At 34.8% G+C, this 72,089-nt stretch overlaps 1 protein-coding gene across 1 annotated transcript; it reads right to left on the bottom strand.

Annotated features, from left to right (window-relative positions):
* Positions 1–17,550: 17,550 nt before the first annotated feature.
* LOC124366240 lies at positions 17,551–45,869 on the bottom strand. The gene is made up of 6 exons (XM_046822635.1): positions 45,535–45,869; positions 42,203–42,467; positions 39,839–40,017; positions 35,480–35,585; positions 23,577–23,667; positions 17,551–23,447 (listed from the first exon to the last, which is right to left on the bottom strand). The coding sequence occupies exons 2-6, from the start codon at positions 42,463–42,465 to the stop codon at positions 23,094–23,096; spliced, it is 993 nt and encodes a 330-aa protein (XP_046678591.1). The 5' UTR covers positions 42,466–42,467; positions 45,535–45,869; the 3' UTR covers positions 17,551–23,093.
* Between the last annotated feature and the right edge of the window lie 26,220 nt (positions 45,870–72,089).

Here is a 72,089-nt window from a genome sequence, read left to right as displayed (position 1 = left end):
TAACGTTTGTTTGTTGTATGTCCAAGTTGTTTTATGTTGTGTATGTGTTTTTTTTTTTTTAGTTTTAAAACTCCACGTAGAGCACTTTTAACTCTTTTTTTAACACCTTGTGATGTTCAAAAACGAGGTACAGTCTGACAAGATATACGAGTAGTACCACATTTTAGTTCATTATAAAATTCCGAGGATACAGAATATGAATTTGAACAAAATAGTTTTTTATTTTCCCTTATTCCCCCTATTTACAGATAAGAGTCACTGAATACGTTTTTGTAAAAACACTGATATAACCAATGCGAGTAGGTTTCGGATTTTTTATGTCGTTATATAACTATGGAGTGAAATTCACTATTTCAATAAAAAATAGGAACATTATTTGTAGGTATTATCTAAATTACTAAAACTGTGTTTTGGCTATTCTATGATTGTGCTGTGACATTTTAAACACGCCTGTTTGATTCAGGATACATTCTGTATTAACCATTAGAAGACAAGAATAAAGGTAAAGTTGTATCAATAACATCAATAACAATTTTAAAGACGGACAAATTTTTCTGGGGTCGGCCTCTCTTCAGAACATTATATCCTGTTACTTGTTCTACAACTTATTAGTTTACTTCGCCATTCATTGTTTTGAATCATTTAAAAACAAATTCGCTTTCCTCTATTATTATTAAATTTATATGTTGTTTTCATAAACTATTTTAAAAATTATGAAAATGTTAATAAATAATGGTGTAAACTATCTTTGGACGAAAATAACTTCATAAATTTGGCCCTGCTCAGGTTAAAATGCAATATTGACTCCTATACACGCTTAGGAGTCAATGAGTTCTTAGTTTAGCATTGCTTCCCACTAATAATTTCAAAAAAAGGAAAGAAGTGAACAGCAACAATTTTTCATTTGTTTGCAGATTACATATAACATTTGAACTGCAGGAGTAGGAAATCATAGGCGTGTAATTTCGACCCAATTCCCACTGCGCAAATATTACTCAATGACGTATCTGGTGGCAGTGATTGAGTTTCCTTGTCGTGCATCATATTTAAAATTGCATAAACAAAGAAAACTAATTTTTATATAGTTGTTTTGATTACCATACTTCCTCAAATATTTAAACCTTAACGGAATGAATGTAGTAGCATTCTATTTAAATATTGTATACAATAATATTCCAAAATAATATACGTAAAACTCAAGTCTGTTCGCTTTTGTACGAGAAACATTTTGCAGAAAGTCTTGGAGGAAGAAAGTCTGCTTAGTTTTCTGTATCTGTAACATATAAAAAGGACGAGACGTTGTTGGCTGAGCGTTAGCGTAATGGGCCGACAAAATATTTCTTCTGCGTGTTTGTCCATGTGGAATATGGCTCGGCGTTAAAGAAGTCTAACTTCCGCAGGATTTTAAGATATTTAATTGAGCTATGGACTTCATATTGTTTATGTAATTTTATTTATACGTAAGCAATATTAAGTGTGTGTGGTGCTGGTCAATTTATGAAACTAAGTGTTAGAGTAGGCTAACTGGTCATGGACATCTCGAGAAAAACTTTATAAATAGATTTTTAATTTTTCATGACATTTCGAGTTTGGTTACAACGCATATACGTTCGTGTGGTTTGGTTGAGCTTTATCAAAGCGTGTAGATCAGGGAGGCACTTGAGAGCGATTGTGTTATAGACTTGATCCACGGATCTTCATTTCTGGAGAGGCAGCACTGATATTGATGAGTATACTTGTACCTCTAAGGGATTTGGCTGACTTTAACGTAGAGTAGTTGTTGTAATTGTCTTACTACAGTACCCGTAGATAAGAATATATGTATAGATGTATAGATAAGAATATCTTTTTTATATGTATGTGTTATTCTAGAGCATGCACGCTGAGTTTCATATTTAAATTACTGTATCTATACAAAAAACGTTTACGCAATTGCTTTAGCTCATTTCTAAAACTAAATATCCCGAAAGCAACACTGCTATAAATAGGCTACTCAATTTCATTATCCGATTCTCATACACGGGAATGATAGCAAATTTGAGACTTGTACTCGAACACGTATCTGATATCGTCTATGTGCCCTTTTACTGATTCCTAAATAGTATGTGCAGCTTTAAAATGCTTCAATGTGAGGAATTCGCTTATAAAACATTTTCCGTGTTAGGAGAGAAAGAAGAGGGCTGTGGGGTGTGGGGTGGGCTGTGTTAAAAAAGCATAGCGGTGTGAGTTCTGGAGTGTGGTGGGTTGGAGGGTGTGGGCAGAGATTAGCTGAGCGTAGGTTCTGGTGTGGAAGAGTAGGGATATAATATCTAGGTGTATTCTGGTGTAGAGAATTTAGGGAGAGAATAGCTGGGTGGGTTCTGGTATGAGGAGGGTGGGGAGACAATAGCTATGTAGATTTTGGTGTGTGTGAGTATAGGATAGCTGGGTGGATTCTTGGTCTGGAGAGTGTAGGGGGAGAATAACTGGGTGGGTTCTGATGCCAGTGAGCGTGAACGATGTTACTAACCACTCAAACCTGAAGTAGACACTTGATTATCTTCCGGACTCCAGCCATGCCTACAGTCTATACATACATTCATATATATATATATATATATATATATATATATATATATATATATATATATATATATATATTACAAACAATCTAAGGAAATAACTATCATTCAAATTTGAGCAAAGAATAACTTTTGGCCATCCTGAGTATAGTCTTGGTCTCTGGGTGTTGCAGCTCAGTAGCCATGGTCGATACAGTTTACATAGTGTCGTAGACGCAAGTGAAACTGAATTCCACAACTTGGGTCTGCTGTTATGCAGAAGATAATGATAATGGAAGATAATGGAACGTTACGTCTCGTATTTCATAGCAAAATTTATGGTTGTTTGAACCTCTTTAAAAATTCCCACTTGGAATTTAATTGATTTTTATATTGAATTTGTTAAGTTGCTTTAATAGGAAAGACTAGCAGGCCTAAGCTATTTTTATTGCAAATAATAAATAATAACTTTGAATTTAGCATTACTTAGGCGTATTTATTGATTTTTATTTTTTTTATGTAATTTAAGGACTGATGAACACATTTTGAGCATACAGTAAGTACCCGTACCGTAGCCCTCTTAAGTGATCAATGTGGTTGATTGAAAGTAAGATGTAAATATGAGTAAGTCATATTTACTCATATAGTAAAGTAAGCCACGTGATATTGTTGTTTAGAAATCCCTGCATATTCTTTTGATCCTACAATAGATGTGAGTTTGAAGTATACACTCAGCACGTGGTATTGTTTATTTACACAGCACAGCAATTTTATTTCTGTCTCTTGCTTCTACTATAGATGGCTTATACGTTTATGTATTTATTTTCGTAAATATATCGCTACAGTAACCATTTCGTTAATTTAAAATGTATTACTTACAACACAAACTAAACACTTCTTCAACGACATATTGTTTAAATAAATAAAAAACTATGTTTAAATTGGTTTTAATTGTGGTCTCTCAGCACTTCGGTGCAGTGGGAGTCTAATTTTAAAATAAAACGCCAATATTTATGTAAAAACATAAGGCCGATGTTTATATTAATTACTTTTCCTCCCGGTATTCAGTTATAAGACTTAACCAGAGCAAATTTTATTGTAGCAATTATCTAAAAAGTTCACAGAAGGATAAGAACTTAGGGGAATGAAAGCTGCTTATACAAATTAAGGCTGGAAAGACTTTCCTCCACTTGACAAGCTGCCTAACAGCTGCCGAGACCGGATTTGGTTCTCACATTTAGTTTTTCCTTGTAACATACACAAGCACTGTAACTTATTTTTACTGTCTCTGGTGACAAAAAATACAGGATTAAATACCTTTAATTTATGTATTAACGATTATTCTTTTCCTTCTTCCTATGAGTCGTAAGTCATGTAATGTTATGATGATATTTTTTATTGGAGAAAAATATAGTAGTACGCAAGTACACAATGTTTCATTATTTTTTTAAAACTTACTGGAAAATGTATGTTATATTTCTACCATAGGATAAGCGAGCGTGTAACGTTACCCAATACGTTAGAATACGTTAGTTGTTTGAGTTTACAATGTGAACGCTTTTAGCCACGGATTTCGTTACATTTTCTCCCACCTGCCTCTTTTTGTAACCTCATTTATTACATTATAGATATGCATTATTGACTAATCAGAGATCGTGGACTCTAAATGAATATATATCACTCATACCTTCCCGCCATAAAATTGTCACAAGTAACACGAGCATACTAGTCCAAACTCTTCTCAAACACCTTTCCAAGTATTCCTTTGATAAGTAATTGCCTTTGGAATAAAAACCGCATCTATTAACGATAATCATTAGTTGTCGAAGAGAAAGGGAGACTTAAGCACCATTGAGGTAACATACATGCGGGATTACATGCCATATGGTTGGGAAGTTCATAAGATCTAGAAGCATTTTATGGTCAGTATGCTTTGTAATAGCCTTATACTGGTTAACATAGTTGCATGGATATCTGAAAAATTTTCAAGTTTTTATTTCCAGATATCAGTGGGTTTTAATTGAAATCACCATAAAAGTTAAAACCTATGAATCGGTAAACAGCTATTTTTCAGGGTTGTTTTTAAATTGGTAAAATACTGTCCAGTTATCAATGGATCCACTGTGAGACAACACGTGCTGTTACAAAATGTCGTAGTAACTGATAAGAAAAATCGAATTAACATGAGACGTTTTGAGTTTGTCGCTTACGAAATCAGTTATGTGAACAAACAAACACCCATGTAAACATGAAGCATCCTACCTTTAAAATGGGATTTTTACGTCATTGTAATATTTTTTGTTGATTTTTTATTTAAAGTTATTTTAATATACTGAAAAAACTCCGTCATACTTTTATTGACTACATGTTTGTATATTTTTAATGTTATATTACTAATGGTATATTTTTTTTGTTTCTATTTTCTTTATTTTTAGGGAGATTAATATTTTGTCAATAACGAGGTCACATTGTAATATTTTATTTAATTGTTACTTTCACATTAAATTAGCGGCCACCCATTCAGAGCACACTGTGGTGTCTATGCTTAGGCAAATGTACTGTAAATATTGTAGAATTAATTTTTTTCTTCACATTAACATAGTTTATCTAGTTCGGGGAAAGATCTGTTATCCCGAACACAGTGGATTATAAACTCACTGGAAAGTGGCTAAAACACTTATATACTGATTTATGGTAACTTTACGTGCTATTTACTTTGAATTAATATATAGAAAATAAAATATTCATAAACAAGTATTTCGTGTAAATCATTTTCATCCCTATAGCCAAAAAGGGCTACACTGTAATTCAGCGAGACGAGAATAAATTGGCTTTTATCTGTAACAATGTAGTTCTTCGTAGAACTGATAGTGAACATTCTCCTAAGCAAATATAAAAATTACTTAAAAACCCATATATAAAAAACAATTGACTTACGTTTGATATGCGAAGTATTATCTTGAAGATGCTGCCCGCGCTAATGACCGGAAGCATTAAAGTTTATGCACTATTTCCTTTTACGATGTATTCAAATTTTTCTTGCAAGTTACTGGAAACTAAGCAGCCGCAGCGTGCTCTAAGTGGGTGGCCTCTGTTTCATTAGAAAGCACCATTTTACTTTTGTGGCATATTTTTGATTGATTAAACGTCATTATTCTTCTCGTGTTGACCTTCATGTAACCTGAGTCATTTACTATTGCACAGTTTAGAAATAAGTGTCCAGTGAAATGTAAGTTAAGCCTTTTATGTGTAGCTTGTCGAATAGCTGAGTCTGACTGGAATGTATCTAATGTTATCATAATTACATGAATTATTCTGTAGTGTGCTTAAACCATCTATGGATTTCAGGTATAAACTTGAAACGAAAACTAGGTTATAATGTGTAAATAGCGAATTTGAGAAACGCCCCCCTTAATGGGTTACGTAGTTTCCCTGGGGGGGGGGTGGGGGGGGGGGGGGGTGGGGGGGGGGGGGGGTGGGGGGGGGGGGGGGTGGGGGGGGGGGGGGGTGGGGGGGGGGGGGGGTGGGGGGGGGTTTTTAATATAAACAAGACATTAAAGAGGCAGGTCTCGTTTAAATCTTAGATTTCAACAACAACTTTAATTAAATTTAATTCCTGATGTGTCAATGCTAAAAGTCTAGGTGTAAATTTAACAAAATTATCTATAATATATTATATTGTTGTTATTTATACTGAAGATTATGTTACCGTTTTGTCTTAGGAGTTGCCGAGATGACAACACTGTAACGTTTTGTAAAAAGCCGTAATGGTTGACTGAGCTTAAATATTGATAGGTATTTTTTTAATCAAGAAGAAACTAAAAAAATATCACAAACCGTTCAATTAGACAAATGCTTATGGGCTTGAATGAGGTTATGGCATTATGTAAAATACAGAAGGGTAAACCCAGTTGCAAATATAATATTTACCCTAATAGGAGTAGGAACATGTTACATCCGTCGTAACACCACAAAACTGTGGGAGTTCCTTCATGGATCTGATACTACGAAGAGGTGATCCAAATGCTGTTTGTCACTACAAAATATTTGTCATACGCATACATTTTGTGCTGGGGTATGCACAACGCTAACAAGATAGAGCACACTTCTTTTTGAAAAAAAATACAGACTTGAAAAAACTATAGTGTATATTATTACATTTCCTGGTTGCCCTAACGCTTACAATGGTCAAACAGGGCAGAGTTTGTAAACATGTTACAGTGAACATAAACCTGACTGAATGAATGCATCACAAAGGTCTACGTCGTGCAACATCTAGTGGACTACGACCACATAAAGAATAATAATAATTGACGGGACTCTAGGAGTTAATATGTGTGTTTGAAGGGTACAAAATTTTGAGAAATTTGAGATATACCAGCTCTTTAAAAATGAATAAACAAAAATTACATGCTGAATGAGAACCTAAACTTGAAACTCCATCTTTAGTAGTATAATACAAAGGGAGAAAGACCGATCTCCGTCGTCTGACCTGGTCCAGCTGGTAACGACAGTGGTAATTAATAGTGACCATGACAAAGTAATCTACCCTGCTGTTTTAAGTCTCTAACTTTACTGTCAACGGCTGAGGGGTACTGGCAGACCTACCAAACGTTTTGGAAATGTTTAAATTCCATGTCCGTGTTTGTATTTAAATTATGACAACATCCAGTGCTGAAACATTTAAACAATTTTTTAATTACTTTGACAATGATGTTTTAACATTGAAAAGCATAAGCAAAATATTATTTTTTGGATTGCAGACTAAAGGTATGTAAAAACCTATTTAAATACTCAATAAGCGTTTGATAGTTTACTATCACCCAAAAATGTAATGAGCAGTACTAATGCATGGTTTAGAAGCTATTTTACTGATAGGCAACAGACTGTATCTTGATGTGGAACCAATAGAGAAGAGAAGAGCTTTAGGTGGATATATGAGGTAAGTTCAAGGAAGCACTATAGACATGTTTTATTTCTCATTTACGTAAATAATATCTCAAAACTACCAATCTTTGGAAAGTAAAGTCTTTGCAGATTACACACTAACTGTTATTTAAAAATAATTTGTGGGAAGGTGTTAGAATCAAGCCTTAATATGATCTTGCCAAAAATGGCTTGACCGGAATGTAAAAGTAAAAAGTAAAGTAAAGAATGTCTTATTTTACCAGGCGAAGTTAGGGCTAATGTATTGTCATCTCAATGTCTCAAAAACCTAAAAAGATGTTATTCTTGTTTTCCTTGCCTATTTCAGATTACAATTTAAATTATTTAGTTATACATAGTTGCAATAATCATGTAAATAATACCTCTGTTTGTGAAACAATGGAAAAATATTATCATACAAATATTTGGGCACTTTTCCATACACATGAAATGAATTAATTTTCTAAAACAAATATCTGGGAAATATGTATGATTTTATACAGTTGATATCCATAATGTTTAAGAAATTAAATCAGAATAATAAAATATTCAATCTACGAGTATTTTATCATGGTATCAAAGGCTTAATAGTTTATTCATTGTTGAAAATTTCATTATGAAAACTGGGTTAAAAAAATGTAGAAGGTTTTCCACCGATTTACTATTTAAAAAACTGAAATTTTTCACATAAAAACATTTTGTATCATTTATTTATTTAAATTTTTTAACATTTAGTCCAATTTTACCCCTATTTCACATTTTTACGATACGAGAAATGTAACTAAAGTTGGCATTAATGCTATTCAATAATTTTCAGCCTTAATTGCTTTTATAATGTCCATATTTTGTACAAAGTTTTCTGCACCAGGTTTGTAAACAACATATTTGATTTTACTCGCACAGTGTTAGTAAGGAAATGCTTAGAGTGGCTTTCCCTTATCGGTAATTAAGAGCCAGAATCATGTCCTCTAATAATTCAGAACTTGAGGACATCCTTCTTCCCACCCCCCTTAATTTGACTCAATTCTATTTTCATTCAACTCTATAATATGATACATCTAGTTTAAAAACTATATAGATAACTTTTTTGATTTTAAGGTTTCGTGTTTTTTTCTTAATTTTCTGTTTTTTTTTTTTTTAATTAAGATCATCATGATAAAACTGGTATTTTCCCTTCATTTATATAGTGGGAAAAGTAGGGGGTTGATTGAAAACCCAGATAGGTAATATTTAGTTTCAAAAGCAGATAGATCGTAATATTTGGTGTTTCTACTTTCTGCTGCAAGTTTGTTGATTGAGCAGTAACTAACTTAGTAAATGTCGTAGTTCATAATTCCATAATTAGGGAAAAACTACAATTGGAAAGAAGTCTTTAAAAGCACTGTTTGTTATCCAAAAGAAAATTATTTTAATTTAAGAAACTTACATTGTGTAACTGAAGTAAAAACAAGCAATCTTTGTAATAGAAAAATTATTACAACTTGTATTAAATTTTATTAAACTAAAAGAACAACAGTTATACAAAAGCAGAATGAAACTGAGTAAACAAGAATATTTTGATGAGTCAATAAAAATTCTTTGGTAACTAGCTATATGACTGGATCAGCCGATGTCATCACAGTAAACTATGTCATGCAAGTAAACTTTGTTTGCATTTGAATTACTATAAAATACTATATTTTAATGTAAAATATTTTGTTTACTTTTATGGTTATGTTACCAAGGCTTTGTTATAAAACCAGAATGATCACAAGCCTTTGTTTCAAAACAGTTAGATTGGAAATAAAAAACGCATTTTCTTTAAATGTGTTACATATAGAGTTGAAACGGCCTAATCCTGTGTTTCTTATATAGGTGCTTGTATAAAAAACTTATTTTTTGCGCTACAATGAGTTTTTTGTGTTTGGTGACAAATTTATTTATATGATTTTGAAACTAGATGACATATGAATTGAACTGTGACATCAATACAATTGTTTAACTAGAGTATTATTACAATATTTTTAATAAGTTTATAAATTTTGATATTTTTTGTGCATATAGATTTCATTCTGATTAAGCAAAATTATTATTTCAGCATATGTAACCAGAACCACTGATACAACTCTGTCTACAAACAGACCACAGGTCTAAGTATGCAAATATTCAATATGATCTATTGCCATCATATGAAAAGTGGAAATACACTTGTATAAATTCTTATTTTAATACTAAATTACATATATATTATGTTACATTTCATAAAATAGTGTCAAATATGAACATAAACTTTGTCAACTTATAAACTCTAAAATAACAAGTTTTTTTATTTTTTAAAGTAGAAAATTAAATACATGTATATGCATGTGTTTTTAAATCATTTAAAAATGAATTGTTATTAATATGATCATTTTAAAAGGTTTTGTTAAAAAAAGTTATTTATGTAATTACAGACTTACTATTTATTATTAGTTTTCCTAAAGATATAATAATATTTTTATTTGATTGTTTTTGTACTAGAACAAGAATTTTTTGTTTTAGTTTTGTAACTTATACCTGCTTCAAAATTTTTATTTTAAATTCATTGCATAATCTTGTTTTCTTCTTGTTATTTCTATTGGGTGGTGCATTTTATGTTAGTTTGCCCAGACGAGAAATTTAAAGGAGGCGTTATAGATGAATTCAATAAAACACTTTAGGCAAGAAAACAAATTCATTATATGAAATTAATTACATATTACCATACAATGTTATAGCAGTTGTTCGAAATATCCACCTTGATTGTGTATACACTTCATACAACGACTGAGAACAGAATCACAAATTTTTAGCAATAAAGGTTTATTGTTATTAACAAGTTCAAATGCATTTCTAATTAGGTTTCTGAGTTCGTCAAGATTTTGCGGTTTTGAAGCATACACAGTCTCCTTTATTATACCCTACAGTGAAAAATCACATGGGGTTAGGTCTGACGAGTGCGCAAGGCAATCAATTGTACCACGGCGACCAATCCATTCATTAAATGTGTTATTTAAAAAATCTCGAACTTGGATACTGAAATGTGCAACCTTTATGCCAGTTGATCGAGTGAATATTGAGAACAGGATTGTTTCTGAGCTCGGGAACTACTACTACTTCTTGTACCAACTATAAGAAACGTTCTAAGTTAACATTTCCTTGAAGAAAATAAGGACCAATCAGTGCAGTACTCGAAATACCTCCCCATACCATAACACACGGCACATTGAGTTCTGCTTGGATTCCGTTATGAGGATTTACATCTGACCAGTACACACAGTTATGCCAATTAACGCGTCCATTTAGCCTGAGCGGATAGTTATTGTCTCACAGAATTCAAAAGGAGGAAAATTCCAAAAGATCCTATAAGTCATAAGTCATATATTTGGCCATTAAATACATATTTGTACAATAGGCTACGTCATACAGATACATACAAATAAAAGCAATTAACATATACAGTTAAAACTACCTACAGACTAACTTTGGAAGACTAGACTAGATATATCACTTTTAAAGAACTCGTCAATTTTGTAAAAAGGATTGTTCAACAGCCAATCGTATAAAATATTTCTAAAACTATTGAAGCTACTATAATGAGCAGAAATGTGCAGTCTATTAAATAACCTTATGCTAACAATTTCATAAGATAATTTAGTTTTACTTAACCTAGCAAAAGGTACATGAATTTGGTGAGAATTCCTAGTAGCATAAGAGTGAACATGCTCATTGAGGACATAATTATTAACATTATTTTTTGCAAAAAGTAGACAAGATAAAATGTATAGATTTATAACAGTTAGTATTTTACTGCAAATAAAGAAGGGTCTACAGTGCTCAAGACAATGGGCGTTGTTGAGAATTCTGACTGCTTTCTTTTGAATAATCAATACTTCATTTATACTGCTACAATTACCCCATAATAATAGTCCATATGTGATTACACCTTGAAAAAGGGCAAAGTAAACCATTCTAAGATAGTGTTTGTCTACACAGTGCCTCAAATGGTACAAGAGATATATGACCCTGCTCAATTTTTTACATACATTATTTATATGAGAATGCCAGGTCAACTTTGAATCCAGAGTGATACCTAGTAAATTAACCACATTATCATTACAATCAGCTTGGACTCTTAAGGAGAAAACCATATTTTGAGTTTTTTCTAAATTCAACAACAGAACATTTGATTTATACCATTCATCTGCTTCATCGATCATACATCTTAGTTTAAGCTCTCTTTCATTTTGATTATTTACTGTTGTAAAAAAAGTGACATCATCAGCAAACATTACTGATTTATAACTCACATTGTACTCAAGATCGTTAACCATAATTAGAAATAAAGTAGGGCCCAGAACTGATCCCTGTGGCACGCCAAACTTTACCTCAGAAGATTTAGAAAGATTGCCATTAGTAAAAATGTTTTGTTGCCGATAACTGAGGTAGGATTTAAACAAAGAATTTTGAATGCCTGTTACACCATAGAATTTAAGTTTTCTCAACAGGATGTCGTGATCGACACAGTCGAAGGCCTTGGAGAGGTCGCATAAAACTGCACAGGTGTCAAAGCCTGCATCGAAACCAGCCAAGACGCCCGAAACAAGTCCCCCAACTGCATCGGTTGTCGACATCCCGGCTCTAAAACCAAACTGACTACAACTAAAGAGATTATTTGTTTCAAAATATAAGTTAACCTGGGTTTTAATGATGGCTTCAAAGACTTTAGAAAAAACTGGTACCAGAGAGATAGGCCTGTACGATTTAACACTCCTATGATCACTCTTCTTAAAGATTGGCACAACCTTTGACACTTTTAATTTACTAGGAAAGATTCCCTCTTTAAGCATCGCATTTAGACACATGGTGAGAGGGATATTCACTCCACTGCACACCAATTTCACTAAATTATTTGAAACATTATAAATATCACAGCTTTTGGAACTTTTTAACTTTAAAATTACTTTCACAATATCACTATACTCTATAGGCTGCCAGGCGAAAGACTGATGTAAAGGTAAGTGTTGCACCTCTAGGAGCTCATCTGGCTTTGTATTTGCTGCGGGGATTTTCTCTCGGATTTCATCCACTACCGAAATGAAGTATTCGTTGAAAGAATCAGCATCCGGAGTAGCATGTTGTTGTTGTTTCGGTTGAGTCTCATGTTTTATAATTTGCCACGCAGCTTTGCAAGTGTTGCTTGAGGACTGAATAAATTCTTGGTTAGCATGAAATTTAGCTTGTTTTAGAGCACTCTTGTAATTGATCTTGGCCAATTTATAATTTTTAGCATCCCTGGGATCTTCAGTCGCTTGTGAAATATTAAAAAGTGACATAACCATTTCTTTCATTTTTGCCAACTGAGGAGTGTACCAGTTGCGCAGACCTTTAGGTTTATGGTAATTCTTGAAGTTATTTGTTCTTGAGTTCCTCATTGGCAAATAAATATTCATCCAGCCTATAAACACATTGTGAAACTTATTATACATTTCTTCAGCACTTAATCCTTTAAGAGTTACACCCCAGTCAATATTCTGTAGACAAAGTTTAAAATCTTCAACTGCAGGCCCAGGTAATGGTCTGAAAGGTCTTTCAAGTCGTTGAACCTGTGTAACTTCTTTTGAAGCTGCCATTAGCCGGTCATAAATGTTAAAGGATAAAAAACTGTGGTCAGATATTAAAAGATCAAGAACATTAACGTTGTAGTCTGATGGTCTAATGTTTGTTATTGTGTAGTCAATGCAGGCTAAGCCTCTTGTTGGCCTAAAATTGGAACAATAAAGGCCAGCAGTTCTCAAGAGATTATGAAGCTTTACAGTTGTAGTATTGTTCCCATTTGCTTCTATATTCAGGTCGCCACACAGCACTATGTCAATCTTAAATTTAATCAAATAATCCAGTAGATTTTCCAATTTTTCAAAAAAAATGTTATTGTTTCCACCACTGGGCCTATACAAGGATACTATTAATAACTTTTGGTCACTGAGTTTGACTGCAGAAACTTCGAATTGCTTGATCCAATGGGTGAGGTTATCAATGACTCCCAATTCATGGCTAATTTTTTTTTAACTCTGTGTTCATAAAATTAGTGGACAACGCTCTTGCTGCAAATCCTAAACCAAACCCTATGACAACTGCCCCATACAAAGAGACTCCAGTTTTGTTTTTATACCCAATGACAGTCAAAGAAGTAAAGAAAGTGTTCTTCTCATTAAAAAATAAAACTTGAGCGGGAATTGATAATGTATCTGCTAAACTCCTTAAAGTTTGTTGTAAAGAACTTGCCTACCCACTAACCCTAATCATCAACATGTCTATTAGAGAAGGAAAGTTTCCAGTACAGCTTAAACTAGCAAAAGTTATACCCCTTCTCAAGCAAGGAAGTGCTAGGGAAGTGGGTAACTACCGTCCAATATCGTTAATATCAACATTCTCCAAGGTAATTGAAAAGGTGGTCCTATCCAGACTCATGAATCACTTTTTTAAGCACGATCTACTTACAAAGTACCAGCATGGATTCATAAAAGGATGTTCTACAACCACTGCTGTGATAGGCCTTGTAGAGTTTATAATCGATCAATTGTAGGATGGTAACCCAACTAATACTATACTATTAGACTTCAGGTAGGCATTTGATTGTCTTGACCATGCGCAGCTGCTGAATAAATTAGAAGCAGTCGGTATACGTGACATGTCAGCTAGATGGTTCGAGAGTTATCTGTCAAACAGGCAACAGCTGGTTGAACTAAAATACACAGAGAAGGACTTAAATCGAACAGTGAGATCCAAACCGCATCCAGTCTTAAGAGGTGTACCACAGGGTTCCATTTTAGGGCCTATCGTTTTTATTTTATTTACTAACAACCTCCCTACTTGGAAGAATATTCAACAACCATAATGTATGAGGACGATACAGCACTCCTCCTCAGTGACTCCACACCTGGTAGCTAGTCTCAGCCCATGTAGCAATTGAGATGGCTGTTCAGTACTGCCATAACAACAATCTAGTGGTAAATGAGTAAATGTAAGCAGCTCGTCATGGGTCGCAGAAAAGATGAGGTGGGAGTGCTGCCAAACATTGAATCATCGAATGAAGCCAAGTACTTGGATATTTACGATTGACAACAGCCTAAAATGGACTACACATGTTGACAATCTCTACAAAAAGCTGGCCACACGACTTTATGTTGTAAAGAGACTTAAGTCTATAAGTGAGCTAAATACAGCAACAACCGCTTACTATGCAGTTTTTGAGTTTCACCTCAGCTACTGTCTTTCAGCATGGGGCAACTCTAGTAAAGCAAATCTACAAAGAACCCATATTCTTCAAAAAAAGTGTGTCCACATTTTAGCTGGTCTACAGCCTAGAGAAACTTGTAGATATGCCTTTATTGAGCTCCACATAATCACTGTGGTTTTTTATACATACTTCAAGTGATAATGTACGTATACAATAAAAACTTGACAAAGGATAGAGACCTGCACACACACATCACCCGCCGGGCTGTAGATTTTACCTTAACAGTACACAGAACAGCACTGTTTTCAGAGAAGCCATCGTACGTGGGATACAAGCTTTTTAATGTCCTGCCTGAAGACACCAAATCACAGAGCAGTAGCGATGCCATGAAGAGAGAGCTAAGAAGATGATGGTTGCTGCATCATCCATTTTACACAACTGAAGAATTCTAAAATTGAAAAACTCAATGGAATCTTGATACTTAAAACTATAAATGTATTTTCTATTATTTTACAAAAGAAAACTCACAATTCTCCAATAATTTGTGTATTTTACCACGAGGCCTTTCGACATCGAAGATGCCATCATCAGGTGTGAATCAACAATTTAAAAACAAATATCACCTGAGTAAAACTAACAAGATTTATATGGTTAAAATTAAAATAAAATAAAATTAATATTAGTATATGTATAAAAGTTTTGGTCAAAAAAGAATTTAGTTATATTTTAAAGGAATGGTGAATTTTGAATCGGTCCAAAATCATCGTTTAATATTTTATCTTTATGTTTTGTTATGTATAATGTTTCATATGCGTCGAGTTCTTCTTGTTTATGGACTTGTTTTAATAATGTAAAGTTTTTAAAGGTGTGGTTTGTTTCAAAAGCATGTTTGGCAATAGCAGATTTTTCAGTTTGTCCATATTTATAATATCTTTCGTGTTCTTTAAATATTTTTTTTTTATTGGTTCTTTTTGTCTGGCACAAAACACGAAAGGTATTGGAGTAAAGATGGACGGTTTGGCTTAAATTTTAATTGTTTTAACATTCTTTGCAAGGTTCTTCTTTATATTTCTAGTTCAGCAGATGCCTTACAAGTCGATTTACTGGGACTGGCTACAAAAGCTTGAGCAACTGCCTGCAGGCTTTCTTCGTTGCAAATTGATCGTGGATGACCACACTTCGGGGCATTTAAAACACTTCCTGTGTTTTCAAATTTCTTATTTTACTTCTGCATATATATTGTCGAGTGGGTATCGCGACACTTTGATATTTACCACAAAATTCTTTGATTATTATAGCAGTATTTTTATTATGCTTCCACCACGACTGAAGGATGTAAACTCGTTGTTGGGTTGTAAACATTTTAAAAACACAATCAAATAACAGATGCAAAGAGTGTCACTTTACACTAGCCACTGGTACAGACAACAATGAACTTACTTCGTGTTGCTGCCAACTTAACATTGTTACCAACCTATCACAAAATATCTCAATCTATAGGAAAACTGACATATGTGCCACCCTATATATATATATATGTGTGTGTGTGTGTGTGGAAACAAATGGATTCTAATTTTATTTTATCTTATTTAAATATTTTCAAAAACAGACGAGACTCAAAAATTTATTCTTCACTAGCAGTTACCCATGGCTTCACACACAGATTTTAAAAAACAAAGTCCTTAGCCTACTTAGTGAATGTACTTTATGCTGTAATACGATTGAGCTCTATGATGTTTTCAAATAGAAATAGACATATATCTGACACATATTCTTTCAGTGTAAATAGGATCAGAAGTTGGCTCTTGTGTCAGTTTTTATGTGTGTAGGAGCATTTCAGTTCTGATTGAATTTTATTTCCGATGCCACAGTTGTTAGCCTTGTTATTCTGTTCAAGAAAGTATTATGTTTTAGGTTTTGAACAATACTTCAGTCAAAAAATTTTTACCCTATCAATGAAGTACACATATATGCCTATCTAAGAACTTTGAATGATTCACTATCCTGTGTTTAAGTAACTAATAATATTTATAGAGAATGTTGGTTAAAACACTATCTCTATATAGATAGAAGTAAAAATAAAAAAAAACTGTTTTCCACTAAGCAATTTTTCTCTAGCAAATCATTATGGGTGCAGTAGATTAATTAATTATTAAGAATTAAAAAAAATATAGGCAGATTTTATATACACTGCCTGCACCAAATATGACCTCCAGAGTCCAAAACCACTTCATGTTCAACAATTTATATAACTATATCTATGCTATATAACACAGCTATGGAAACTAACTATAACAACGCTAATAACTATAAAACTATAAAAAATATACAGCTTATAGCTATATACTATAAGCTAATAATTATAAAAAAAGCTCACAAATTGTAACGCTTGGTACAAAAATTGATCTTAAGTTCATTGGCCAGCGTAATAACGCTGTTTCTTTTTGATATGGCAGCCGTTAAAATTCACAACTCATTTATAAGCCTGGAGAATAAATAAGAAGTTTGCAACATTTTATAAACTTTTTATTATAAACATCTTGTTTTGTATTTGAAACAGTTTTCGTGATTTTAGTACATAATCATATGAGAAATTAATTAATATTTTCTGTTGTTACATAATCTACTACTGTTTCCAACTGAGCAGGAAGAACTATTTTAAATCTGAACTTTGTAAACCTTCTAGAGTTCACATGAAGTCTCTAAGTACACTAAGCTACTCACCCATCCTGTATGTATATTACACTTGTTAATCTTCAACTGCGCTAAACTTCTTTTATGCTGTAATGTGCTAAAAATAACTTTAGTGAGACTAGTATTTTTGGTAGGAAACAAAACCATTATACATGTACTTATAAAAAAACAATTTATTAATTTTGTACACAACACATAGGGCAATATCACAAACAAAACCATTATACATGTACTTATAAAAGTTCAATCGCTTAGTTTTGTACATAACACAATATCACAAAACTTCCGCAAGTTACCCAATCTTACAATCTCTCATTTATCACAATCACAAGAATGACACTCATGTTCTTATAACATCAAACTAACCATGTACTTTTATGCTATGAGGTAATCAGTAAAATATGTTTGTATTATTTATAAAAACAATAACATTTCAATAATTTATTGGAACTAAACACTAACTATTTCCCCTGAAAATAGAATTCTTGACAAATTGTAAAATTTAGTTTTTCCTGTTATAGTGACATTAGATATTTTTAAAATGAATTAGGCAAGGGCTCTCAAGTAGTATTTTGGTTCTTGGGTATTTTGACTCTCAAGAACGTAAGTGGGAAAACATTTGGGGGGGGTGGTCCAGATGACTGATATTTTCTCATAGTGAGCAGAAAGTAAGGCAAATGCAGTCAACAGCTCATTCCCCACTTTGTTCCTTCAAAAGTTCTTGACCTGTTTCAATCTTGATAATATGTATCTCATTAATAAATGACACTAATACTGAATTATTTATCTAAATAATAATAATAGTTTGCTAAAAAGTATTTGAAAATTTGGGGTGGTCCGCACCCCTTGGACTCCCTGCTGGCTCCCTCACTGAATTAGATTAGTCAAGTACAGAATCCCTCAACAAAGAGCACTAATGTTGTATCAGTTAGATACAACTTTATTATTAGAGAAATAAGTACACACAACTACAAATTTCCAAGATTTTTCAGACTATTAAATTCAATTAGTTCAAATATGTTAGCTAGACAGATGACCAATTTAACAAAGTAGCCTACCATAATTTTATAAGTAATAAATAATTTTATCTCCGTATTTTAGACATTTTTTGATCGCACATCACTACAAGTTTGCTGCAACTATTCGCGTACAACTGATCGATAGTACGTAAATTAACTATTGCTAAAACGTTTTGTTTTATTTTGAGAATGAAAACGCATAGATTGATTACCAAATTATCATTGTTTAGTGAATAATATTTAGCTTACAATTACCATTTCCGATGTCTATTAGTGCATTGCCTCGTAAGGAAACAAACAGACATTTGCTGATTTCTGTTTATACCCTAGTTTTTGCAGTTTATAAATATGTCCTCTATAAGAATATCATGTATTTTTTGTATACTAAACTATTTCATCAAAGCTAAGAGTGGCTTGTTTAGTTTTTGATTAGCTACTCCTATTGACCAAATTCATCACAATACTATTTATTGTATTGTTTTCTTAGTCACTATTTATGATTAAAGAGGCCAAAGAGTCAGGTTTTAACATGAGTATTTAGATAGTATAAGAAGAGCAAAATTAACTTCTTCACAGAGTTTGTTTTTTTTACGTCTCTGTGATGAAGAAGAGGAACATCCTTTTAGTCTGGTAAAGGTAAGCCTGCTCTTCCTATCATATCTAAATTCTGTAGTTGTTCCTATGTAGTTATTAATAATATTAAGTTATTTTCACTTATTATTTACTCAGGAATTGGTATAAAATTCTGAATTGTGACCAAATTTTGGTACGGCGTCAGTATTAGAATAACATTTTACTGTTTGTTAACAGCATATCTCTAATACAAATTGTGATAGAAATTATACAGAAATGGGCCATATTTTTATTTTTTAGTAAAAATTAACACAGGAATTAGAACTGATATCGAGACCACAATTTTTGGTAGGAACGGAATAAAACCTTTTGGAATCAGCCCATTATTAGTAGGTACACAATAACATTGAATCATTACAAGTGAATACATCTACAAAAATAACCAAACCAAGTCTGTGCTTTTAGAAATGTCTTTATACACTTATAGCTATTTATATATCATTAGGTTTCAATGCGGAGTTTCTAAAGGTTGTAAAGGTAACTTGACAAGTATATTAAAATTCCAATAATTTAAGAGTTATAATACCATCAGTGTTATACAAATAATACTTTCTATAACTAATAAACTGATACAATTGTATCGAAAGACCCGGTACAACAAAACAAAAGACGTAGCCTATGGTGGCAAGGGTTGATTTATTGAGTTTAGCTCCAATTCACCTTCCTATTAGTGCATCCTCTTTTACCTTTTAACTCCAAAATCAATAGAGTTCTTCCTTGGACTAAAATTATCCTATGTACCATGTTTCAATCTGAAGGGCCTTTCTATCAAGTGTTATCACACAGACACTTACACAGGCTGATGGGAGGACTGCCCTTTAACCTTTTAACCCTCAAACCATTAGCGTTCTTCTTGGAACAAGAGAAACATTTTTAGAGTTATTTTGTCCTTATTTAAACGTATCTCTTATGCAGAAAAACAAAAATTTTAATTGCTGATCTTCGCTAATCTTTTATTCTATTATATTTTATTTTATTCTAATTTTCATACCTTATAAATGGTGTTCAAAATGATTCCTTGATCATTTATGCACTATCTAGTGCATTTAACGAAACCACGTGTAGCTTTTTTGATAGCATCTCGGTCGTTCTTAAGTAGTTCACAAGCAATTAAAATTTTGTTCAATAATTCTTCTTTGGAATTGACTGGTTCTGCGTATACAAGTTACTTTAAATGACCCCAAAGGTAATAATCCAAGGGATTTAAATCAGAAGACCTAGGAGGCCAATTAATTGGTCCACCTTGACCGATCCATCTGCCTGGAAAACTTATATGCACGTGCTCCCTAACATTTTGTAAATAATGTACCGGTGCACCATCACATTTGTATATGATATGGATAAAAGTTGTTTTCTTGCTCTCCAGACTGCATTACGAGATGTTTAATGGAATTATTGTGTGGGGCAATGATTGTAACACAAAAAAATTATTAATTTTACAAAAACGTGCTATTAAGATTATAGCTAATGTAATCATAAGGACTCACTGTAAACTTTTATTTAAAAAGTATGGTATTCTTACAGTACCTGCACTTTATATTTTAGATTGCCTATTGTATATAAAAAGAAATTTACATCCCATAACTACAAATAGATCTGTACATAACCATATGACTAGAAACTCAAATTCTCTTAGAATATCTCAATGTAGTCTTAAATTGTTTTGCTGAAACAGGCATTAAACTCTACAACTCTTCCTTCTCATCTTAAATCTCTTGAAATTAATTGTTTCAAGAAAAGTGTAAAAAAGCTATTGATTAATATCAGCCCATATGACATTAATGGTTATTATGCTGTAATTGGATACATACTTGTTACTAGGTCTAGGCAATGCATATAATGGATGATAGTATATGCTGAATTTGTTTCTGACACTGCTATACATTGTAAAGATGTTCTGGCAATAAATAATTTGAATTTAATCTATTTGAAAATCCGCTAGTGCTAAGTTGAGGATTACATTCTATTATGTCAATGATATTATCTTGTTCATGTACAGGCTGTTCTCTCAAGCAATTAACGGTTGGAAAAGTTCTATTTTTCCGTAAGTTATTGAAAACCAATGCAAATGTTACGTAAGTAGGTGTTCTTCTATTCGGAAATCGTCTTTCATATTCACGTTTAGCTGCACGACTATTTCCATTGGTAAAACCATGGACAAAAACAATATCTCCATACTTGAAGAAAATGTAAACGGTATCTTGTTGTTAAAAAGCACGAATAAAGTACAAATAATATATATACAGTGCACAAACCAAAGATGATGAAAGAGTTACTGCAACAGCTGAATTTTTGGACAGCTGTACATTAATAACTTGTATTCAGATATTGTTGCCAACTCTCGATTCTCAAATGCAAACTAAAAGAATTTCAATTGACACTGTATTTTTAAAATCTTGTTCCTAAACCTACAATATTAATTACTGTACATGTTTTGTGACCATTTACTTGACTGACAACACTCTTTAAATGTTTAGTTTTTACGAAGAACTTTCATTTAATAAACAGATTTAATAAACATTTTCTGTCATTTTTTGTATATGTTGATTTAATTAGAAATTAATTTTTTGAACTTTAAGTTTGTTTATTATTGGCCTTTTTTACATAATTCTCTTCAGAATTAACCTACATTATCTATACGTTTTGGTTTTAAAGTTTGCGTGTTTATTACCCATTTAATAAAGTTAATGCACTTCAAATCTAAAAAAAAAACAACATGTTTTTCGAGACTGAATTTAGCATATTTTGTTTGATATCTCAGAAACGGGTGTCTTACAGGTCTGGGATGTATTTTATTCAATTTTTGAGTTCAATTGACATAAAATCCAATAAATTAAACAACTTTCTTTACTCCATAAAAACATCGGTTCGCTTTATTTCCGTACTTTCCAAGAAAATCAGGTGAAATCTTTCGCTAATCGTAGCTTGCTAACAAAGCGTTTCAGGAAATATGTTTATATGAACATTTTTCATTATTTCGATAAGAGGAAACCACTTGAAAAGTTTTTCGGATTACTTGTGGGACGTTGTATATATATATTAACAACTATAATGGCTCAGTTAATCATTTCTAAATTTTCAAAGGAAAACTTCCCTCTACGTATACTACAAACATAATTCACAATACTTACAGTAGAGTACATTTCAGCACTGGAAGCTTCCATCTAGTGTGAAAACGTTTTTTTGTTACCATTATTATTTGGCCAAATTATAATTTGTTCTTAAATTTAAAATATTTTGTTTGCTTTTCTCATCTAGCATAATAAATCTTATAAATAAATTTAGGACTTGTCAAAACAAAAGACATATTTCATTACTATTGTTTTTATTCTTGCAGTATTTTCATTTTCATGCAACTTAGAACTGATATCTGAACTTGTGGCTGCCTCTGGTGTCTCCAGGCTGTGGGCTGTCAATTAAACTTTTTATTAATTCTTCAATCCATTTACATTCTTAAAGTTTTCGAAGAAAATGTAAAATGTGGTATCGTGATAACCTATAATTTTTACCACTATAACCTTGAAAATGTAATGAAGGCATCTCCATAAATGCAATCCTTTAAAAAATTTACGTTAAAGCCTTTTTAAATTTCATCAACAAGAACAAAATAAATGTATATATCTTCATAATTCTTTCTGAAGACCACTTAATTTCATACAATAGTTCTGGATAATTTATGTTCGTAGATAAATAATTTAATTATAACTCTTTGTGAAGACATTTTTCACACGTGCTTTGCGGTTGAACTTCACAACGCAATACAAAAGTAAATATTATGGAAAAAAAGTTTTCATAGAATATAATCACTTAAATGGTTAAGAAATTTCATAGAAACAGATATACCACTAGAATAATGGGTACTTTTTCAATCTAAAGGCGAAGAGTGCATGCTGTTGTTAGAATGCCTACATATAGATTCTTAATTTTTTTGGGGAAAATAAAAAATCTTAATGATCACTATCATATTTACAAAGTCTGTATATAAATTAGTTTAAGTCTGAATTTAGGCGAATCCACAAATACCATTTCCTTTTTTCAAACACTTCATTCATCTTGTGGCCTGCAAGGAGTAATTCTGAGTTTATTGTACTCATCGAGAGGGACAGAGAACATGTGGGCTTGAGACAGTGCGAGATCAGCCGGAACCTCAGCTAGCATGTGTGTAGGAGGTGTATGTATCGCACTACTGCCCAGCAGCTCCGTGTACAGTTTGACAAGCTCCGGCGGCAGCTCCCCTTTATATGCTATGCAGTCCGTTATACACAGCAGCCACGTGCGCACTGTTTCTGTCGTGTCAGGCTGCAATATTGCTTTCCGCACCTCCACGTTCAACTCACTACAACTCTCTTGCACTTGCTTCTCAGACACCTCACACAGTGATGCGTAGTTCAGCACCACCTAACACCACATCACGTAGTAAACAATATTGTATTGCACTAATACTAAAATTACTCCTCTCAAAAACTAAAATATATTGTTCAGTAAAACCTTTAACAAAATTTAATTCTATACAACTATCTCTCTTACCAACTTAACGAGAACGGCGAGTTCTTTTTCACCTTTCAACCTCAGTAGGAATCTCATACACTCAATGGCAGGTGTAACAAACACTGTATACCTATTAGAAACAGAACAGACAAGATAACATACAGGCTTTGAGTACAGAAATGATATTATCGAATAAGAAATATGGTTTTGATAGTGGAAAAATTAAACCATGATTTCATATTAAAGCATCTAAATTGCTAATTATATGTAAATATGAAAATAGATAGAGTATAATAATGATTAACTACAAAGTACGAAGATAAGGCATCAGCTCTCTTCAATGAGGTGAGGGTGAAGGTGGGACATTATTTCTTGAGATCATAATATTATATATAATAAGTACTGATTGGCCTTGTTTTTAATCTTCTAAAAGCTTTATTTAATAAGCCTGTCATTCTAACTAGTAAATTTGTGAGGAAAGATTGAAATTGGTTATATTTGTTATTTTATCGGGCATAAAATTGAAATTGGCTGGATTAGAGTTTGTACCATCTGACCGAGACTGATCACTGACTACGAAGACTGGCTGTGAGAATGGGTAGCGGGCCACTATAAAACCTTCATTTACACTCCAATGGGCTGTGTGGAGGATTAAAGTTCCTGGAGCAGTTTAGAAAAAAATATTGTTAAATTCCGGTAGGAAACAGAATTTTCTATTCATAGTTACTTGTGATGAAATCTCTACAAAAGGTACTTTGAAAAGGACTGACACATCATGAGTTCTTTTCATTTCTCTTAGGACAAGAAGTTAAGAAACCTCTCTATGCACTTAGTCCTAAAAGGAACTTTAATCTTGTTTCTGGAGTGATTAGGATATTCAATATCCATCCACATCCTTAGAGTCGCCTACATATAAGTGACACATCAGTTTTGCTGTACCCAGTGTGAGTTCAACTATACGGTATAAACCAGCCAGAAGTGAACCCTCATGGATAAATCATGAGTTCTGGTTAAAACTGTTATAACATTCTGTTCAATATTTAATTTAATATAGATAAGCATAATCTAGCCCAGACGCATTTAGGTATAAGAGAGAGAGGGAGCGTTGGGTCCCAAATCAGTCGTCCGCTGTTCCAATCAGCGCCACACCCCCTGATATCTTAAAGGGTCCTGTCCTTGAAGTATTCTGGGCGCTCTTTCCGCTTTGCGACTGCTGCCCGTTCGGCGAATAGCAGATACCCCTCTAACCAACCAGGGCGATAGCGTCCCCTGGAGCGAGCCGCTTCCCGGCATTCTGAGTGGAATCATCGGCCGGAGACCATGTAGCTCTACAGTTCGTGGGTCACTCTTTGTGCTCGGACCCTTTCGTATTGACTTTGTTTTCAAGTGTTTTTCTTTAATGTGCATTACCATCCTCCTCTCACACTCCTTGGAGGTAATTTCAGGGTATTAGTGGAGAAGACAGTGTCCAGTGCGGATTATTCGTCGTTCTAAACCGCGGCCGCCAGCGGTGACGCCCGTTCGCTACGCGCCAATTACGTCGCGCCTAAGCACTCCTGTCGTTGCTGCTTCCCCCTGTGGATCTCTACACACAGCGAGTTTTCCAAGGTACTGTTAAAACTCCATCACTTGTGTTTGTATTCCTCCTCTCACCTCTTGTTTACCTGCCCACTTTTCCCGCCATTCTGCACATTGTTTTATTTTTATTTTCATAATTGGTCCTCCGATTATTAATTTTTTAACTTCTGCCCCGTACATTTTTGGTCCTCCGGGCCGGATTATTGTGAATCAGTCCTGTAGATTACAGTAATTTGTGTTGTAATTAATTAATTGTAACAGGCGTCGTTACGCCATTTTGAATCTGCCGTAACCGACGCTACCGGCTTGTATGGTGGCGCTGCGAACGTGTTGTACTGGTAACATTGTTTCTTCTCTCGCGCAACTGGATCGTTGACGTCAACAACTATTACGTAATTTGTCCGTAGGCAGTCTAATTTTTACGACCGCCCCTCAACAGCTGATGGCCCGATCGATACTTGAATGCACGGGCCTCACGCTGCTGTCAGCTGTACCGGTTTTTGATACTGCATTTCTCTCGCCGTAACGGAACTCTGTTTATATCTCTGAATAGAGACTCGGACACGAGTCCACCCATACTCTCTCTCACATTAGTAATATACTAGTAATGTATTTAGTTAATAACAGGGCAATATCTGGTTTAGTTAATTGACCACTCTTTCTTTGATAGTATTAATTATTAACTCACAATAATTCTCCATTCCATTAATGTAACTTTGTGCTAGTGGAAATTTAATTGTTCCTTGTAATTGTTTCTTCTAAAGCAATATATTGCTCACTATTCAATTTGCTATTGAATAACATTTCGCTTTGTTCCATTGTAATTTACTTGTTAAATAAGCAACCAATTAATTGCCATTCTAAGTTCTCATGTCAATTTAAGATTTAACTTGAAACTGATTTGCTCTCCTTTTCATTTCAATTATATCATTTGTTGTTTCATGTTCTAGCGTAAATTATGTTAAGAAGTGTTAGATTAACTCTCTGATCGATAGTATTGGTGATTGTAGGTCAATTCTATGGTGTGTACTCGTGCCAAATTATTGAAAGCAACATTTCTTATCTCTAACCTACATATTAGCTACTTATTTCTCTACACTCCATTGTATTTTGTCAATTTTATTTTAAAAGTTCATTCCCCGTTCTCTACATTGTGTCTCTTTATCAACCTGATTAACTTAGGATATCTCTCACGGGTTACTTAATTGTTTAATAACAATTATCACTGTCTCTCTTATATTATTTTTTACTAATAATTGCTCCATTTAAAATATTTTCTCGCCTTAGGGTTACATAACATTGGTACTTAGATTAGCTATTAAGGTAGCTTAGGTGGACATACCGGCACTTAATGTAATCTAATTTTGTCTTATCTCAACTTAACTTGTTCCCCCCTTTCGCTTACATTGATTTGTTTACATTACGGTATCCCTCCATTGTTTTTTAAATTATCTTTGTTAATTGTCTCATTTTATTGTTTTGTGGCACTATCGGGAAACCTTTGGTAATTCTCATTTGTAAAACTGCTTTGCCCCTTTCGATATCACAATGGCTCCCAAGGAATTCAAATACGAAACTTATCGTAAATCAACAGATCTTATCAAATCTCGTTTTGCTTCTCTTAACGAAACCGTCACGAAAATCACTACCAGCGCTCCACCTTTGACACCAGTTCAAATCAGACAATTAAACACAGTGTTCGCGGAACTAAAGAAGAAACGCGCGGGACTTTGAACTTAACCTTCAACGTGTCATCGAAGGTGACAGTGAAGCAGCGGATCAAGATACTCTTTCCAAAGATCAGGATGAGGTTTAACGACCTATATGTCGCTATTTCTAGCTTTGATCGAGGTTCATCTTGTCACTGAACCCACAACTCCCCCGCGTCCCTCATCACATTCTGATCATCCCGCGTTGTTCCCCACGACGGTAACTGGAGTCAAGTTGCCTAAATTAAACTTACAGACGTTTGATGGTTCTCCTATGAAATGGATTTCATTTATCAACCTGTTTGACACTACAGTACACCGCAGTGCTTCACTCTCTAACGTCGCTAAGTTCCAGTATTTACTGAGCATATTGGAAGGCGAACCTCTGAACTTAGTGAAGTCGCTCAATCTCACCCCCGCCAATTACCTCATATTGCTTATCAGTTGTTGCGGGACAGATATCATAACATACGCCGCCTCACTACTCTCCATCTAAATTATATACTTGACATGCCCGCAGTCGCTTAGCAACAATGCTAAACAACTTAGAGCGTTCATAACAACATTTTATGAACATTCAGAGTCCTTGAAAGCCCTGGACTGTGATATCGCCTCTGATAATCCTCTATTGTCAGCTCACTTGTTGCGCAAAACTTGACAGCAAAACTGTCCAGAAATTGGAACAGTATCGTGAGTCCCAAAGAGAGCCTGGCGCCGCTCCGCATTCCCTCCCCAAGGTCACGGAGATTATAACATTTTTAAATCTGGAATGCTCCCAGATTGAAGACGCTAGCCTTCACACCCACTCTGAGACGAAAATACTGTCTACCTCTTCCAGACCGAGGGTTGAAAAGCGTGTTCAGTTCGCCTCCCCCAAGCAAAATGAATTTGTTAGCTACTGACGCTAAAATTAATTCAAACTACGAAGCTCTTTGTTTTTGTTGCCGGAAATCTGGGCACAAAATTTACCAATGTCCTCTGTTTAAGGACAAGTCTCCTAATGACGGTACAACCTCGTTTAAAGGTAACCAGCGGTGCATTTCATGCTTGGGAAATCATCCGATTAAAGAGTGCAGATTCCAAGAAGAACACATGTTCGACTTGCCACAGGAAACACCATTCGCTTCTGCACTTTAATAACAGCGCCGATAGGCCTAGCTCTTCCGCCACTGCGCCTCTACCCCCCCCCCCCCCGCTAAGCTGTCAACACAACACTGACTTGTGCCGCGCGCTCCACCTCTCTCACTGAAACAAGCACCGTGCTGCTCTGTACAGCACTGGTCAAACTCACTGCCCACAATGGCCAGTCATATATTTTCCGCGCCTTATTGGATTCTGGCAGTATGTCCGACTTTGTTTCTGAGCGTGCTGCTCAGCTGTTAGGCTCACGTCGCCAGCCTTCTAACCTCACTGTCCATTGGGTTAGCCCAAAACATGACTAACACCAGAGGGTCACTAGATCTCAATCTTGAAACATTAATCGGGACACTTAATTGCCCAAAACCATTCCTTCCATGTACTGGAAAAAATCTCTCTCGAACTTCCGCGGGTAGAACTTAACCCGGAAGTACTCATGCGAACAAAATCTTTTTGTTCTCGCGGACCCGACCTTTGGCAAGCCTGGTCCAATCGATGTCCTCATCGGCAACTCTCTCTTCCCTCAACTGCTTACCAATGAGCGACACTCTCTCGGGGCGAATATGCCTTCTGCTCTTGGCACTATTTTTGGATATGTGATTGTTGGAAGTGCGCCGTGTCTCTCTACCGCGCAAAGAACCTCTAATCTCGCCATCTCTCTCCTCTCGACCACAGATACTGACCTCCACTCCTCCCTTCAACGATTTTGGACACAGGAAGAACTTCCGATCTGTAGTAAAAAATCGGAAGAAGAAATCGCGTGTGATAAACTGTTTGAGACATCGCATACACGTGACTCGGAAGGTCGCTATGTAGTCAAGCTTCCCTTTGTTGACAACCTCGCCCACACTAACTTGGGAACGTCAAGGTCAACCGCCGCTCATCGCCTGGAGTCTATGGAGAGGCGGATCCACGCCAGAAATAACTCCCCCCTGAAGGCGCTCTATATCGAGTTCATGACCGAGTACGAGCGCTCGGACACATGAAATGTCCTTCCCCATCCTGATTTATCTGCTCCGCATTATTTTCTCCCACATCATGGGGTAGTGAAAGAGTATAGTAAGCACTACCAAGCTTCGTGTTGTTTTTGACGCCAGTGCCAAGACCGGCTCAGGCCTATCCCTCAACGACGTACTTCTCACCGGTCCAAAGTTACAAAATAATATTTGTGATATCCTTCTCCACTTCCGGCTGAAAAATTTTGTTTTTTTTTTCGTGCGACATCCGGCAGATGTACCGCCAAATTAAGATTCCATCCAGACGACCAAAGGTTTCAGCTCATCCTTTGGCGTGAAAACCCCTCCCTTCCGCTCTCTACTTACCAGCTGACCACGGTGACGTATGGTATGAAACTGTTCACCCTACCTCGCCATAAAAACTCTCCGACAATTGACACAAGATGAAGGTTCCAATTTCCCTCAGGCAGCTCACATTCTGAAACACCATAGCTATGTGGACGATTTGATAGCCGGAGCGTCCACTGAAGACGAAGCTCTCTCCAACTTCAACATCAGCTGATCGAGCTTCTCCGCTTAGGCGGCTTTGAACTGAGGAAATGGGTTTCTAATTGCCCAAAATTACTTCAACCATTGCCCTGCCTCTCATCAAGAATCCCCCTGTGTTTCTTCAACCTTCGTCGGACCCTCTGTTTTCTCCATCTTAGGTATCCATTGGTCACCTGTGACAGACTGTTTTAAATATAACCTCAACTTCACATGTGATGCCCCGACTAAGCGGAAAGTGCTAAGTCTGATCGCTCGGATTTACGACCCGTGCGGTTTTTTTGTCCCCTTGCATAATGATAGCAAAGCGCTTCATGCAAGTGTTGTGGACTTCCGGTGTATCTTGGGATGAACCCTTGTCTCCGGACCTCGCGCTAAAATGGCGAGACTTTTGTGATCGACTTAAAAAACATTGTTGAAGTGTCGATCCCTCGGCCGATAATGGCCACCCCCTCTAGCTCATGTGAACTACATGGTTCTCTCGGACGCATCCGAGACCGGTTACGCCGCTGTTGTGTATATAAGGTGCATAAACACTGATAGTGAAGTGAGTGTGACCCAAATAATTTCAAAAAACTCGTGCTGCCCCGCTAAAACGAGTAACTTTGCCGCGATTAGAGTTGTGGCGCGGCTCACCTCCTGGCTAATTTAGTTCATTATGTACAGTCTCAGTATTCCAGTGTATTAAGTATTGACTCTACAACTTTGTGGTGTGATTCGACTGTGACTCTGTCCTGGATACATACTCTCCCTTACCGCCTCCTCAAAACGTATGTAGCGAATCGTGTAGCTCAAATCCAAGAGCTTCATTCCTCCCTCTTCTTGGCGTCATGTGTCTAGTGCTGACAACCCTGCAGACTGTGCTTCTCGTGGGATCCTCCCTTCGGAACTTGTTCATCCACACTCTTTGGTGGCACGGACCCTTGTGGTGCTGCAACTACCTCCTCCAGATTGGCCCACTTTCCAGTTTTTCTCCGCTCGATGATTCTTCCTTGGACGAGTTGAAGCCCGTTCCGCTGTCCGTCTTCGTTGCAGCCTCCCAGCCTCCTTGGGATCTACTCACTCGTTTCTCCTCCTGGACCAAGCTGCTCCATGTGTTGGCGTATCTCCTCCGGTTCGTCTCTCATAGCCGCCGCAAGAACATCATGTGGGTCCTCTTTCTGTCGTCGAGGTGCGAGCTGCTCAACTTCGCCTCTTCCAATTAGTTCAACGAGAATCTTTTCCTGATGACCTGGCAGCCCTTCGAGACAACAAGAACTGCTCCATCAAGCTACAGCGCCTTGCTCCCTTCATTGATGCTGAAGGACTCCTCCGTGTTGGTGGTCGACTAAAGCTTGCTGACATTGACGGAAGAAGTGCGCCACCCCTGTATTTTGCCTAAATCTCACCATGTTTGTTAACTTACTAATAGACCACACTCACCTACAAAAACTTACATTCAGGGGTTCAATTAACCATGTCCCTTTTAGCCCAGCATGTCTGGATTCTCTCTGCTCGTAGTGTGGTGCGCTCGCGCATTTTTCAATGCCTCCCTTGCTTTAAACAAAGACCCAAGCCTTTTGTTCCCTCTCATGGGTGATCTACCCAAAGCCCGCATAATTCCCGCTCGACCTTTCTTGTCGACAGGCATTGACTATGGTGGTCCCTTCAACGTCAAGATTCACAACCTCCGCTCTATCCGACACACTAAAGCTTACATCTGTCTCTTTGTGTGCCTAGTGACTAAGTCTGTACATATAGAAGTCGCCACTTGATCTGTCCACGGACGCATTTATAGCCGCACTCACACGTTTTGTTTCACGTAGAGGCCTATGTACCGACATCTATAGTGACTGTGGTACAAACTTTGTTGGTGCGAGAAACTCTTTACAGCAACTAATCACTTCCTCTGGCAAGCTCCAAATTCACCAATTTTCCCTCGGCCAGAAAATTAACTTTCATTTTAAACCCCCCCTGCAGCTCCCCACCATGGCGGCCTCTGGGAAAGCGCCATTAAGAGCGCCAAATTTCACTTGAAAAGAGTTCCTGGGCACCTATGTTCCCACTCTTGCCCAATTTACCACCCTCACTTGCCAGGTGGAAGCAATGTTTGAATTCCCCGCCCGCTTACTGCGCTCTCCAGTGACCCCAACGATTTACAACCTCTCACTCCGGGGCACTTCCTGATTGGAGCGCCGCTAGTGGCTGTGCCCGAACGCAACCTTGCAGATTTGCCGGATAACAGGCTGGCTCATTGGCAGCTAGTGCAGGCTTGCTCCCAGCGAGTGTGGAAACGCTGGAGCAGGGAGTACCTCCATTCCCTCCAGCAAAGACTTAAGTGGGAGCGGGCCCTCCCGAAATTTACAAGTTGGCGATCTAGTATTGGTCCAACAAGACTCTCCCTCGCTGTGTTGGCCCCTCGCTAGAATATAACTAAGCTTTTCCCTGGACGTGACAGTGTAGTGGCGTGTGGTAGAACTCAAGACCCCCCAAGGTACCTTCACACGCCCGGCAGTCAAAGTGTTCCTGCTGCCGTTCTTGTCACCAATAGCTTAAGTCTATCTCAACACTTTAGATAGATAGTTAAAGACCTAGTTTAAGATGTTAGTCTTTAGCTTTATTTCTCATGTTCTTTCTCGATCATGCCACTTTGATTTGTTGAATCCTGATGATTCAAAGCCGCCGGTATGTTCAATATTTAATTTTATATATAGATAAGCATAATCTAGCCCAGACGCATTTAGGTATAAGAGAGAGAGGGAGCGTGGTCCCAAATCAGTCGTCCGCTGTTCCAATCAGCGCCACACCCCCTGATATCTTAAAGGGTCCTGTCCTTGAAGTATTCTGGGCGCTCTTTCCGCTTTGCGACTGCTGCCCGTTCGGCGAATAGCAGATACCCCTCTAACCAACCAGGGCGATAGCGTCCCCTGGAGCGAGCCGCTTCCCGGCATTCTGAGTGGAATCATCGGCCGGGAGACCATGTAGCTCTACAGTTCGTGGGTCACTCTTTGTGCTCGACCCTTTCGTATTGACTTTGTTTTCAAGTGTTTTTCTTTAATGTGCATTACCATCCTCCTCTCACACTCCTTTGGAGGTAATTTCAGGGTATTAGTGGAGAAGACAGTGTCCAGTGCGGATTATTCGTCGTTTCTACCGCGGCCGCCAGCGGTGACGCCCGTTCGCTACGCGCCAATTACGTCGCGCCTAAGCACTCCTGTCGTTGCTGCTTCCCCCTGTGGATCTCTACACACAGCGAGTTTTCCAAGGTACTGTTAAAACTCCATCACTTGTGTTGTATTCTCCTCTCACCTCTTGTTACCTGCCCACTTTCCGCCATTCTGCACATTGTTTTATTTTTATTTTCATAATTGGTCCTCCGATTATTAATTTTTAACTTCTGCCCCGTACAACATCACTCTTACCAGGCAGGAGACGAGTGCCATCAGTAAACCCAACAGTTACAAATATTCTTCCCAACGCCTGTATGTATACGGAATGGAACAGATTTTTCCAGGTTGAGTAGAACAGTTATTTTAGCCTAGATTTCAGGGTGACAGGTGATGCATCACTCTTGCTAGACAGTAGACGAGTGCCAGCAGTAGCCCTGATGTAAAATCTCTAATGTATTTCAGGGTGACAGTGAGGGATTACTCTTGCCAGACAGGAGACAAGTGCCAGCAGTAGCCCTGACGTAAAATCTCTACTGGATTTTAGGGGGACAGGTGATAGATACATTACTCTTGCCGGACAAGAGACAAGTGCCAGCAGTAGCCCTGACGTAAAATCTCTACTGGATTTCAGGGGGACAGGTGATAGATACATTACTCTTGCCGGACAAGAGACAAGTGCCAGCAGTAGCCCTGACGTAAAATCTCTACTGGATTTCAGGGGGACAGGTGATAGATACATTACTCTTGCCAGACAGGAGACGAGTGCCAGCAGTATCCCTGACCTAAAATCTCTACTCGATTTCAGGAGGACAGGTGATATATACATTACTCTTGCCGGACAAGAGACAAGTGCCAGCAGTAGTCCTGATGTAAAATCTCTACTGGATTTCAGGGGGACAGGTGATAGATACATTACTCTTGCCAGACAGAAGACGAGTGCCAGCAGTATCCCTGACGTAAAATCTCTACTGTATTTCAGGGGGACAGGTGATAGATACATTACTCTTGCCAGAAAGGAGACAAGTGCCAGCAGTAGCCCTGACGTAAAATCTCTACTGTATTTCAGGGGGACAGGTGATAGATACATTACTCTGGCCAGGCAAGAGACAAGTGCCAGCAGTAGCCCTGACGTAAAATCTCTACTGTATTTCAGGGGGACAGGTGATAGATACATTACTCTTGCCAGAAAGGAGACGAGTGCCAGCAGTAGCCCTGACGTAAAATCTCTACTGTATTTCAGGGGGACAGGTACTGAAATACAGTCCTGGATGTTCCCTGGATACATTACTCTTGCCAGACAGGAGAGGGCCAGCAGTAGCCCTGAGATAAAATTTATAATGGATTTCAAGGTGACAGGTGATATATCACTTTTGCCAGACAGGAAACGAGTGCCAGCAGTATCCCTGAATTAAAATCTGTACTGGGTTTCAGGGTGACAGGGATCAGTGGAAACACTCTAATTTTACAGAAGAGATCAGGCTACGTACTGTACACTTAAGCACTCACTACACTGCAGAATTAGTTCCAAAGTGAAAATAATACAAGAGGTAATATCTCTGGATATTGCTTATCAAAGCAAATTGGACATAAAGTTTACTGTGTGACAACCTATAAAAGACAGGAAAACACAATTCCAATTTTCAAACATCCCGTTGTCTTTATAGGGGACTTTGATAGTCATCAGAGCCAGTGGGCTTATGCGTTTGATGACGGAAACAGCACATGTCTTACCAAATGGTCGGTCAGAAACAATCATTACTTGGTCTTTGATTCAAAACACAAAAACCTGTTGGCAGTGAGGGTATTCTCCTGACTGACCTGTGATTTTAAATGTTCAAAATAAGTTTCAAGGGCAGTGCTGCTAAAAAGCAGGAAGCAAGGAAGCACCAAGGAAAAAAAGGGAATATTGGAAGAACTATTTATAAGCTAGTCTAAGAGCCTTCAGGAACTCACATGTAAGGGTACTTCAAACCTGTTCACTTCGCTTACAAGCATTTCATGAATGCATTGCATGGAGCATTTTTTTCTTTAAGTTCATTAGTGCATTTTTAAACCTCCTCACCCCCTTTCTACCACAAAATGTTGTTATATAGTAATAAACTACGAGTAAGAAGGGCTGTTATAGTTCTTTTTTTGTTGTTCTTGTACTTAAATTTCTGTTCTTAATTCTCAATTTCAATTTATAGTCATCTTTTAATATAAAACGATCAGTAATCCGGTCTATAAAACAAATATTTTGAACATTTAGTTGTTTTAAAAAATGTATACCCACCACCAAACATTGGACAACTATACTACAGGTGCCCACAATGTGTATTTATACCACAATTTTTAATCCACGTATCATTGTCAAGAGCCCTTAATATTGGCAGGTGTGTCATCTTACAAAGGCCACCATTTTTTAATTATTATTTCAGCAGAAAGTAATGTAATAAGACATATAAACATTCAAATTGCAATGCTTACAATTACAATACTTAAACCGATACTGAATTATGATTTTTTTTTACATTAAAAACAGACTCTAAACTTAACTAAATAAACGTTACAGGACCTTTTTTGTTTATTTTCATTCATAAATTCATATTTACAAATATGTCTCCCCATTTTTTAAACACCCTGTATACTCTGTCTGAATTTGATTTCTGGTAATATGCTGTAATTAGATTTGCTAAAGGATTACTTACTTGTTAATCTTAGCTGTACAAAAAGATTAACATCTTATTTAAGCTAATACACCTACAGTGACGCTTACAAAATTGTATTCTATTAATGTGTAAGAAGTTTTGACTTGATTCTTAAGATGTTCAGGGTTTATTAAATTTACAATAATTTTTTATTTTTATGGTGAGAAGAAAAACTTTTACCTCTTGAAAAATCCCAGCTGTATCCGGAATCGGAAGTACAACTGACCCAAGAGTTCACAGACGTTACGCACTTTATCTCTCTCTTCTTCACTGAGACAGTCGTGATCTTCATTACAAAAAATGTTGTTAATACTTGTACATTTCAAATGTAACAGAGATAAAAACCATTAGTTGTCTGTTTATTTTTCATTATTGACAACAGGTTATGAATATTGTTGGTGTTATAGTGACAGAAACATTGCCTTTAAAATGTACCTGCCCTCTTCTTCAAATTGAAAAATCATAAAACAGAAGCATAAGTAACTATCACATGTCAAAAATTTCTAACTTATATCTGACATTCACCACACAGTCAGGTGAGGTACAAGCGTACTACAGCAGACAAGCTGAGACTGAACTCTCTCTGCTGCTGGATAAAATTAAAGTTATTGCCAACTAGCAGTTTACTTGCAGCTTCCCAAGCAATTTTGTAGGCTTTGCATGTGTGTGAACAATTCTAGTTCGAGTTAATTATACTTCCGACGCCAATGGCGAGTTTGCCTTGTTTTCACGATCAAGAAAATATGTTCAGAATAGTATATTTATGGCCATTGTAATTAGTATTTTTTGTCCCATAAGTCTAGTTCTATCACAAGATAACTGAGATGGGTTTTATAACAGTCCTACGCACCTGGGCTAATACATTTATGCCCATACGAATTAGTAGAATATTATCAGAATATTTCTTTCAAGTTTAACTCCACATTTTTGACTGCAAATAACTTAAAAAAAGTCTGCCACATGCTCCAAATTGGCACTTTTAGGAATATGGGGGTTGGGTTTGTAAAATGTTCAAAGTGAAAACCTCATTCTAAAGGTATCTAAACCATGATTATTTTAGCACAGGACTCTTATTTATAGTTATACATATACAGGGTGTAACAAAACGTTTTTTTAAACAATGTGTAACCTTTATTTTATCATAACTCCTTTGTACATTATAGAGAAACAATATTTTTAATTCAAACTCATAACGACATTTATTTGTTAAAAATTATGAAGTATTGCCCTTTTTTCCTGTTTTCTTAATTTACAAAAAGCAAGTTGGAATAAAATAGAATATTCAAAACTTTAAATAGGAAACTATGCCATGTTGCACATCAAATTAAATGTCAGGAAAAAAGACTTTTTAGTAATTTAAAGTTTTGCCATACCACACATTCTACCAGCTTTTTCTTATTGGAATATAATACTTAATTTATAAACAAACACAAAACAAAAATACAATTTAATAATTATTGGAGTGTTTGTTTATAAATTAAGTATATAATAGTTTCAAGATGGTGAAGGAGTTATCCCACTAATATTATAAATGCGAAAGTTTGAATGTTTGGATATTTTGATGTTTTGAGGTTTGTCCTCGAATCACGCTGAAACTGCAATACGGATTGTGCTGAAATTTGGAACAGGTATAGCTTTTGGTTTGAATTAATATTTAGAGTACTTTATACCACCCATAACACATTTATTTCACCAAACAAAGTGGAATTCAAATTGAAAAATTAGTTTGTTTACATTCGAATGTTATGATAAGAACAAAACGTATTTTGACAGCTGTTGACAGCTATAGTTCGACAAACTTTCAGAAACATCTGTTTACATTTGAATTTTATCATGTAATGCAGATAGTAAATAAAATATTAATATATAAATTTTACTCCAGATTGCGCCAGTGACGAATTAAAATCATCTAATTAATTAAATACTGTTATAAAACTAACCCTAATGAACAAAGTTATGAATCTTTTCAAATGAGTTACTTTAAACTGGTGGGCTTCTTTGACATTATGATATTACATTTTATGGCTTACGGAAAAACAGAGAAATGAATACTAACATACCTTAACGATTCATTCTTTCCCTGGCTACAGTCCAAAACACAAGTGTAATGCAAAACTTTAATAACGATTATTTTGGAATGTTGCATAACCTTATTAAGGATTTCCCCCTTATACCGGAAGTACATAAGAAGTAGGTAGGACTTCCCCCTAGGTCGTAATAGGCTTTTCAGTCCTAGCAAACTCAACTATGTCAACACGATTTTGACCAAAGTAGATTTCCGAGAACTAGATAATCGAACGTATATAAAATTTGATCGAGGCAATATGGAAAGCTAAACTGTGACATAGTAGGTAAGTGAATTTAAATGGTCTTAAGTAGACACTATTTAACCGAAGTAGGCATCTCGGTCCTACGTAAGTATATATATATATATATATATATATATATATATATATATATATATATATATATATATATATATACTAGCCTAAACCCGCGGCTCCGCTCGCGTGGCAGTAGAGAGGGCTACATCAATCAAGCATCGAAAAGAAATACTAATTTTATTATACGTTTTTCCAATTAATTTATTGCTCTACTAATACATCGTAGCATATCATAAAATCTATTATAAAAGTTTTTTGTTTATTTTAATGCGTTTTGGTAAACAACGTTATTAGTTGTATTATTTGGAGCATAAATATAAAGGTTCTTCGGGTTTCCGACTCTTGAGCAAGCGACGTATAATTGACCGTGCGAGAAACATGAGGGTTCCAGATGGATTCCTGCGACGTTAAGTGATTGTCCTTGTGCCTTATTAATCGTCATTGCGAACGCAAGTCGAACGGGGAACTGAAGTCTCTTAAATTCAAATGGCAAGTCGGATGGAATTAAGGGGATGCGAGGGATGAAGACATCTTCCCCGGCAGATGTTCCCGACAAAATCGTTGCTTCAAATGTCAAAAAATGTTTGTTTACATAGAAACGTCAAAAATATTTATGTTTAATTAGTTACTGTCAAAAATAACAACAATTTTTTGTCGCATTATATATGTTTACAAAGAACAGCTGATTAAAAATTTGAAAAGACTCTTTCACTTAATAACATATGTTTGCTGCAATGCATTTCTTACGGGTATTTCTGTAACCAGTGGGGCGGAATCCTGAATCGGGAAAGGGATAAAAAGTATCCTATAACCTTCTACAGATCAAGACGAACAAATTAAAAAAAAAAATTAGGCGAATCCGTCCAGCCGTTTGTGAGTGATGCTGTTACACACGAACAGTTTCATTTTTATATATATAGATATATATATATATATATTTCTTCTTCGTCAGAACAACAAGGCAAACTCTACTATAGTACTGGAAATATCTTAGACCTGAAATATATGACAAGGGCTGGAAATATACGCTTTTTGACCGAAGTAAGTTTCAGAGACCTGTGTGATCTGAGATTTGTGTTTTTTTGATCGGGATGACAAGGCAGATTCAGCTGTGACGTTATGTATATAATTAATTAGAACCAGAAATGCTCCTACACGTGCCAAACATGATACAATAATTAAGTTAAATAATGATACTATTTATCACGAACTTAAATAATATCTGCCTGATGTATGCCTACTTACGTTTTAAAATTTTTATAGGACTCCCATCATATTACATCATAATTGCTTTTACTAAGTAATATAAGGACTTTGGCTCTAAGATTGCGTGCGAAGCCGCGGGTAACAGCTAGTAGTAAAATAAAGGGAAAAACAATTTTTTTAATGTTTTGGTTCACCCCTGTAGATATGGTTAACCATACAAAGTTAAAAAAATATACCAATATAATTGGGTTCCGGACATCAAAATGAAGTGTAACATGGCATATTACACTCACAAAAGTACAAAAACAAAACACTTGATTGGTTCGCTCAGCCAATAAAACAAGTGAACTAGATGGTACACCCCTTTTACTAAAGAATAATAAATAATTATTATATGTTTTATAATGTTAGCTTACTTATATATGTATTAGCTCTGTCAGATTGCGCTTAAAAATGTTTTCGTTGGGAAACAGGTAATTTAAAACTTGCAGTTCACCTAAAATTTTTTCTTTATGCACGAGATAACACATTTTATAAATAATACAACCAAATTCTACATTTAATGCCGAAAATTACAATATTCATCAAACACACTTTTGAGTGAAAACAACATGTATCAAACCATTTTATTAAAACCTTTTAAAATCAACCAAAATAGGTCTGACAGCACTGGAAAAATGGATAGCTAGTATTATGGCTCGGTAATTTTAATACAATTTTCTCTATGTATAAGCCCAATGAAATTTAAAAAAAAATGAATTACTCAAATTATGTCTGAGAAGTAAAAAAGTACATTTAGATTCAGACTAAAAATACAACAGAACTTTTAAAATATACAAATTTAATACTAAATACTTTAAATCTGTTAAATGGTGTAAAATTATATTAAAGTTATAACGTAAGATTAATGTTTATTATTGCAAAGAAATGTGATCTTTAGCGAACATACCTTGCATGAGGATCTGTACGTCTTGGAAGGTGTTTTGAAGCCTAAAAAACATGTTCTTTTTTATATCTTCCCCATAAGTTTCCAACAATGTCACCAGCTTGAAACACATAGAAAACTGTTCCACCATAAAAGATGAACTACTTTTCAATATTTTGTCCATTACTTTATCTGTGTAGTACCTAGAACACACATAAGATATCAGTTTTAAAAGTGAGTACTCCCAAAAATTTAACTCTTGTACTTACTTATTAATAACATGGATATTAATTTTAATTGAGTTTAATATTTACAGTTCACTTTAAAGCAAATTATCCTTATTCGTTTTTGTAAACAAATATTAAATGGTGTCAATACTTTTTGATATTACACATAAAAAGTATTTAAGTAATTAAACCTTGCCATAAATGCAAATAATACAATAACAAACTAACACTCTCTAAAATCAAAACTACGAGGCGTGTTCAGAAAGTAAGTACCACAATTTGAAAGTAAAATAATTTTTTCAACACAATTTTAATTCTACATGAAAGTCCAAACCTTAAACTATTTTTTGACATACCTAGTTTCCACTGATGTTCAAACACTATATTGTCATAGCGAGTGATCAATTTGTCTATACCCTCTTCGCAGAAGGTTCCTGCCGACGAATGTAGCCACGACTCCATGGCAGTTTTCACTTCAACTTTGTCGGTTTCAAAGCGTTGGCCTCCTAGCTCACGCTTCATGTGCAGGAACAAGTGGTAGTCAGACGGTGCCAAGCCTAGGCTGAAGGGCAGGTGACCAAACTGCTCCCAACAAAATTGTCGAACCAATGTTTGAGTGTCGCCAGAGGTATGGGGCCAAGCATTGTCATGGAGCAACACAATTCTGTTACTGAGCATTCCTCTCCGTTTGTTTTGAATTGCCCATCTTAGTTTTCTTAAGGTTTCGCAATACCTTGTTCGCATTAATGGTTCACCTTTTGGGAAAAATCTATGAGCAAAACACCTTTCTGATCCCAAAAGACAGTGCACATAATTTTTTGTGCAGACATTGTTGTCTTGAATTTTTATTTCTTCGGCAATTGTTCTTGTGCATGGAGGCCACCCCATAGAAGAAGAAGCGGTCCATAACAATTTCGTACAAGAGTGTGTGAAATTTGTTGGAAATCATCAGATAGCATTGTTATAGTGAAACGTCTGTCTGTTCTTTTGGATTTTTTCGTCAACTGCCCTTACCAAATCATCGGTGACAAAATAAGGCTGATGCTCCGATTCTCATCATGCACAATGCTTGACCATCATGGAACATTCTAACACACTTTCTCACCATTCCTTCACTCATCACGTCTTCCCCGTAAACATCTCGAAGTTGACGATAAATTTCAGCCTGTTTCACATTCCTTATGTTCAAAAATCTTATTACAGATCGAATCTCACAATCTGCGGGATTACTAATTGTAATCATTTTAAACGTTCAGAGAAACCTGAAAACACAACATAGAAGCCAGTCAACAAGGATGAGTAGTGCACATGCGTGGAACACCGATTGCAGTACTATGATGGCAGTAGAATGAAACGGTACTTACTTTCTGAACACACCTCGTAGCTTTTATAATTGCTGTTATGGTATCTGCATATAATATTAAATCGTGTGAAACATATTTTGGCAAATCATTAACATAAAGCAAAAATAAAATAGGCTCCGATATTGAACCTTGAGGCACTCTAAGCTTATTATTTTTTTTTAAATACCTGTTCACTGTTATCTTTCTTCCATTTAAGACTTTATCCAGTTCATTGCCTCAGTTAAAAAAATTGAAATAGATCATTTTTATACAAGAACACTATGGGTGACTCAGTCAAAACCCCTTGTGAATATCACTGAATACACCCATTTGGTCTGCAATTCATCCAAAGCCCAACAAGATTTATCACATTTTTTTAAATTGCTCCTTTAGTGTTTTCTTAAACCAAATATGTATATTTGTTCCTTACAAAACTGTGATCATTTTGTATATCTTGGATTTTAAAATATTGATCTTACCATTCCTAAAAGAGGGTTAAAGTTAGAAATTTAGTGTGCAACTTCTAAAACATTTTCATTTATATAATAAAATTGTTTTTTGTGATTATCATTTACTATTTTACACATTACACCTATAATCTAAATTTTTTTAAATAAAACAATATGTAGTAATACATTATTTGGGAAATGTATATATTTTTGGTGATTTTATAATAAAAAGGCTTGCAAAGTGTTGAAAACAAGGTGACCATTTTGAACTTTTACTACGGTACCGGATCTAGGGAGATCTTAGTAAATATTTCATGAATTTGGTTTAAAATAATACTGTGAGACACTATTGGACAAAATAATACGTACTGTATGTCACTATTGGAGGTGAAATAGTCCAAAGTGATGCGGATAAAACAACCTGTCTCAGTCTTTACTAGCTGAGACAATTGTTCTTCCAAAGGCTCAGATTCTGTCTTGTTAGAAATGATATTGCTTTTGATGTGATCATTGTCGGTCACCACATAAATTCCGCGCCCGGCCATGATCTTGCCATGGCCCATACCTCGACCCAGTTCTGAGACCTGCAGCACTCGTCCTCCCCTTGATCTACCCCTTCCGACTCGATCCATCTCTGAAACATACAATGTATCATTACAAACAGCTCAGCTTACTTGTGTCTATTACAATGATTACTACCTTTAGATGCTTACGTCAATAAACCACTGTAAAACAGTCAAAGAAAAGTGGAAAAACCACTGCATAAATGAATCCATGCTACAACGTTAGAAAATGGCATGTGGAGGAGAAAAGTTTGAAAGTATAGGGATTAAAGAATTTAAATAAAAAATATAACTTAACATTGTAGATGAATAACATGGTATATGCATGTTCAAGGAAGCATAGAAACTATTCAAATAGAATAGAAGAGTATTGCAAGGAAGTAGGCAACACTTTCCAAGTTTGGATGTCAATGATTACTAAAATGTGAGCAAAAATTTTAGTACCAAATATTCTCATCTCATAAAACTAAGTGTTTAAAGCTGGAACTGTCTGTTACAGAATGGGTTCTGAGACTGAACTAATTTTGATCAAACTTAATTACTAAAATAAAAAAATAATCTGCTCATCTCAGATCTTGGACAAGTTAATAAGTCTGTAAGTAGAAGCCGATACAGTGAATAGTATAAGAGTTTTCATGGTCTTTGTTTCTTGCTTCTTATAGAGTAACTTCTTTCTAAGACTTTACAAATGTCACAGTTACCACTTTTATAAAAATGTAAGTTCATGTTAAATTCAGTTAAAAAAATATCCATGTATTCATAATGTCTTTAATGACATTACCATGATGGTTTTCAAGAAAAAGAGAGAGCATCTTTGAATTGAAATATTTGGTACTTTAGTATTATCCGGAGGCCATTATTTTAGAAATGTTTTTCTTACCGAAGATCTAAAATAAACTACATTATTATAAAGAACAGATTTTATTTCAACCTACCATTGAAAATTATGTCATTTTCACGATCGGTCCTTGTTTCTGTCTCCTAAAAAGAAGCAATGTTGGCGAGGAGGAGCAGGACATTCTGTCCATATCCACTATTTGTTATTAGGTTATATATGTAGGTTTAGACAAGGTTATCATAAATATGTTACTAGTATTACTTAAGTGAAAGATAACCTTTATGAGCACTCACATGATCTGAGCTTGAATTTGGGTACCATCTTGAGCGATGTATTTTCTTTTTTTTTGCCAGAAATGCAGGAAAGCTAGGATATTACTCCGGAGGCTACTGAAGCCCAGGGACATTTCCATTAGGTACTTTCCGACCTCAGATTACAAGCCAATGTGATCAGACTTCAGAAAAGTTGGATGATTTGGTATGTGATCCGAGGTTAAGAAAATGCCGATCGGAAATTCCCCTGGCTTCAGCGGCGCCTTCTGTACCATCCTACACTTCTAGCGAATAAAGAAAACATCCCTTGAGATAGTACCTAATTTCTTGCTCAGATCACATGAGCGCTCGTTACCTTTTAATCGATACAATACATACGTATGTATTTACCTACTATACCCTAATAAAAAATAGGTAGGAACAGAGTCCTCCTTCCCCCAACATTGCTTCCTTTTGGGAGGCAGACAACAAGAACTGATCATCAAAATGACATGAAATTTTCACAGTAAGTGAAATAAAGTCTGTTCTTTCTAATAATGTAGTTTTTAAGGTCATGGTATGGAACTATTCCTAAAATAGTGACCTCTGAATTTTACCAAAGTACCAAATATATTTAAGAGAAATCCTTTCTACAGTAATATGATTCCACAACTTGACAGGATTTTATGTGTATCAAGATGTCATTTTTGGCATACACAGGAATAACATGGCTCTTTTTCATGGGCTCTTTAGTCATATTTGGGTAGATCTGTCTCAGGTTCATTCTTAGAAGGACATTATAAATTGACTTCTGTGAAATGTTTAAAAAGAACATTTTACAATCCTTGTTAGTTTTAATGGAGGATGATCACATATAACAATGTTTTTTAAACTGAAAATGGAAATGTTTGTTTGCATACTTCTTGTTATACATATTTGCCAGTGGTGTTATTTTCAACCAATAGCTATCTGAGCGTTCCATGATCATTACTGTGCTTACTTGATAACCATGGTTCAACCACCGCCAGATCAACACTAATAATACCGTTAACTAGTTCTGCGAATTTAGAAAATTGTCTAGATGTATCAAAAAGCCGTAAGACGAAAAGAAATTTTGTATTTAAAAAATTGGACATTGTATTTCTAAGATTGAACAAGTGTGCTCATGTGGTTTTTAAACCAGAAAACTGATGTTTAGGAGTGTGACATTTTACCACAAGGTTTGTAAGTAGGTTGTACATACATAAAAATTAGTAGTTGAAGTTGTAAAACCTAATCAAAATCTTTTTTCATAAAAACACTGACAAAGTCACACTTGCAGATCAAGCCAAGTATGCCTCTATTTTAAAAGAATAACAATTTCAACGTTATTAACTTATCTGCTTGTCGTCCTGAATGAAATATATATGGTTTCCAAGAGATGCAAAACACTATTTTTTAATAATTGAAATGTAAATGTCAATTTGTGGTTATATTTGTATACTGTGCTTCTAGTTATCTATGATTTTCAACGTTATCTGCTCTTGATAGCTTATAATAGCAGGCTATTAATTTCGCATTTACATTTAACACAACTACGGTGGATACACAGTACTTACTACTATTCTGGTTGTCCTTAAGTCGGTACATGACTTGACACAGTGAAGATGTTAACAGTGTATTCTGTAACTAGTGATAAATAGTGTAACATATTGACTATGATCGATGCACATTACTGCTATTCCGGCTATCTTTAAATTGGTACATGACTTAAGTCACAATGAAGCTGTGGTGAACAATGTAGGCTATTCTGTAACTAGAAGTAAAGTGTAATATATTGCCTGCGAACGATGCACATTACTGCTATTCCAGCAGTCCTTAAGTTAGTCAGTTATATTACTAGTGACCCAGCGATGTTGTTAAACTTAATATGTAATGGTCGGGTAGAGTTAAGTTGTGGTCAATGGTCAACAAATACTTAAAACAGATTAAAAGGGTGGTTCCAAAATAAAAATAAACTTAGTCATTTAAACAATAATAGGTGGCTATTCAACTAAGTTAAAAACTAACCTTATTTATTCCTAACCTTACAAGGTTCCTGAAACTATGGTGCTGGTCTAGCTTTATAGTGTAATTAGGTCTATCACCATATTTCCAAACCTTTTGCTGGGTCTAATACTTTCTGAAATTAATCGGGGAGAGCAATACAAACTGTGACTGTATAAAGCTAGACCAGTTGCCTCTCAAAGAATGAGGTTCTGTAGAAGTTATTATATTGTTGGAATGTCTAGTCTTCTTTCACACACGTTATTTTTAAACGGACGGAATTTTACTGAACACTCACATATTTTACCGGCACGAAGATCTATACAATCATAGAATACCTTTCACACTGACACGATGAATAGTGAATAGTTAGTGATGGGTCCGAAATAACGGAACTGTTATTTTTTCACAGATAATTAAAGTAACAGGTAGACCTGTTATCGATCAGTTTCTCTTAACAGGTCTTAATAGGTCCCGAGAACTGTGACTGGTGGGACTCGGAACGGAACAGAACAGAACAGACCTACCGACCGGGAGTCCGCCGAGTCCAGGCCGTTTAACTGTTACCCACGCTTTAGCTTTAGCCAGCCAGCAAAACCGATGAAACATCGAACACAGTCCGTGCTAACAAGATTCTCAGGGGACACCTTATATCATAGCTGATCAGCGACTTCGGAAAGGAAGAGTGGGGATGGAGGTAGAGGGAGCCCCGTCGGCCACGAGCTCCTCATGATTCACCTGGATGGGGTGATCGCAAGCTGCTTAGAGAAAGAGTGGGGGTGGAGAGGGCCCCTCCTGCCAACTACAGATAGCCCCTGTATTGGAATAGTGGAATGGAATGAGCAGTCCGCGCGTTCTCTCTCCGTACTCTTCTGGATTTAAATTCAGTTCAGTACAGTACCTGGCAAACCCATTAACATGGTATCACTGTATTTTCTTATACTCTGTGTTAAACACCATTCCGTACTTTCGTACAGCATACATTTATTTAAATTACATTTTCAAAGCTGGTTGTTGCAAGATGGAGCACAATTAAATTGATTTAATTAAACCTTGATTTTACAACGTAATTACGTTGCGTGTTATTAATTAATAACAGGCAACTACTAACAGTACTGACAAACCTCTTAAAATGTACCACTGTGTTTTTAGCTTATACTCTAAATTATTCAGTAGTTTGGTACAGTATACATATATTTAAATTACATTTGTTTATTGTTTAATAGTAAAACTTAAATTGAATTAAAATTAAAACAATAGCAGCTCAAACCTATGCCACGGAAAATTCTTTCAAATTTATCGACTTTATATTTTAGGAAGAAGAGTGTAACAGAAGGCAACCAGGCAATACCAATGTTACTAAACAGAGACGTTTTCCACCAAAAAGAACAAAAAACCCTCGCAGAGAGGCCTCACAGAGGATAAGAAGATAGAAATTTCTCTGGAATTAGGCTAAGCCTTCTAAGTGACAACGGGAGACTTCAATAAATTGTATAAATTAGTGTAAATGTAATTGTATCATAAATCTGTATATTCGTAGCATTTGAGATCAGTAGGACTAAATATTTTCATCATAATGTATTACATAGATATTTCTACGCAACCATAAAAGTAGTATTTAAAATTGAAAACCAAACATATACTCGTATATGATCTTAATCAGAATTTGTCAGTTACATTACTATGGTATAATTAGGAAATGTATTTATTAATGATGTCACGTGCTACGTTAGGTATTTAAGTCAGGTAGTTGTCATTTATTTTGTCACAATTCTATAATTATGTTTTAGGTCGAATATTTACTCACAAGTTTCTTTAATTTATTACAGCTATTACATAACTCTTATTACAGCTTTTGTAGCGTAATTATTAATTTATTTACTACCAATTAAGGACTCCACATTATAATATGTTGCTTTTGCCCTATTAAGTTAAATAGCTTACCAATAAAAAAAAAAAATATATTTACTGTCGTTTTAAGCCTATATGCAAAATATTATGAAATTATGACACTTTATTCGTTGTGCACCGTCTCACAAATTGTCAAGTGTCCTTGGAGTTATAAAGAAAGTTCAATATTAATATAATTAATTCGATAAACATTAATGTAGTATACGTTATATGTATAATTTTCTATGTTTTGCAGATATGTTCGGATATAAAACGACTCATTAATTCGTAATAGATAATAGAAATCAGAACCGTTCCGAACTGAGGTCGCTATCAGCCGCATGTTCGGGTTTGTCGGTACTGCTCGGCTCTGCCCCCACTCTTTCTCTCCGCAGCTTGTGATCACCCCATTCAGGTGACACATGAGGAGCTCGTCCATCTGCCAACCATAGCTAATCAAGTTTGAGCAAGAGAGAATATCGCATTAATTATCCGTTCTTCAATATCCTTCTGTATCTTAATACAGGATCCTTAGCATATCCTGTTCTAATAAGCTAACAGACATAATAGTGTTATAACACAAGTTTTTTGTTTATTTTATCACTAACAGTTAGGTTATGTTCGAAAAACTAAACAAATAAACATAGATGGAAAACAGAACGTAGTATCCTAAATTATTAAACCATAGAGGATCTTAAAATGTATTACAAGATGCAGCACAATTAAATTGATATCATTAAATCTAGATTTTTATGATTTAAACCTAATTAATATTAAGCAGTTAACTCTGTCTAAATATCAATTAACCAAAAGTTGTGTAATGAGGAAGTTCCAGAATCACAAACTGATAAAGAAAACACAAAGCGTCCCTGTTGAACAACTGTCTTTATCAGAATCTCACCACAATCCTGTAGAGTAACAAGATTAGCAATTCTATGGAACACAGGAGCAAGGCATTTTTCGTCGCTCAGGCACGTACTACAATCTGTACCCATCCTGAATATTCTACTGTATCACTCAGGAGGTATCGTGTGATATCTTCAGGAGTTTCCACTTAACACAATATTAACCATCGTGATAACTATACTCAGGAAGTGTCGTGTGATATCTTCAGGAGTTGCCACGTAACACAATATTAACAATCCTGATTATTCAACTGTATCACTCAGGAAGTGTAGTGTGATATCTTCAGGAGTTTCCACTTAACGCAATATTAACCATCGTGATAACTATACTCAGGAAGTATCGTGTGATATCTTCAAGAGTTGACACGTAACACAATATTAACAATCCTGATTATTCAACTGTATCACTCAGGAAGTGTAGTGTGATATCTTCAGGAGTTGCCACTCAACACAATATTAACCATACTGATTATTCACTCAGGAAGTGTCGTGTGATATCTTCAGGAGTTGCTACGTGTAGCGTTTTTAAAGCTACATTGGTTAGTATTTTTTATTAAAACTTAAATTAAATGAAAATTTTGGGAACGAAATATTGGGATTTAATTTTAAATTAGATTGTGAAAAGTCAGGGTAAAAACGAACATGTAATCCTTTAGCAAGTTAGTACTGGTAGTTTTAAATTGTTAGGAAGGCAGGTTGACTGCCTTGAATTGATTAGAACTTGTCTTGTTACGACTATTGTTCTCCTTGTTTGATACAGCTGGACCAATGAGAGAACACCGCGGATGTCCAGCAAAGTTGATTAGAGGGGGGAGTATAAAAGCGCCAACTCATAATTTTCGCCCTTCTTTTGGTTATTTTCGTGAGTTAAGTTGATTACAGTGCGCCGTGTTTCTTAAATTTTTTTCCGCGAGGGATTTTGAGGTAAGTACCAAATTTATTGTACGTTTTATTGAAATAGTCTTCCAGATCTGATATTAAATTAATTTTGTTATCTTTTTATAGGAAAAAATTAAATTCAGAAACTACAGAGAAATCTGCATAATTAGTTCTCGACGAACAATAGAGCGTAATAGAATCATCCACGTTACATTTGGTTCATACTTGCAAGAAAGGTGAATTAAAATTGAACTTTGTTAATAACTTTAATTGAGATTTGGAAAAGTAGTAATTTATTAATATTTAATTGGAACTGTTTTGTTGTGAATTATTAATTGGAAATTAATTGAACATTAATGATTGTTTGAGAGAGTTGTAATCTGAATTGCAGAGACTTGAAATTTAAGGTTCAACTAGTGGAAAGAGAAGTCAATATTTTTATTTTGAATTTTGAGTGAACTTAGAAGTGAACATTTTTATTTTAGTTATTTCCACGTGGTATTTGATTTTTATTTTAAAACTTTATTATTTTATTTTAGAAGACAGCTCTGATTTTAGTGTGGTATATTTGATTAATATTTTTATTTATTGCCAAAGGAACTTTTAAATTTACTAAATGGTTTGTCAATTCTTTGTGGAAAATAGAGTGATGAAAATTCTTATACTTTGAACTTATTAATTTGTCAGTTTAAAATAAATCCATTATTTTTATTTAGAACTGTGATTTTTATTTTAGACAAACCAGATAATATTTAATAGTTAACAATTTAGTAATAAATTGTACTGAATATTTACTCAGAGCTTACTAATCAAAAAATATTTTATATCGTCTTGGATGTCTCATTGATAATTTAAATATTAATATTCTGGAATATCAATATCTACAATCCAAGTCGTTATACTACGTAACACAATATTAACCATCCTGATTATTCTACTGTATCACTCAGGAAGTGTCCTGGGATATATTCAGAAGTTGGCCCGTAACATAATATTGACCCACCCTGAATAATTTACTGTATAACTAAAAATTTAATGGAGATTGCTGCAATGTGTAAGCAATAGGCTACGACTCAATACAGCCGCAGAATTTCTCAAAAAAGAAATCAGGCTATTGAGTTTAAATTGGCATAAAACTTAATTTCTGCATAATCAACAATACGTGTCTCATTATGTTTTTTCACGACACTTGGTATGGCGAGCGTATTTCTGGTTTAAAGTAAACTATGCCTTATGTTTAATTTAAACACATCAAAATTCCCTTTATTTACTTGTTAGTGTTCAACGGGAAATACATTACTCATAATATAATAATTTATACCATACTGCTTTAAAGAAATGATAAAAAAAAACACACACACACACACACACACACACACACACACACACACACACACACACACACACACACACACACACACACATATATATATATATATATATATATATATATATATATATATATATATATATATATATTAATCTGCTTAAACAAATAATGACAATAAATTAAATTAATAAATCACAACAAATACCACATGTCTGTTTTACTTTAATGGTTTTCAGTTATTTGTGTCAGGTGTCAAAAACTTTAAAGCGCATAGTAGGCCTAGATCATAAACAAAAATTAAAAATATCAGCGAAACATTACTGTTAATATTCTTTGTTTAAAAGAGCAAAGAGCTCGTAAAGTTTAGTCGAATTTTGTTCTAAGTGGATGATGTCAGTCAGTTATAACTGAAAATAATGAAAGAATGAGAATAATGATGTAGTTAATTAATTTAATAATGACTAATTATAAGCATGGTGACAGGGACATGCTGAGCGTGAAAACAATTAATGTAAAAGTTACACGATTGAGCAGAAAATACTGCAAAACAGGCGCCTTTAGAACCTTTAATATCTCTTAGGCAATGAGTTGTAAAAACCAACCCATCAAATAAATAACACACAAACAATAAATTACATGTGAGAATTATAGAACGTGAAAAATACGATAGGAAATATCTAAAAGTGCTCAAATTCGGTGTTCTAAACATCATCACATTTAACCCAAATAACAAACCACGAAGAGAATGTTTTAAACATTTGATGCTTCAAACAAATTAAAAAAATGACAACTCATGGTTTAAGGCCTTTGCGGTTACATTAGCTGACAAAACGCCAAGTAAATTTTTTTTGCAGTTGGGTCACTTTAACTACTAATATTTAAAACGAATTAATTAGAACCTAAATATTGTAAACATTAAAATAAACCTAAGTCCATAAAATTCTAACAAAGAACCCCTATAATGTACTCATATTTTTATTTTGCGATACATCAGTTATTATTTAACATAGGCGTTTTTAGAATTAGCTTGTTTATGCAAGCCTTATTTGTTTAATGTTTATAAAGCAAAAGTTATTAAAATATTACATGTTAACACTTTAAAATATAACGTGAAAATATTGAATTATAAAACACTGAAAATATTGATTTATGTATATTTGCTAAATGTGTACTATGGATCATACTATGGACGGGCAGACCTGTAGCTGTACAATAGAGATAACACTGCTCTATAGCCAATATTTCATTACGCGATACCAGACTACAGTAGAGAGCCGCTTTGTTTATTTAGGCGTAAAACTGTTTTATTACTCCATCGACTGATATGTTAAATTGATACCAAAGTTGTTTTATTCGTGGATTTCTAGTCCTGCCATATTGTTTTTTACGTTTATATATTCTGCTGTTTTTCCTACGTTATCAATTTAAAAAATTTCAACTATAATCTCGTTGAGTGTGTATAGTACCAGTTGTCTGTATTTGAAACTCATATTTAGATTGTTTGATATAGTATGTCTCCAACCGATTACGAGAGAGCGGATTATCATAGAGTATAAAAGTGAACTAACGGTTCCTCACAAAATCTACCTTTGAGAACAGAAAATATTGTCATGAATTCTATGTACAGTACAGGAGATGGGTTCTAAAATTTTAAAATGCAAACACATACAGTTTTCATGTGTTTTGATCTAGGACTCAGCATGTATCTTGTTGATTTCATTGTTCAGATCTTGCATCTTTTTATTCGTTCTCTTAGGACAAGAAGCTTATAAATTGCACTTAGTCCTGTAAGAACCTTTGCGCTGCTTCCGGAGTGACAGGATATTCAGGATGGGTAAGGTTAGGGAGTAGGGCCGCCTCCTATCAAAATCCATGAGGAAGAATTAGGGCACTACATCTCAAAGTCATGTCCCCCTGGAAGAAGGGAAGGCCAGCTCTGAACCAGCCTCTGCAGTCAAAATAGGCAGGGGGTGGCATACCCTTGGTGAGGTTAGCAAGAACCTCTGAGGTTAGAGAACAAACCCCACCAACTACAACAGTCATCTCCCACAGTAGACTAGACCTATCGAATTGCCCATGAACCCCAGAATCTCGACATATGCGGTTAGTGATGTGCCGCTCCTGGAGATCCATAAGGTTTGATTGAAGTGACACATCGGCTTTTGCTGTGCCCAGTGGTGGGTTCAACTGGAAGGTATAAACCAGCCAGAAGTGATCTCTGCTGGGTACTATCTTGTTGATTTCATTGTTCAGATCTTGCATCTTGCTCATTTGTTGTTTCAGCTCCTCGCTGCTTTTGCACAATTGAACAGCGTCGACCAAAGTGACAATTTTTTTCAGCTACAATGTTTCAGGCTGCTTTAGGTCCTTTATTGACAAACGATCTTGTCTAACATAATCTCATCCTCCATTTACTTTAAGCCACACAGCTTCACCTGAATCATGAGCCTTATGTGGTACTCTTGGCATGTCTCGTCCGTCTCCTGCCTGGTCGATTTAAACCAGTACCTCTCTTACCGAATATCCGAGTCTGAAGTTAGCTTCTGTTCCAGAACACGTAGCAGCTCATTCACCGTTGTCTTCTCAGGTTCATCCATCTACATGTAAATGATATTGCTGGCCTCATCGCAAAACGGCCATCATTGAATCTACTTCAACAGAGTGGTCCTCGTCACAAAGCCTGGTTGCTAAGGAATAGTAGCTGAACATCTTCCTAAAGTGTTGAATGTTCTCTCTCGTGTTGCCATCAAGCTTCAGCTTACTGGGTAATGGTACTTATCTTACCACGTTGCTGCCAGCAGTGGAACCTGATGTGTTGTTGAAGGGCAAACGTTCACCTTGATCTGACGTGTTGCTAGGCCTTGATATCTCACTCATCTCCTGTCTCAGGCGTTTATTATCTGCTTCAAACTCTTGCCTCAGACGTGAATTCTCTTCTTCTACTGCCATGATGCTGTTGTTGACAATCTGATTGACCATAGCTTGAAAATCAGCACTTTCGTTTCCTGACATCTTAATGAAAAATCTCCACTAAGTTTATGATCGATTTTTTATATATAAGAGAAATTATATCAAAATTTTTACTCTAAAAATTCTAAAGCAATTATTTTCAAAAGTCAAAAGTAAATAATAAAAAATTAATAATCATTATGCTGGACAACTCTGATGAATTGACCAACTAAGCAATGTACTGGGAAACAACAGTTAAACGAATAAACAAATCCTCTTTGATGAGCAGTTTGGAAAGTGAAATGAGATCAGCTCAAAAATAAACTATGAGCATGAAATATGTTAGAGCAAATAACCTTTAAAAAGCGAGCGGAAATGGTTGATTGCTACTTTTTTCACAGTGATAAATCTCAACATGAATATTGATCATGCATGGCAGTCGAAATTAAATAAACGAACAAAACAATGTTATGTAATTATATATTTATATAAGTATGTGGTGTTTAAAAGTATGCAAAGTATCGGATTTTAGTGCGGTGCGAGACGAAAACATAGACGAGTAGTACAAGAAAGGAAAGAAATATATTGCGAGAACGGGAACAACGGTTTGCAATAAAGCTAGTTCCTTCTTCTGGTTTGTGCACCCAGGAATGTGCATAACATTTTTACCTGCATCAAATTTAGATCCTTTGAGCAATAGAAGCAATTTCCGTGGTGTATGTAGATGTAATAAATCTATATTCAGGGTGCTTTTACTTTAATAAAACTGTTATAACCAATAAATAACAAAACAATTAGGACTTGTGCTTTAAATATGCTTTCCACATGTAAGAAAGCATAAACACTCACTAACTAAAACTGAAGTAATTATTTTATTTTCAACCGATTTAACAATTTTGGTATTGTTAGTATTTCCATTAACTTTGCAATAAATAATTATTCTTGCAAAGTTTACGTGGGATTAACAATGTTTTGGATATTAAAAAGTGAAAAATCTTAAATGCAGCCGTTTTGACATGGAAAGTGATGATGTGTATTTCATTATTTTTATTTTACCTTTAATTAGTTTTACATAATTGCCAAGTTTAATATTATTTGACAAACACTAACCGAAGCGAGATAGGAGATGTTTACATAAACTTTTTTGCTTGGTTTTGTGTCTTCTATCTTATCCTGAAGTTTTGTCAACCTCTTGTGAAACATCCTATATAAATATACTGTATATGTGTCTAGGTGAGTTTGTATGTAATTGTGTGATGTAAATATAGAAAAACACCGATTACTTTACATTTGTTGATTTATAGTTAATAAATGATCATTGTATTCAGTCAACATTTTTTTTCAAACACAAACCATGTTTAACTATATAAGTTTAAATATTTCTTTATTTATTACGAGTAAATTTATTTTGGAGGCTGACATCACTTTGAATGTAATATAAAGATCATGACAAGCCTATCGTATAAACTGGAATTGTCGTTATGAATATTTAAATTTATTTTGAATAAAGTAAATTAATTTCCCTGAATGGAAATAATATTAATCAGTAACAGTACTTGATGCAGCCGTGCTCTGACTTTCACTGAATGATTTAGTTTCTACACTGCGAACTTTTTTATTGCAACTTAATCGCTTATTATCAATTATTAACAACAGGAATTAAATGTTTATTTTGTACCTCATTATTATAAATCTATATTTTAAATCACCATTAACTCCAGAAATAAGGAGAACACTTACATATTTTATGGTATTAGACATAACCATTTGTGGAGATTATACCATTACCTCGGAGGTACTGTATAACTGGATGCAAGGATGCTGCTGGATGCAAGTCATTAAATCAAATGCCAGATCATACATCTGAGTGCCTTGTGATTTGTGACCTAACACGTGGGCTCGAACATTTAACCATGTGGAGAGGTCTCGGTGAAGACGAATTACAAAAACGGTTTTTAAAAAAGACGGGTAAGAACTGCCCAGAGTGTGCGGGATCGCGTGGGCCCGAAGAGAATCCTTGAGAGATCCAAGCATGTGGCAAGATCACATTGAAGAGAAATTGCAATGTGAGTTTGTGAAGGAGACATGGTAAGAACTGCCCAGCACCGCCATATGTTAGGCTGCACTAGTCCGAACACAAAAGGCTTTGTTACAATACAACTGTCCATATGTTTCAGTTATAAATGTACAAGTATATGTCATGAACTAGCTTTTACTTGTAATTTTTGTCATTTTAAGAATATATGCTAATATTATTTCCGTATAGATCTCCACCAATTGTTTTAATGTGATTTAGAATATATATAAAAAGAATAGTAAACCTGTTTACTATATTTATTTATACATTCTATTTGAATACAAGGTATGAATGAGGTATGGACATAGGTTAATATCGATACTTCTATTACATATAACATAATTCCATAACATATGGTTTACATAAAATAATATGGTTTAACAATTATTATTTATAAAATGATTAGTTAGTATTATCTCTATATGTCCATAGATAACTAAGTTGTGATACAAAATAATATTAGAACAAAATGGCGTACCAAGCAGGCCAACTAACGTGGTTAAGGTACTTATTGGATATATTGTTGTACCAAATTTCAAATTAATTTGGCTATATATAAACACACACACACACACACACACACACACACACACACACACACACACACACACACACACACACACACACACACACACACACACATATATATATTTGTATACGTATATACAAATATAACCTCTGGAGATGAATACTAATCCCGTATATATAAACTATAGAACGGGGTTGGTATTCACCTCTAGAGGTTATATTCGGTGAAGTTCTGTAAACATGTTCCTTAAGTTCTACCATAAGGATTAGTGCAATAGTCTCATCCAAACTTCTTTTAAGTTGAACTAGCATCCTTATTACGGTAGTTTAAACTGTTAGAATAGTTTTAATGAATCTACCAAATATTAATGTAATTCTTTATGTCATTGTCAATAACGCTGTAGAGGGCTGCATAAGTCATGTAGTGCTGGAGGATTTGCTGACGGCGAGTTTCTATAGTAATGAGTTAATCAGACTGGCAGTCATGCCGGGAGAGAGGTCAAATGTTAACCCTGATATATATATATATATATATATATATATATATATATATATTAGCCTATATCTTATATATGATTAAATATACAATATGTTTAATTAAGGAAATTCAGCTTCTTTTCAGTAATAATTAACAATACGAATTTAGAATTCCGAAACTAGGCCGACAACTTAAGATATGGAAAAAAATGTTTACGGGATTACGGGATCCTTTATTTTCTCATGGTTTACAGTATAAAAGTAGAATTTGAAACATTTTTACTCTAGTCAATTTTTTATTAACTTTTTGGGAGCTTCTGTAATTAAGACGAGTTTGTAATTGTTTGGTCTATTATATTTTAAACATAAATTATTTTTAACGTCTTCTGAACGAAAGCGAAATTGTCATTTACTGATATGAGTTAGTAAGTTTATTTATTTTTTTATTTACAGGATATATAAATATTTATTTATTTTAGAATGTATACTGATTTATAATTATATCTCTTTTAAGATAAAAGAGAAATGACTGCGTATTAAACGTTTACAATTTATCTTTGAACTTATTTGAGTGTTACAAGATCTATTCATTAGTGAAAGATGGAAGTTCATCATCAACTCCGATTGTAAAACCTCTCCTATTGAGTTACAACTCGTGCCTCATTAACTGAAGAAATAAGTTGAGGCCAAAGAAGTTACTTTAATTCATTTGACATCCTTACCTTCATCTTGTTGTATGTCAAAATATTTCCTCAAACGTCACTTTGACATGATAAACCGAAAAGTTTTGTAATTAATTGAATATCTTGACATCTGGTTGGAATTCCAATATTCTGTAAACGAATTCTCCGGGAAAACTTGTGGTCCCTTTCAACTCATCTAATCTTGAGCACGGTGTATTGTACACCGCGGCTTACAAAACTTTGTTTGCTCGGTTTTAAATTTAGTACATATCTTTATTATTGTTTCTTTTAAAAGTGTTACTTAACAGAATAATAAACGATTAATTTTAAATTGTTTTGGGAGTTTTATTAATAAGAATACAAATTTATTGAGAATTTATATCTATTTCTATTTACCATGACGGTAAAAACAGTTTTGGATGGAACCTGTTTCATAAGGCAATTTCCAAAATCGAAGTTGTTGTACTTAAAACAAGTATTTATGAAGTAATATGACTCATATTAAATGTTTTTGAACATAAACAGGCATACCCTAGTTAGATATTAAGTGTTTTTATTTAGTGCTCATAGTTAATAGTATCATAGTTGAAGCTAAATATTAAATCATGTGTTGTAATTTTAGGGGAATTTATAGTTAAAATAAATTTTTTCAACGTTATAGCTGAGTACCTTCTTACTCAGATCAAATAAATATAAATACACATGCTCGGCAACTTACTTTGATAAAAAACCGTTTAATTTTGGCTATTTTTATCTATTTTCAGTCTGAAATATTTCTAGTTTCATAGTTTAATTTGTCTTGCTGTCCCGATCAAGAATATATACATACTTACATGTTGGACCCAGAAGCCTATTACGTCCTAGGAGGAAATCCTAGTTTGAAAAAGAATGGATTGTTGAGGCATTTTTGTTTTATTCCTCTGTTTTTAATAAGTCACTGTTACAATACCATATCACAATGTCAAGGAAGTCGACCATTTAAGTGTATCTTTTGTGAAAATATTCACAGTTTTAAGACTGATTTTATAACAGAAATTAAATATTATTTACAATGCATTAGATGTTTTTAAGTCGTCATTGGCGCAATTTGAATTAAAGTTTAGATATTTTTGCTATCACCACTTCATTACCAATTAAGCATTGTACTTTTAATACGTGATAAAATGTAAATGTAAACAGATGTTTCGGCCAATTTGATAAACTTTAGCTTAAAATTTAATGTAAATTTTCAATATTTTCCGCTCATATAAACTTACCTTTGGTTTCAACGTATATTTTAAAAATAGAATTAGTGCAAATGTTCTCAAGATTAGCGCTTAGAAACACATTTTGCAATACATTATTATTTATAAGATTAAAAAGTGTATTTACTTATCACGAAAAATACATATAATGAACTAAAATTAGTATTGAAGGCCCAAAGCTAATGAAATAAAATGAATAAAAATAATAACAAAAACATACAAATAGAAAGGGGTAGATGAAAGCTGAGATATTGAAGGGAAATCGCCACCCTGCCCATTTTCATGCAATTAAAATAACTTTTAATCCACCACAGATGTGTTCATGTCTAAAATGTTTTGAGAAGAAGAAGGATTTCGTCTTCGAAAACAATATTAGGCTTTTATATACTTATATTGATAGTAGGAAATACACAAATGGCGTTTCGGTGAACTTTTTTATGTAGTCGTTATTTGTTACGCTCTCTCTCCCTTCTTCTCACACTCCCTCTCCCTCCCTCTCACCACCTCTCTCTACAACCCCCCCTCTCCCCCACCCCCATCTCCCACGACTACCTATGTTTGTAGGATGGATACTATAAATCTGTCACGCTCGTAATTGTGATTTTACAGGTTAAAATAAAATTGTTTGTATTATAGCCTTTAGCTATTTACACGACATCGTAATGCAAAATTGGTAGCAGTTATGTACTCAGCATTTTACCATCCATCAGTTTTTTGTTGCAGAAGTAATTGTGTTCTAAGTTTTGTGAAACAATATATATGCTTGCGGTCGTGGAAGAGACACAGTAAGATACGCAGGGTGGAGACTGAAAGGAGAAATAATGACTTCTGCAAAGAGCTAATTGCGTTGCGGAACTTGGATGTGGGCCACTGAGCCTAAATTATAACTCTGCATTGTTCTTAAGTCAAACTGAACTTGAAGACGGCAAAACAACTGAATAAGGTTTTATTTTTAATAGGATTTTTGAATATCGCTCAAACACTCTATTTGAGATCCAGGCATATGGCAAGATCTCATTGAGGAGAAACTGCAATATGAGTTTGTGAATGAATCAGGAAATGGGTTGCCCAATTACACCACTGTGTGTTGGTCTTATGGGCTCGATCATTCACCTCGAGAGCCAGGAATATGGCAAAATTTAATTGAGGAGAAACTGCAATATGAGTTTGTGAATGAATCATGACATGGGTTGCCCAAATACACCGCTGTATGTTGGTCTTATGGGCTCGTACATTCACCTTGAGAGCCAGGAATATGGCAAGATCTAATTGAGGAGAAACTGCAATATGAGTTTGTGAAATGAATCATGACATAGGTTGCCCAATTACACCGCTGTGTGTTGGTCTTATGGGCTCGAACATTCTCCTTGAGAGCCAGGAATATGGCAAGATCTAATTGAGGAGAAACTGCAATATGAGTTTGTGAATGAATCATGACATGGTTTGCCCAAATACACCGCTGTGTGTTGGTCTTATGGGCCCGAACATTCTCCTTCAAGATCTCAATGAAGAGAAAGTGCAACATGAGTAAGGAGACATGGATAGAGCAGCTCGTATATTAGGCTGCCCGAGTCCGAACACAAAAGGCTTGGTAACAACACCACTGCCCGTATGTTTCAGTAATAAATATACGAGTTTATGTCATGAGATTGCTTTTAAATGTGCAATTTCTTATTTTTCACCTTTTCGAGGTGGCTATAGGAAGAGGTGGCTCTAACCTCCCGAACACATGATGTGTATTCTGTTCCCCTGTTTGATTGGTAGAGGGTGGAACAGAACTGGTCTCAAGATAGTCAGTGCCTTCTGCATCTTCCCGTGGTGGCTACATCAATAGGTGGCCCTGATCTTCCAAGCATACGCATGATGAATATCCAATCTGCCAAAGCCTCGAAGAAGGCCTTATAGGTTTAAGTGCAGAAGAGGGTTCCTAAGTTCTTTAACAGAGAAAATCATTGACGTAATCTTTAAATGTCTTATGAATTGTTTAACCGTGGTTGAAAGTCCTTAAATTGTTAAATCATTTTATTACATGAGTTTAGAACTTTCTTTGATGGAGAATATTGATATTTGGATATACAAATTACGTATAAAGGTTCTTTTAATATGATTATTTTATTGAAATTTAGTTTTAAATAACAAACATTCACTTTAATTTGCCCTTATATACTTGTGTAAAAACATACATTAAAGTTAGCACAGTTATTTTCCTTTTGAATGTCAATTCTTCATAACACACACAGTGTTCTACAGACTGAACACAAAATACAACAACTGAGGTTTCAGTTACAACTTATTTACATAATACGCGTTGTAAATCTTTGAAGCAATACACTCGTAGTCGTGGAAGAGACATAATTAGGTACGCATGCTGGAGACGGAGAAGAGAAATGATAAGAGCTCTTCTGCATGGAGCTAATTGAGTTGCGGAACTTGTATGTGGGCCACCGGGCCTAAATTATAACTCTGCATTGTTCTTAAGTAAAACTGAACCTGAAAGCGGCGTGACAACTAATAATTATTAAGGTTTACTTTTCTAGTGAATTGATTAATCAGTTTTATAAAAATTATAATGTTTGTATCACTGTGTGGGAATGTTTAATATGTAAACTCGTTGTATGTAAAGTGATGTTATCTCGTATTTTAAACTCAAATTTAAAACGTGTTTGTAACACTGGTGGTGTAATAAAAGCAAGTAAACTGTGAAAATCGTAATGTGGAAAATGAATACCTCTCAAAGAAGTTTTGATTAAAATCTCCAGAGGCAGGATTTTTTTGAAGTAATATGAAACCGTTCTGTTTAAACTTTTTAATTCTTTGACGAAACTAACCGTTCGAGAAGAGATAGGTTAAAAGTATTTTCGTGTTTTGCCGCTTAAACAACACATAAATTGTGTAATTTATTTTGGCTTAAGAAGCTCTGCCATCTGAGGTCGGAGCTAATCTGTTCCACAAGATGACTGTAGACTTGCGCGTTGGAAATAGGAAACTGTTTAAGAGGAAGCTAAGGCGCGAACTGGTTCAAGGAGCTACTACTCTGTTGGCGAGTTTGCGGATAGTGAAAAATAATCAATTCTTTTGGGTTTTTGTTTTTACTTTCAAACTATTAAATTCTTTGTTTACAATATTGTAAGTACTATACAATTGAATTTTTATGTTTTTAAGGATTTCAATTCGTTAAATTTATTATTTTATTAGTTTTAATCATAGTCTTATAAATTCTAATCGATACAGAGCATGCCATACAATATTGTAATTGTCTACGGAAATAAAGCAATTATTATTATTATCATCATTAAGAAGCTCATTTAGCAGTTTGAATACATGCCACGCAGAATTGATAAACTTGTAAACATACGTTTAAAAAACTTCAAAACTCGTATTTCGTTATGTTGATGAATAGAAATGTCATTATGTTATGATTTACTATCTGATACGTATGCTATTTTGCGGTTGCAGAATTTAAAAACTATCCAGTTAGACTATAACCGAACCACGAACTGATAAAATATTTTTATAACGTAATTGTGGTTTGAGTAAACAACTATAAATAACTATGGATGTGGTTTATTCTTGCAGTCGTATAATAACACGAGGTAGTAATAACTGTGGGTGAAAAATTCATTAAATGCAAAAATGTTCACAATGTGCACGTAAATTGAAATTCTTGCTGATGAATGAGTTCAAGTTATCTGTCAGATGTAAAGGCAGATAGCTTGACAGTTACAGAGCTGTTGTGAAATAAGATAAACAGAACTGTATAGAATGTTCAATTTCTCAGGTTTTTTATACGATTCAGCACTTTATCCCTGATACAATAGTTAACGATGTCTCACTCTGTGTAAATAGGAGAATTTACGAGAACTGTGATAACAGAACTTAGTAGTACTACATGACAATTTTACCAAGGTCACTAAAACAGTTTATGCAAGGTAATCATAATTGAATATAATTTATGTTGTTATAGAAATAACACGTTAACAGTGATAGGTGACAGCTTGGCCCAGACACTGATGTTGGATTTGCTAGAAGTCATTGATTATCAGTTACCAGCCGCTTCGAACGCAATTACGTAGATTTTGCACCTGTATGAGCACATCTGGTTCTAGTGAACTATATTTTCGACGCCAATGTCGAGTTTGGTTTGTTGCCACGATCAAGAAAATATGATACAATAGTATGTATGTGGAAAATGAAATTTACTTCGATCTTGTTTTGTTCCATAGTTGATTTTGCCTTTTTTCCGATCAAGAAAATACATATGTATATAAAGCTCTGAGAAGTCTACTTCATAAAGGTTCATAACAGTCTTTATATGTGTAGTAAAAGTTACTACTTTGTCTTTTATATCTGCACTGCTAGCAGTTACCCGCTCCTTTGCCTGCAATTGAGTAGGGGTTACACGTGTATGACTACTTCTGGTTCTAGTGAACTATATTTTCGACGCCAATGTTGACTTTGCTTTATTGTCACGATCAATAAAATACGCGAAAAGTGTATATTATTTATGTTAGTTGTAATTTAATTCGTTCTCACTATTTTTGGTTGTATAGTTGATTTTGCGTTGTTTCCCGACGATTGAAATATATATCACTAATCAGAGAAGCCTACTTCTGTAAAAAGACAAATAAATGGAGTTTATAACAGCCTTAAAATTTATAGTAAAAGTTACGTAGTAACGTTGTCTTCTATATTTAATATTTTGCTAAAAATGTACTATAAAGAATGACACTATTAACGTGTTAGGTAGTATGAGTACTTACCTAATTGCTGACACTAAAAATTTAGAGAAGAATAATGATACTCCTTTCTTCACGTCCTATAAATGTAAACAAATTAAAAATTGGGGTTAAATAAACCAAACTTCTGGCCGTGCTCTTATAAAACAACGTGTACAACTTACACCGAGCGGTTGATTACATTTGAGAGGCTCTTTCAATTAGTATTTCGCAACTTTAGAGACCAAGATGGGATTTTTTCACTGCTTTAGAGACTAGTGGGGCATATCCCAGAGAGATTTTAGAAATAAGAATAGGCCTATATTCATCCCAAGGACCCTAAGAATATCCATATAAAATCTCAGTACAATCGGTTGAACAGTTTACGCATGACAGCAACAGAAACGGACAAAGACACTTTCTTATTTGGGTAATATTAAATTACAATTCTCTATACATAAAATAAGAGGATGCAGGCAAATGGTCCTTGGTAGTTTAGCGAATTAAAAACCACGCGCAAAAACCAGCCCACAAACCTGTAATAGTAAATAACAATTAATAAAATAAAAATAACAAACCCTTAAGTTATAAATACTTTAATAACATTTATAATTCACTTAAGATCCCCCCAAATAATATTAATATCCGGTAATCATTCCAAATGTGAACAAACCCTGCATAGCAGAGTGACGGGTCACGATGACTGTTGTACCGTTAATCAACTAAGTGACGAGATGGAGTTTTACCGCTTCATCCGCCTCCTCTGAGACCTAATACCGGGGTGCCCCATTAACCTTAATAAGGCGTGACTCGGGGTTTGGGACCCTAGAAGTGCGGTTTATATCTTTACATGAGCACTGGGTCTTACACCGATAAGTTACGTACGTTTTCAATACAGAATATACAGGGAGCAATGGCTTGGCGATGTCGCGCTACCAGTCAGCCTCATTTTTTATACAATAATAAACTAATATTATGTTACTAAATATTAAATATTTTATTAAATAGAAATGTATATATCCATTAAGAGCGCAAGTTCCCATCTGAGTATTTTTCCGACCCCGCATGCCTGCCGATTTTTACCGACATGGTATGAGCGAATAATTGTCTCTATGATAAGCTCCCTTAGGCATTTCCAATCGTAGTATCCCTTCGAAGACGATATTCCACAGTTCCTGTCCCAGGATTGACCCGTACGCAGCTTCTGTTGTGTCTCCCTCCAGCCCGACCTATCGTTAGTCATATAGATAAAATGTTGCCTTTCATCAATAAAACAAAGTCACACAGCCCACCGCCAGGAGAGGTCCGAAGTATTTCGTTAGGCACTCCCAAAGCCATCACAGACGGTGCCTTAGAGTAAGTAGAAGTAACAACATACTTAACCAGAGTAACCCCCGCAATCGCTGTCCACGTACTCATACAAATAAAAGTCCCTGAGGGTGTTAAAGTGTAAGTAAAAATTGACGGCAATTGTATAAAATATTAGTGGAACAGTGATAGTATAATGCATGCCTATATGCCGTATAGTAATATAGTAGTATATAAAGAAAGGAAATATCATAGTAATAAAGTAATAAATGCACATATTATATAGTACTTAACACAAACATTATGCTAAGTAAATAAGTAAAACAGTAGTCACGTAATAGAATAAATAATGGGCATACGCCACACTAGTAACACACAGCATTCTGAATTAAGCAGAGTAAGCTTAATTAGTAGAGCAAATATAGTAATAGAGTAATGTGTAACATGCCACTTTTTTCCGGGAGTTTAAATAAGGCATTCTTTATTTTTTGAGAGGAGAATTTTTTTTAGTTTAATGACATGTTATGATTTTTAGTTCTTCCACCTACAATTATACTCTAGTAGCTCAACATCAACCTAGGAGACGTCAGCTGGCGGGGTCTGCCTCGACCGGGTAAGACACGGAGTTTTAGGATAAATCCGCCGGAGTTCGCTTCAAGGGCTGAAGCGCCTTACAGCGGACGGCTTAGGTACTACAGTAAGTAAGTACGCTGTGCCTGGCTGCCTCGCTCCCTCGGTCGGAGTCTCTCAGTAGGAGTCGTCGTCGAGTCGGAGTTACCGCCCCCAGTACGAATAGGATTAGATTCTATTACTAGTAACGAGGAGTTGTAATTTATTTTTATTTGGTTTATCATTTCTTTTCGTGGCCGCTGGGTTGCTTGACGTACGTTGGCACCAGCGTTCCTTAGTTTCGAGCTCTAGTCGAGCTAGGCGCAATTTCGAGCGAACTAGTGTTCGCATTTTGTTTTTATTTAGTTTATTGTTTCTTTTCGTGGCCGCTGGGTCGCTTGACGTTCGTTGGCACCGGCGTTCCTTAGTTTTGAGCTCTAGTCGACCTAGGCGAGATTTCGAGCGAACTAGAGTTCGCATTTAGTTTTTTATTTGGTTTATCGTTTCTTTTCGTGGCCGCTGGGTCGCTTGACGTACGTTGGCACCAGCGTTCCTTAGTTTCGAGCTCTAGTAGAGCTAGGCGCTATTTCAGACGAACTAGTGTTCGCATTTAGTTTTTATTTGGTTTATCGTTTCTTTTCGTGGCAGCTGGGTCGCTTGACGTGCGTTGGCACCAGCGTTCCTTAGTTTCGAGCTGTAGTAGAGCTAGGCGCTATTTCAGACGAACTAGTGTTCGCATTTAGTTTTTATTTGGTTTATCGTTTCTTTTCGTGGCCGCTGGGTCGCTTGACGTACGTTGGCACCAGCGTTCCTCATTTTCGAGCTTCAGTTGAACTAGCAACTGTCGTATTAGGGAACGTTTATGTAGGAGAACAGTCATCCTAAAGCAAATGCTGACGCCTTCCCTTTATTTCCTTTTGTTTCCGAGTCGGCGATGATGAAAACCTGTTGATCCGTGGATCATCGGTGCTGTATATGCTTCGGCTTTTGGTTTTACATTAATTCGGGTCTGAGCTGAACTTGGAAACTACCTCTCCCTTTCGAACCCTGTATTGTACCCCTCTCGACTGTTCTATCCGGTGTTATAGGGTTATATATTTTTATAAACTATCACTGACCCGATTACACGTTATAAATGTAGTAATAATGCATATATTTCTACAACATGTGGCTTGCCAAGCAAATATAGTTAGTCGACATCTACATGTGATTGGTTTTAAACTAACCAGCTGCACAGATGTCCCGCGTCTAATGACTTTTCCACGTTACAGTTGGGGAATATTTCATTGTAATCAATCAAAATTCTACTGCTGAGTTATACGTTTTTCATTTAGTATCATTATAGATCCTAAAATGTCATTAAGTAATAAAATGTACGATATGTATGATTTATGAAATACTAACCTTTGCACATATGTTATAAAAAAAAGAAAAAACTAAACAAATTTTAGGATTTTGTTAATATTAACAAAATGGCGCCTGTTGAAAATTAACTAAAAGTAAGCTAATTGCTAAAAAACTGTATAGTTATAAAAAATGTCTAAATACCAACTGTTTTTAAATTTTTAAAACTTTCAACAGCACTTTTCCCAATGAAATCCGTCTACGCATAGACGAGCACGGTAACTTTAAATGTATGCTTACACAGTCCGGGAACAAGAATTATTTTGCAAATTTGAAGGCATTAACTGTTTTGCATAAGTTACAAAATAATTAGAAGGTAGCTAACGAAATAAAATGTAATTTAAAAAATGTTAATTTTAAATCAAAATCCCTCAACGCGTAAGAAGCAAGCACGACGACGTAAATACCACTAAAATATTACATAAAAAATGTTGTATACTATTCAACTTAAAAAAAAAAAAAAAAAAAAAAAAAAACAAAAAAAAAAAAAAAAAAAACATTAAGGGTTACAAATTAACACCGAGAAAAGGTTCTTAAAAGAATGATGCAATTAAGTTGAATATTTTACATGCCCTCAACGGGCGGGGAGAAGTAGACCACATACTTGTATTATTGTACTAGTACGATATGTGGGATGGTTTCCAAATTGGTTTAGCAATAAAAAAATAGGTTAATAATATTAACAAACTAAAAGTAAACTTCGTTATTTTTATGATACTAATCTACACAGGACACAGAGCTGCTATAGCCAGTCACTAACACAACCTTTGATTAACATGGAAAATCTCTCATGTGATGGGTATATTAATATAGCATTTGAACTAATTATGTTTGTCGATACCCAGAATTGAATATCACAGTTAATGTGTAATTTAGTAGCGTTCATTTTATGTCCATTCCCAACAAAAATATAGTCACTGTTTAGAATTAGCTTGTTTTTATTCAGTAATTAAATTGGTACAACGATGTGAGGAAATCGTGAATAGGCGAGTGACACCAGCGTAAAATGTTTTATTTATTATTTATTCCACCGATAATTACGCAAGATTGTCCATCAATTGTACGTCGGTATGGAAAAGCAGTATCCTTATATATGAGAACTAATTACATAGGTAACAACAAGAATATTAGTTTACCCTAATATATATATATATATATATATATATATATATATATATATATATATATATATATATAAAACTGTCAATCATGTCTAGGAGTATAGAGTCCAATCGCATGTTTGGCTTGTCCCTGTCATGTCTGGGCACTATAATGGTAATTAGCTACCTTGCACTATGTTTATTGTTATAATGTGGTCTTTGACCGTTGAAAGGAAATAAAATAAAATAAAATAAACAATGTAATTCATAATTCTGTAAAGACTACAGAATACCACCGCACACTCGCTGTGTTGGAGTACTGAATACAGACGCACAGAAACTTGGAGGACGTACTTCATAGTCTAATGTCATAGAACATGTTATGTTCCAGAGGCCACAAATAAGCATTAAACAGGTGCGACACCAGGCTACCACAAACCATATTACAATCGTAGATATAAAGGGCGGAGCATATGTCAGTTTTTCCATAAATTGGGATATTTTGTTTCGATAGGTTGCTGACAATGTTAAGTTGGCAGCAATACGGAGTAAGTACATTGTTGTCTGTTCCAGTGGCTACTGTAAAGTGACGCTCTTTGCATCTTTTATTTCTGTCTGTGTGTTTTTAAAAGGTTACAACCCAACAACGAGTTTACATCCTTCAGTTGAGGTGGAAGCATAATAAAAATACTGCTATAATAATTGAAGAATTTAGTGTTAACTATTTAAGTGTCTATTGGAGTACTGAATACAGACGCACAGAAACTTGGAGGACGTACTTCATAGTCTAATGTCATAGAACATGTTATGTTCCAGAGGCCACAAATAAGCATTAAACAGGTGCAACACCAGGCTACCACAAACCATATTACAATCGTAGATATAAAGGGCGCAGCATATGTCAGTTTTTCCATAAATTGGGATATATATATATAAGTAGATATGAATATGAGGTTCCTAGCGCACTTTTGGGACAGTCACAGAAAATAATGGAAAATACTGTTCATTGAACCATAAACGAATCTATAAATCTCGAATAAAAAATAACCGAATCTATAGGTGTTTGCTTCTACTTTCTTAACCTGTCTATTGAAAACTTCTGCTTCGAATCAATCTATTGGAAATGTTGTTGAATCTGCTACGAATAAACGAAAAATCTATAACAATTGTAGTTAAATCTGCTTTAATCAATCTGTTAGAATCAATGTAAAATCTATTGCCAATGTTCTCATATCTGTTTCGAATAAACAATAAATCTATAACAATTGTAGTTAAATCTGCGTTAAAATTTCCTTGAAGAAAATGATGATCAATCAGTGCAGTACTCGAAATACCTCCCCATACCATAACACTAAGCACATTGAGTTCTGCTTGGATTACGTTATAAGGATTTACATGCGACCAGTACACGCAGTTTTGCCGATTAACGCCTCTATTTAGTTTGAAACATTCCTCATCACACCACAAAAATGATCGCAAGAAATTTGGATCAGCCTCTCAGCAGATAATAATTATTTTCTCATAGAATTCCAATCGCCTATCGGAACCATCCTCGTTCATCCTGTGTTGTAAAATTTCTTATTTAACTTCCGCATATACTGTCGTGTGGATATCGCGACACTTAAATAGTTAAAACTAAATTCTTCAATTATTATAGCAGTATTTTTATTATGCTTCCACCACAACTGAAGGATGTAAACTCGTTGTTGGGTTGTAAACATTTTTAAAAACACACAGACAGAAATAAAAGATGCAAAGAGCGTCACTTTACAGTAGCCACTGGAACAGACAACAATGAACTTACTCCGTATTGCTGCCAACTTAACATTGTTAGCAACCTATCGAAACAAAATATCCCAATTTATGGAAAAACTGACATATGCTCCGCCCTTTATATCTACGATTGTAATATGGTTTGTGGTATCCTGGTGTCGCACCTGTTTAATGCTTATTTGTGGCCTCTGGAACATAACATGTTCTATGACATTAGACTATGAAGTACGTCCTCCAAGTTTCTGTGCGTCTGTATTCAGTACTCCAACACAGCGAGTGTGCGGTGGTATTCTGTAGTCTTTACAGAATTATGAATTACATTGTTTATTTTATTTTATTTTATTTCCTTGCAACGGTCAAAGACCACATTATAACAATAAACATAGTGCAAGGTAGCTAATTACCATTATAGTGCCCAGACATGACAGGGACAAGCCAAACATGCGATTGGACTCTATACTCCTAGACATGATTGACAGTGTACATAATAAGTATAAATTATAATAAATATAACAGTAATGACAAGAATTTTTAAGCAGATAAGCAACCTAGAAATAAATAACAGTGCAAAAACAAACTATCCGTAAAAAGTAACAGTGCAGAAAACTATAAATGGATAACAAGAATAAAAAAGAAATATATAAATGAACAACAATGTTAATAAAATATTTTTAAATAAGTGACAATGAAAAAAAAAACTAAGAATGAATAACAAGTAACAAAGATCTATAAACACCAACAAAGTAAAAAAAAAAAATAAATAAATAAAACATTTCACAATACAAAACTACCATCCTTAACAATAAAGAGTGAAAAACACATACAAAACAAATGCCAAATATTATAATAAATAAATAAATAACAACTGCACAAAGCATATAAATAAAGAAATACGAACAGTTAAAATTATGGCAAAAGTGACAACTACATAGCGCTATGAATAAATCAATTACTTCATACGAAAAAGAAAAAACATATTTATGCCATGCCCACATCACTCAACAAGGCCCCGATCTATTCTACTGTATACTGGGAAGTAGCTAGCACACGTCCTCCATTGTGTATACAATTCTATAATTATATTCATTTTAAGAGCAATGATTTTAAAATTGTTCATTATTCTTGATACTTAACCTTTCTGCTAAATTAATACTAAAGTAGCCAGAGTTTATTGAGGTAAATGTTGAATCTTTTTGTGAAAGACTAAACGTTTGTACTAATATTTTGTATATATTAATAATTGCCGAAAAGGTAGTTTTAACGCTTCCAATGAGACAAATCTATGGATTAATTTTCAGATGTGAAATTCGTTTATTTTTATGAAACAATCCCTACTAATAAAGAATTTGTTCCGCTCAAATATTACCATTGTTACTAACCCAAAGCTTAGTTAACACCTAATTTGACATATTATCTGTTCAAAGTTTATTGCTACAAATCAAATCGATTCACACAACAATATGTTTTGTTTACATGTATATTATTAGAAATAGTTTTGTACATATTTGTTCCATTTCCCTCCAGTTTTCATTTAATACAATAATGGTATTGAGTCCGAATGATTTTTGGCACGCAAATACTAACATGAGGTAAGAACCTCAAATGACGACATATTTGTAGATTACCTATATTTTTTGACGACTAAGCTAGATTAAAATATAATCAGGTATGAACACAACAGAGTACCGGCAATGAATATAACGGTAATAGGTTATGTAATGGGAGGTTAATGTAATCCAATCATCACAGTTATGTGAAAATTATCTTTATATTCCATAACCTATTACTGTACTTTTCTAATCATCGTCTCTAGAAAATAAGGAAAACGTTCATATCTTATTTTGATTACAATTACAAAACAACAAACACTCAGTGTTCCCTCACATACCGACAATGTTTATATCGTTCCAAAAGTCCTTTAAGGTTACGAACAATGTTCCCGAAGTTTTAGTTTTAAATTTTTAATGACCAGTTAACAGAATGTGTTTTTTTTTAAATAATTAAAATGCCCAACCATACTGGATTTAATGCTATCTACAAATTTGGCGTTTCGATAAGCCGATTACAATAAGGGGGTTGTCGAGCTATTGTTTCTGAATAATATTTCTTTGTTGTAATGTAATATCCTGAACTAATGTAGTCGCCTGAACAACGGTTGAGAGCTTTCAAGACATTGTTATACTGTAATTTTGTAGGACCTACTTTTTTGTTTAAAAAGAAATTCATTCAGTTGTGCTAGAGAAGTCCTATACACGCTTAGGAGTCAATTAGGCTAAGTTTGGCATTGTTTCCCACTAATAATTTCAAAAAAGGTAAATAAGTGAACGGCAACAATTTTTCATTTGTTTGCAGATTACATATAACATTTGAACTGCAGGAGTAGGAAATCATAGGCGTGTAATTTTGAACCGATCCCACTGCGCAAACATTACTCAATGACGTATCTGGTGGCAGTGATTGAGTTTCCTTGTGGTGTATCTTATTTAAATTGCATAAACAAAGAAAACTACTTTTGCTACAGTTGTTTTGATTACCATACTTCCTAAAATATTTAAACCTTAACAGAATGAATGTAGTAGCATTCTATTTAAATATTGTATACAATAATATTCCAAAATAATATACGTAAAACTCCAGTCTGTTCGCTTTTGTACGAGAAAGATTTTGCAGAAAGTGTTGGAGGAGGAAAGTCTGCTTAGTTTTCTGTA

This window comes from Homalodisca vitripennis, chromosome 7 (assembly GCF_021130785.1).
Source record: "Homalodisca vitripennis isolate AUS2020 chromosome 7, UT_GWSS_2.1, whole genome shotgun sequence".
Taxonomy (NCBI): domain Eukaryota; kingdom Metazoa; phylum Arthropoda; class Insecta; order Hemiptera; family Cicadellidae; genus Homalodisca; species Homalodisca vitripennis.
The sequence above is the reverse complement of the archived record's forward strand: the minus strand, read 5'-3'. Positions and strand labels throughout refer to the sequence as shown.

Bases quoted from the DNA above. Each gene is read 5' to 3' on its own strand.
- LOC124366240 (XM_046822635.1), bottom strand. From the start codon at position 42,465: ATGGATCGAGTCGGAAGGGGTAGATCAAGGGGAGGACGAGTGCTGCAG. The intron at 35,586-39,838 runs GTATGTTCGCTA...TTTGTAATGAAG, and splicing joins CGTACAGATCCTCATGCAAG to ATCACGACTGTCTCAGTGAA. The intron at 23,668-35,479 runs GTAAAAGTTTTT...TGTTTCTAATAG, and splicing joins CAGCTGGGATTTTTCAAGAG to GTATACAGTGTTTGTTACAC.